This window comes from Pantherophis guttatus, chromosome 2 (assembly GCF_059756535.1).
Source record: "Pantherophis guttatus breed Tessera chromosome 2, ASM5975653v1, whole genome shotgun sequence".
Lineage (NCBI taxonomy): Eukaryota > Metazoa > Chordata > Lepidosauria > Squamata > Colubridae > Pantherophis > Pantherophis guttatus.
The window spans coordinates 203,327,963-203,400,051 of NC_142064.1; the positions used below are offsets into that span (position 1 = coordinate 203,327,963).

General features: G+C 39.9%; 1 protein-coding gene and 1 pseudogene across 1 annotated transcript; one reads left to right on the forward strand and one right to left on the reverse strand.

Annotated features, from left to right (window-relative positions):
• Positions 1 to 3,820: 3,820 nt before the first annotated feature.
• Positions 3,821 to 56,365, forward strand: LOC148115484 (uncharacterized; annotated as a pseudogene).
• A 7,551-nt stretch (positions 56,366 to 63,916) lies between these two features.
• On the reverse strand, positions 63,917 to 66,456 carry LOC148115485 (ovomucoid-like). The gene is made up of 4 exons (XM_087885072.1): positions 66,379 to 66,456; positions 65,710 to 65,738; positions 64,962 to 65,071; positions 63,917 to 64,404 (listed from the first exon to the last, which is right to left on the reverse strand). Exons 1-4 carry the CDS (start codon positions 66,431 to 66,433, stop codon positions 64,359 to 64,361), a joined length of 240 nt encoding a protein of 79 aa, XP_087741198.1. The 5' UTR covers positions 66,434 to 66,456; the 3' UTR covers positions 63,917 to 64,358.
• Between the last annotated feature and the right edge of the window lie 5,633 nt (positions 66,457 to 72,089).

A 72,089-nucleotide genomic window follows, 5' to 3' on the forward strand; every position in this document is an offset into this window, starting at 1 on the left:
AAGCAGTTAAAAGCCTGGTAGACCAGTACCTCTGCTAAATCCTAAAGAATTGTCACATGACCATCAAACCATGCCCACAAAATAAGCCATGCCCACAGAACCGGTAGTAAAAAAATTTAGAACCCACCCCTGATCTATTTGCTTGATAGGCAAATTGCAAGGGGTCTAACAGCTGGTCTGTGATTGTTCTCAGGTGGTCAAGCACTAGTCTTTCAAAGGTCTTCATAACTAGAGATGTTAGAGCAATTGGTCTGAAGTCATTCAGTTCCTTGATGGAGGGTTTTTTCGGCACTGGGATGATAGTAGAGCATTTGAAGCAGGAAGGAACATAGCATATTTCTAGTGATTTATAAAAGATGCGGGTGGAGATAAAGCACAGGCTAAAAAGCAGGAGACCATGAGTTCTAGGTCCACCTTCGCATGAAGTAAGCTAATTGTTCTTGGACAGTCATTGATAGGAAGGAAGAAATGGCAAATTAGTTCCAAAAAAATATGTGCCAAGAAAACTGCACAAACAAGTTGAGGCAGTTGTAATGAGTCAACTTTGACTCAAAGGAACTAAAACAAAAAAAGTATGCTCATATATTGGTTTAAAAAGAAGATTCATGTAAAAATAATGCTTTGGGTTTTTTATTGATAAATCAGATTAAGACATTTAAAAGAGCAACAGAGCAGAAGAAGAGGGAAGAACAAATGTTTTCATGGGTTTGTTAATGAACAAAGTGTCAAGATTGTGGGATATTCTCTGGCAAATGCTCTTTAATCTTCTGCATCTTCAAATTCCACACATATTCCAAGATATCTCAGCTGAAGTCTTCTACTGCTTTTACTGATGGGGAAAACAGAACCAAAAATTAAAAATAAGAACCACAGGAAGTTCATCCACCATCAGGGCCCAGCCAAGCAAAAAGACTAAAATACTTAGCAATATTATTTCTGATCTCCTGAAACTGGCAGGTAGTTCACCCTCCTTAAAGTTACTAACATTGACACCATTACATAATCTATCTGGGACACTTTTTTCTGAGGGAATTTTGTAGCCTACTTTAAAGAAGGATCAGTTTTCACATTTATTTTATTAAAACCTAGAAATCCAGGGTTGCCAATACAAAGACTATCTTTTCCAACTGTACGGAGTGAACCATATACTTACACATATGCATTGCAGAAGAGACATTTGTTGATATAGGTTTCGCCGTCAGAGCCACAGTGGGCTTGAAACACCAGGATGCAGATGTCGGTTGGGTAGTCCTTACAATACTCCTATGGGAAGAAGCAAATGGTTCATTTCATAGGACTACCCTGTTAAGACCAATGATAAGTTGAATAACCTGAGTGAAACTGATTATCTCTTATATTGTTAAGTTGTAATTCAGCAGAGTTGACTTCTGCCATCATGTATCAGCAATGCTGGAAAATGGATCTGGGGTTTTTAGGAATTATAATTTACAGTGTTTATATTGCTATGCAGATAAATTCTGCATGGTTTGCAATGTTCCTCTCAACATTAAATACATATATACATAATATACACTGAAAGACAAAGCTCCACAATGGTAATATAAAACAGTAACATAAAATTGTTTCGTTTATTATGGTTTTGGTTTTAATTGTATGCTGTGCCCTTAAAGAGCTTAGGAGGGTAAGCAGGTTGGGAGAGGGAGTGGATAAAAGCAGAAGACCTGGCCTGAAATATGTTATTGTATCTGAGGATACAATATGTTGTCCATAAAGGTTGTGGTGGTAAAGAGAGAGAGGCATGAACAGGGGTGGGCTCTACTTACCTTTACTACCAGTTTGCAGTGGGGCCACACGGGCGTGCTTTGCTCATTCGTGCGTGCTCCTCTGCGCATGCGCAGAAGTGTTTTTATGACATCAAGGTTTTACTACCGGTTCTATAGGACCGGTGCGAACTGGGGGCAACCCACCACTGAGCATGAGGTTATTATGCATCCACATTTCTGGGTCCTACACAGGAACTTCATTTAATATCTAAAATCTGATACTCACCCTTAAATCTTGGGCAGCAGTGCCTGTATAAAAAATATGAATGAAAATATTTTAAAGAACTCCATGTTATTTCATATTTTTTATTTTCAATTATTATTAATAATAATAATAATAATAATAATAATAAATGGATTCTGCCACTGAACAGGCAGTTAGGCCACTTTCCTACACCCCCCCCTATTCCTGATTCTGCCATTCAACAGGCAATTAGGCCTCTTTCCTACCCCCCCCAATTCCTGATTTTGCTGCTGAACAGGCAGTTAGGCCTCTTTCCTAACCCCCCCCCCCATTCCTGATTCTGCCATTCAACAGGCAACCCCAAGGGTGTCATCTTGACGTGGCGGGGGGCTTAACTGCTCCAGGTCAGGTGTTGGGGAACCTGGGCATCTGTCGACAAGTGGGCTACAGGCCACAGGTCCCATAGCTTGAGCAACCAGGGCATGGGCCTGCAGAGCTACTGGAAGCTGAACAACCTCAGAAGCAGCAGAAATACACCATGTCAGAGAACCGCACAGTAAGGAAATGCTACTACAAAGCAGAACCAGAAAAGTGAGGCTATCAGAAAAGGATGTACAAATTATGGAAACAAGAATACCCAGACTCAAGGATAACTGAATTATGATTAGCCAATCAGCGATGATTCATCACTCGGAACAAAGTGCTCAGTGAAGTCAAACTTGAAGAAATTGTGAAACGGGAACACAGATTACTGAACAGCAGTCTGCTGAATTGGCAGCAGAAAATACTCCAATAACATCTGGAACAACTGAACAACTGAATTCGAAGAAAATGCAGATATTTTGCAAGATCAGGATCAGCAAGGGTCTGAAGTCATCATTGATGCACCAGGAGTACTCAATGCGAGGCAGCAAGAACTGAAAGCTAAAATCTTGGCACATGCTGCAACAAATGCGGAAAGAAGAAGGCTTCCAACATTAAAGACTGTGCCTAGAAAACATTTGGTGCCATTGATGATAGATGCGAACAATGCACTTGCAGTAGTCCAGATAACATCAATTGAACAAACAAATCAGCTTGCCTACAGTACAGCAGTCATAGTAACAGAAGAACTGGGGATTCAACAGCTGCAGCCCCCTAGAAAATTGACTGGAAAACTTCAGTGGAAAATCAGGTTGGAGCTGAAAATCAAGAGTCTGCGAGCAGATGCAAACAACTTGAAGAATTTGCAGGAGAAAAAGCTGAAGAACAGCAAGATCAGGAAACATCTGATAAAAAAATATGGACTCAGCACAAGAAAAATTGTTGAAGCATTGGAAATTGTGAAGCAGCAGATAACAGTGACAGCAAGAAAAATTGAAAGATACGAAGTCAGAGTCATCCAGTACAAACAAAATCAATTGTTCCAATCAGACCAAAGACGGTTTTATCAGAGCCTGAATCAGACGGGGGATATGAAAATTGAAAAACCTGAGGAAACAGCAACTACTCAGTTTTGGAAAGACCTGTGGGAAACTGAGAAATGTTACAACAAAAATGCTGGGTGGATCAGAGATTTTGAGATGAAATTCTCCAAGAACAAAATGGACCAACTGAGAATAACTACTGAAATGCTAAGCAACAGAGTGAAAAAAGTCAAGAACTGGACATCGCCTGGCAATGATCAACTGCATGGCTTTTGGCTCAAATACCTGACCAGCCTGCATGGAAAAATGGCCGAACAATTCAATGAGATACTGCAGACAGGAAACATTAGAGAATGGTTAACAGCTGGAAAAACCTATTTGATACAGAAGGATCCAACAAAGGGGCAACACCTGCAAACTACAGGACAATAACGTGTCTGCCAACCATGTTCAAGCTGCTGACCAGCATTATAGCTGACAGGATCCAGGACTACCTAGAAGCAAGTAACTTCTTGCCAGTAGAGCAGAAAGGAAACAAACGAGGAAGCAGAGGCACAAAGGATCAGCTCCTGATTGACAAACTGATTCTAGAGAACTGCAAAAGACGAAAAACAAATCTGCATACAACTTGGATTGATTACAAGAAAGCATTTGATTCACTACTGCACAACTGGATCATCAAGTGCCTGGATGTCATCGGAATATGCAAATGCATTGGTGTTGTGGCTCCATTACCTGAGCCGGTGTCATCGGAAGGAGAGGATTCCGAGAGTGAAGGAGAGGAGTTGGAAAGGCCTCCCTCTCCAGGACCCTCCTCTCTGGAAATGCCTTCGGTGTCCGCTGAAGGACAAGAGATAGGGCCGGGGCCAAGCACGTCCACGCAGCCACAGATGGACAGTGATGAGGGTAATGAGTCTTGGCTGGATCCACGCCAGAGTCGCAGAGATAAGCGCGTGCAACAGAAGAAAAGGCGTGTCCGAGATTAGGCTGAGTCACTGGACCACACCCACAGGATATAAAAGGGAGCGTGGTCGCCAGTCAAATCTTGTGACGAACAAAGCTGAAAGCTTCCACGCCATTCTGCATTGCCGGACTTTTGCTATAGACTTTGCTGGATTATCTCTGGACTTGATTAACTCTGTAATTATTGAGCTGTTTCTTTTGATGTATCAGAAGTGGGGAGAAGTTATCTCTCCTCTTCGTAAATAATGAACTCTTGGCAGGCAGCCACTAGGTTGTTGCCAAGTTCCATTATCATAAGGAAAAGGATTTTGCCGGCTGGTTTGGTCTTTAACTCTTGAACGTCTGTTGGTGTGTGTGCGTGTAGTTGGGGACAGAACAATTGGTACTTTCATTGCAAATGCGATGAAGTCCTGGAAAACAGAACTGTTTATTGGAAGTGAAAGCTATGGACTGGTCAACATCAAAAGAGGGATTTTCCAAGGTGATTCTTTGTCACCTCTGTTGTTCATCATCGTTATGATCCCCCTGTCAACAATTTTACAGAAAACTAACCTGGGTTATCAAACTGCTAAAAACTCACAGAAAATCTCTCACCTGCTGTACATGGATGACCTGAAGCTATATGGAAAATCGGAAATTGAGATCCAGTCACTGACCAATACAGTTCAAAATTTCAGCACTGACATCAGCATGGAGTTCGGCCTGAACAAATGCGCCACAGTGGCACTGAAGAAAGGGAAGATCGTAGACAGTGATGGAATTGAAATGCCCAAAGGACAAACCATCAAGTGCCAGCAACCCGAAGCCTACAAATACCTGGGCATACTGCAGCTGGACAACATCAAGCATGGGCAAGGGCAAGGGCAAGTGAAAAATGTGGTCAGCAAAGAATACACACAAAGGGTCAGGAAACTTCTAAAAAGCAAACTGAATGGCAGTAACACCATCAAAGCTATAAATACATGGGCCATACCCATCATCAGATATACTGCTAGGATCGTGAACTGGACACAGGCAGAACTGGACAGCCTGGATAGGGAAACCAGAAAACTGATGACCATACACTATGCATTGCACCCGCATAGTGATGTTGACAGGCTATATTTGCCCAGAAAAGCAGGAGGCAGAGGACTTTTGCAAGTGAAGCAAACAGTCGAAGAAGAGAAGCATGCTCTGACAGATTATGTGAAAGGCAGTGTTGAACCAGCTTTGATGGAGGTCAACAAAAGGAAGCTGCTCAAAGTGCAGCAAATCAAGAATCAATATAGGAAAACAGCGATGCAAACTCGGGCTGACAGCTGGTGTAATAAAACACTGCATGGACAGTTCCTTGAAAAGATCCAAGGAAAAGTAGATATGGAAAAGACTTGGTTATGGCTGACCAATGGAACATTGAAGAAAGAGACAGAAGGCCTGATTCTTGCAGCCCAAGCACAAGCCATCAGAACAAATGTAATCAAATCAGAATAGAAAAATCTGCTGATGACCCCCAAATGCAGACTCTGCAAAGAAGCGGATGAAACCATTGACCACATACTGAACTGTTGCAAGACAATAGCTCAGGCTGACTACAAACAACGTCACAACACAGTCGCTCAGATGATCCACTGGAACTTGTGTCACAACTACCATCTGCCTGTAGTAAAGAACTGGTGGGATCATAAGCCTGAAAAAGTGGTCAAAAATGAGCATGCAAAATTGCTGTGGGACTTCCGAATACAGACTGACAAAGTTTTAGAACACAATACCCCGGATATCACAATTGTGGAGAAGAAAAAAGTGTGGCTCATCGACATTGCCATACCTGGTGACTGCCGAATCGACAAGAAACAGCTTGAAAAAGTCACCAGATATCAGGACTTGAGAATAGAACTGCAGAGACTCTGGCATAAACCAGTGCAGGTGGTCCCAGTGGTACTTGGCACACTGGGTGCTGTGCCTAAAGACCTAGGCAAACACTTAAAAACAATTGGCGCTAACAAGATCATCATTGGTCAGCTGAAGAAGGCCACTTTACTGGGATCTGCTCACATAATCTGTCGATTGGTCCACAACACACCTGACATAACAATAGTTGAAAAGAAAAAAGTATGGTTCATTGACATTGCAATACCTGGTGATGCACGGATTGAAGATAAGCAGCAAGAAAAAATCACAAAGTACCGGGACTTACAAATTGAAGTTGAGCGACTGTGGAAAAAGAAATCGTGTGTTGTCCCGATTGTAATTGGAGCCCTTGGAGCAATACCCAAAGGGCTACCCCGCTATTTAGAAATTCTAAATTTGCCGGACTTGAACATTTTGACTCTACAAAAAACCACCTTACTCGGAACAGCTTACATCCTCCGACGATACCTTAACAGTTCCTAGGTCCTTGGTTAGGACTCGAGCTGCTGAGCTATTAACCAGCCTCAAAGGCTGTGAATCTCACTAAAGATTAACCAATAAATAATAATAATAATAATAATAATAATGAAATGATTCCCTTTCACCCCTACTTTTTATACTCTCAATGCTACGACTGACAATCATTTTGAAGAAGATGAACTGTGGATACGAACTTGCAAAGAAAGGACTGAAAATCTCGCACTTGATGTACATGGATGATTTGAACCTGTTTGGTAAAACAAAAGCTGAACTGAATTTATTAATTGAAAACACAAAAGAATTCAGCCAAGACATCGGTATGCTGTTTGGAATTGACAAATGTGCAACAATAGCAACCAAAGCAGGTAAGATCATAGAAGAGGATGTAATAGAACTAGAGAATGAAGAAATGATAAAGGCAGTAAAATCAGAAGGCTACAAGTACTTGGGGATTTTAGAAGCCTCTGACTTAATGCATAATAAAGTCAAGGAATCAACTTCGGCCAAGTACAGTCGGCGAATTCGTAAGATATTAATGTCCAAATTGAGTGGAGGAAGCATCATAAAAGCCATAAATACCTGGGCTATACCTGTGATTAGATACGCTGCAGGAATAATTGACTGGACCCAGATGGAGTTAGACAATTTGGACAGAAAAACAAGGAAGCTTATGACAATGAATCATGCCTTGCACCCTAAAAGTGATGTTGACTGATTATATTTACCAAGAGCAGAGGGTGGTCGAGGACTCCTACAAGTAAAGCAGACTGTGGAAGAAGAAAAACGCAGCTTGAATGATTACATCCAGAAAAGTGAAGAACCAATGATTAAGGAAGTAAATAAAGGAGGCTTTTTAAAGACAACTAAAACAAAAGCAGAATATAAAAAAGAAGTAATTGAGCAGCGAGCTGAAAATTGGAAAAGCAAAGCTCTGCATGGCCAATACTTGAAAAGTATTGAAGGCAAAGCTGACCAGAAACTAACTTGGAACTGGATAAGATCAGGAGTACTGAAAAAAGAAACAGAAAGCTTTATTTTGGCAGCTCAAGAACAAGCCCTAGCCACAAACTGCATGAAGGCAAAAATTCAACATGTTACCACCAACAGCAAATGCCGCCTCTACAATGAGAAAGGAGAGACAGTCGACCACGTGATCAGTGGATGCAGCAAAATTTCACAAACTGACTACCTACAACACTATTACCGTGTTGCTAAGATCATTCACTGGAAATTGTGCCAGAAGTTTGGATTTGAGTATAGCAAAAACCACTGGGAACATCAGGTTGAGAAAGTTTTAGAGAATGAGAAATTCAAGATCTTGTGGGACTTTAGGATTCAGACTGACAGGCACTTGGTCCACAATGCACCTGACATAAAATAGTTGAAAAGAAAAAAGTATGGTTCATTGACATTGCAATACCTGGTGATGTACGGATTGAAGATAAGCAGCAAGAAAAAATCACAAAGTACCGGGACTTGCAAATTGAAGTTGAGCAACTGTGGGAAAAGAAATTGTGTGTTGTCCCGATTGTAAATGGAGCCCTTGGAGCAATACCCAAAGGGCTACCCCGCTATTTCTAACCAGGTTAGAGAATTACATGCATCTGAAACACAAGCATATTCAGCTTCGGTAGATGAACAAGAAACAAAATTCTGTTTACGCACTTGCTAATAAACAGGCCATCCATTTAAGAACATCATATAACCTGAAGTATTTTTATGTGATTTCTTATCACTTGCCCAATCAGAATCTGCATAACAACATAATTCTGCATAATCAGTATGTGTTGGTTCTAACAATAATTTCACGTTTTTAGTGTGCTTTAGGTATTTCAATAATTTCTTAACACGTGTACAATGAAACTGTTTTGCCTTACCTATGTGTTGAGACAAGAGATTAACACTAAGTGCAATGTCGGGTCTGGTCCAACTACTAATGTACAATAGTGACCCAATAATTGAATGATAAAGTGTTTGATCCTCAAACTCAGGACTTTCTTCTTGTGTCAAGTTGTGAAAATCTGTTTGCATGGGTGTCTTTGTTGTGTTAGCATCTTTCATGTTGCAATGATGCAAAACTTGTTCAATTTTATCTTCTTGTGAAAGACTAAACCCCTTCTGTGTTTTTTTCAATCTGAACACCTAAATAAGTGCTAATGTGACCTAATGATTTCAATGTGAAGTATCTCTGCAAAGCTTTGGCAAAAATTTCACTCATTTGCTTATTTGGACCAATATAAACAATATCATCAACATAAACAAGAACTATCTCATATGCATTGTTAGATCTTTTTGTGAACACGCACTCATCAGTTTCAGACTTAATAAAGCCCATTGAATTTAGTTTGTCAGTAAGACATAAATACCACATTAAACCAGATTGTTTCAGACCATAAAGACTTTTGTTTAGAAACCAGGTATCCCCTTCTCACTGTCGGAACCCTGGAGGATCTCTCACGTAGATCTCTTCATCTAGGTCTGCATGTAGATAAGCCATGTCAACATCAAACTGGAAAGCTTCTAAACCAAGGATAGTTGCGGTGGCTAAAGCAATTTTTACACTTTCAGTTCGGACTGTCGGTGAGTAGGTATTTGTGTAGTCCTCAGGATAACGTTGAGTGAAATCCTGAGCTACAAGTCTGGGCTTGTACAATGACTCACCATTTGGCTTCTTTTTGATTCTGTAGACCCATCGAGTGCCAATGACCTTTTTATATGCTGGAGGTTTTGCAGGTGTAAAGACTTTGAGTTTCTTTAGACTCTCCATTTCAACCTGCATTGCCTCATACCATTTCTCTTGCTCTGAATCAGGAAGATGTTTGATTTGCTTGAACGTATCAGATGGAAGTATAACATTGCAAATCAAAGGCAAGGGTGCTTTTGTCAGTTGCCAAGAATATCATTGTGGAGGGATTCCCTTTGTGGCCCTCTTGGAACGTCTCGGAACAATAGTCCATTCTTCTTCTGCTTTGTCCTCATCCTCACATTCGTCGCTAGTGTCAGCATCTGCGGCTTGTGAAGACGGAACATCAGGTTGAGAAGAACTAGTGGAATCTTGATCATCAATCTGTGCAGCATCAGCAGCATCATCTCTAGGAAAATAAACTCCAGGATCATTGGAATGAATCCTGGACCAGTCAACATCTTCCTCAAAATTAGCAGATTGGGAAATCACTATTACATGTTTAGAGTCAATGAATTTGCTCCATTTTGAGTTATCATCAATACCCATAAATCTCAGTCTCTTTGCTGCTGGACCTCCTTTTCTTCTTTGAGCTAAGGGAATGTTCACCATAGCATATGAACCAAAAATATGGAGGTTCTTGAGATCGGGCTTGTACCCATACAACATGAAGAAAGGAGTCTGATTTATTACACTGCTCCAAGTACGGTTGATAGCTTCACCCCAGTATGGCATACTAAGGTTGGCGTCTTCTAGGAGACAACGCATCATGGTTTGCAGGACCCCTTGTCGTCTCTCTATGACTCCGTTATGAGCCGGTGTGTAAGGAGCTGATGTCTGATGAAGAATTCCATTCTTACGCATTCAGTCCTGGAGACATGAATTCAGCACCACGATCACTCTGGATTCTGGCGATGCAAACTTGGTATTGGGTAGAAACAAGAGCAGCAAAATCTTTAAAGATCTGAAAGATCTAAGATATACATATCCATATCTAGAATAATTATCAACAATTGTTAAAAAATATTTTCTACCACCAAGTGTTGGCAGAAAAGGACCAACTATGTCAGTGTGAACCAAATCAAAAATGCATGTTGACAGGCATGTAGCGCATTTGGAATGGCTGCTGCTATGGATTTGGCCTTTTTGCATACAGCACAATCCAAAAACACCTTACACCCCTTTAGATCCAAACCTTTTGTGAACTCCGGCATCTTCCTAAGAACATGGAAACTGGCATGCCCCAATCTTCTATGCCATTTATGGATACACCTAGAATGCAAAGGTTTACAAGTTAGTGAATTCTCAACATTAACAGTTTTATGAGGAACCTCAGGCTTGCTCTGAGCAACCTTTTTCCTTATTTTCTTTTTGATGGCTTTAGGAGCCTTTGGAGCAGCAACAGGATCTCTCTCTGGAGCATCTCTCTCTGGGTCTGTGCTCTCCTCTTTTGGAGTTTGTATACTTGCCTGTGTTTGCGGTTTAGGCTTTGGCTTTAAGTAATAAACACCACCAATTAACATGGTTGCAGCAACAATATCTCCATCTTTAACTATGTAACTTGCTTTCTCGAGGTGGTGAACCTGGAACTTTAATGCTCTAGACAAGTGACTCTAACTAAGCAAATTACTAGTTGCTATTGGTATATAATAAACATCAGGAATGAATGCATCGAGCTCTTCAACATAAACAGTTCCTTTTCCTTTGACCTGACAAGGATGATTGGAAAAAGAATAAAGTTCATGTAGTTCAGGTTCAGGCTCGTACATCTCTGTGAAAAGTTCCTTTCTGTAAGTAACATGCAACGCTGCACCACTGTCCAAAGTCCACAGGAGTCGTCTGTCATACTCTGGATGAGGTTGTGGATCATTGGTTAAAGCCAATGTGGTGAGTGGAGCTTGCGAATCACATCAGGGACCACGACGACCTCTGCCTCTGCCTCTGGAGTCTGTTCCTCTGGGCTGGTACATGACGGGACCTGGAACTCATTGGGGACAATCCCGGGTGGCATGTCCCGTACGATTACAGATGTTGCATCTTGGCATCCTTGGAGCGTAGGTCCTTCCTTGGAAGGGACGCCTAGTTGGAGCTCTTGATGTGGGTGGTCCTCTCAAGTGTGGCGTGGCGAGCATAAGTGCTTCTTCTTCAATTAAAAGTCTGCATACATTGTCCACTGTGCATTGAGCAATAGGCACTAGATTAATCTTTGTAATGGCATCTTTCCATTCATAATTCAATGAGTTAATAATAATGCTGATCATTTGAATATCATCAATATTATAACCTCTTTCTCTCAATTCTCTTCTGATTCCTTTCAGTTTGGTCAAATGTCCTCCAATTTGTTCACCAGGTTTCAATCTCGAACCATGGAACTCAGACATGAGCAAACATGAAGATTCAATTGAAACAGGCCTGTAGCAATTTTCTAATTGGGCCCAAATTTGTTGGGCTGTTGCATCAGGCGGAAAAGTAACCTGCAATTCAGTATCCATGGACATCAATAATGTCAATAAACCCGAAGATATATTTTCTAAGAAAAACTCATTTATTTGTTATAAAGATAATAAAACATCTCACTAGTCTAATTAGTTACATCTTGGCAATGTTCCTGCTGGACCTCTCCTGGCAGGAGAACAAAGAAAGTTTTTAGAAGAAAGTGAAGGAATGTAGACATGCACAGTTAGCTTACTGATAAGAAGCTTGGCAAGCTCCGGTAAGTCTTAGAGTATGAGCTCATCTGCTAAATACAAAAACGCAGTGACAAATAATAATAATAATAATAATAATAATAATAATAATAATAATAATAATAATAATAATAATTTTATTTTTTATTTTATTATGCAATAGCCTTGCACCCTAAAAGTGATGTTGACCGATTATATTTACCAAGAGCGGAGGGTGGTCGAAGACTCCTACAAGTAAAGCAGATTGTGGAAGAAGAAAAACAGAGCTTGAATGATTACATCCAGAAAAGTGAAGAACCAATGATTAAGGAAGTAAATAAAGGAGGCCTTTTAAAGACAACTAAAACAAAAGCAGAATATAAGAAAGAAGTAATTGAGCAGCGAGCTGAAAATTGGAAAAGCAAAGCTCTGCATGGCCAATACTTGAAAAGTATTGAAGGCAAAGCTGACCAGAAACTAACTTGGAACTGGATAAGATCAGGAGTACTGAAAAAAGAAACAGAAAGCTTTATTTTGGCAGCTCAAGAACAAGCCCTAGCCACAAACTGCATGAAGGCAAAAATTCAACATGTTACCACCAACAGCAAATGCGGCCTCTGCAATGAGAAAGATGAGACAGTCGACCACCTGATCAGTGGATGCAGCAAAATTTCACAAACTGACTACCTACAACGCCATGACCGTGTTGCTAAGATCATTCACTGGAAATTGTGCCAGAAGTTTGGAAGTTTGGATGTTCCACTGGGAACATCAGGTTGAGAAAGTTTTAGAGAATGAGAAATTCAAGATCTTGTGGGACTTTAGGATTCAGACTGACAGGCACTTGGTCCACAACACACCTGACATAACAATAGTTGAAAAGAAAAAAGTATGATTCATTGACATTGCAATACCTGGTGATGCACGGATTGAAGATAAACAGCAAGAAAAAATCACAAATTACCGGGACTTGCAAATTGAAGTTGAGTTACTGTGGAAAAAGAAATCGTGTGTTGTCCCGATTGTAATTGGAGCCCTTGGAGCAATACCCAAAGGGCTATCCCCTATTTAGAAATTCTAAATTTGCCGGACTTGAACATTTTGACTCTACAAAAAACCACCTTACTCAACGATACCTTAACAGTTCCTAGGTCCTTGGTTAGGACTCGAGCTGGTGACCTATTAACCAACCTCAAAGGCTGTGAATCTCACTAAAGATGAAATAATAATAATAATAATAATAATAATAATAATAATAATAACAACAACAACAACAACAACAATAACAACAATAATAATTGTAGTACATTAATGCAAACATCCAGTTAAATGTATAGTACTAATAAAGTTGACAGGTTGATATTATTAGGGAGTTGAAGATTGTTGATTTCTGTAGGAATTCTGCTTATGGTAAACCTGAAAGGACCACTTTATTCCAACTATGGGAATGCTGAGCACTGGTGATTACAGCAGGGCTTCACCACTCCCCAAAATGGAAGGTGATCTTGTGATCTCTTATTTGTCTAAAACTAAATAAAAAACAGTAAATAAAATCTATGTAATGGACTCACTTCCTCACAATGCCTAATCAGCTGTCTATTGACCTTGAATTGATTTTTAGGACAACTATATCTGGAATGAAAACATACAAAATTATTGAAATAGATCCATGTTATCTCCTATATTTTTTAATTTTTACTTGTAGGCTTGTATGTGCCTTGTCCCTTTGCTTCCTCTCTGAAATGAAAATCCTTAACCAGCTGAGCAACAATTATTTACAGCTGAATAAGCTGCCAGTAAAATTGCCAATTCTTCATCAATAACCTACAATTTTTATTTGCTTCTTGTGCCGATTCCTCTGACCAAGAATTATTTCTCACTGAACCAGCCTTGAAGATATCTGTGGATTATTGTCTCTTTTTTCCTGGGATAAAGGGCTCCTCAAATCTTTCAAAAAAGGAAAAATTGGATTAGTAAGCAGAACTTACTGGAGTACAAGAAGAAGAGCAGCAGAGTGAGCAGCAGAAAGCTCCCTGGCTTCATGATTCCTCACTGAACTTGGCTGAAGTAGGACTCTTCAGAGCAGTTGATGCTGAAGGTGAGGCCTCAAAGCTTTCCCCTGCCCTTCCATGCTATATATGCATACCCTCACTACTTTGATAATGAAATCTCCTCCTTCCAGATGGAATTGGATGTGGAATTGGACTGTTGCTGAAGTATGTTGAAGTATGTGGCAAAGTGTTCAGTTTGTAAACTTCCTTTTACACAATTAACCCAATATTCAAGAAGCATATGGCAACCAGCAACCAATTAAACTCCAGCTGGACTTGATGGGATGGGTAAAATAAGACCCTGTCTTATATTTTTTTGAAACCTGAAATAAGCGCATGGACTTATTGCCATGCACTCAAAAGGCCAATTGGGCTTATTATCAGGGGATGTCTTATTTTGGGGAAAACAGGGTATACAAAATCCTATTATTTATAAACAGGCATTTTGAGGAGTCATGTCATTACCCCAGCTGTAAATCACCTGATAAATTCTTCCTTAATTATATAAGATAGTATATTAAGACCTTCCAGACCAACAATCCGCTCAAATTAAAGCATCCCAGCCCAAGGTTGTCTAACGTCTTCTTTTTTTTTTTTATTGCAAAAGTTTTACAATTACATTTTCACCCCTTTTTCCCCCCCCACCCCCCCAAACTTCCCAACCTCCCTAACCCTCCCTAACCCTCCCCTCCCCCCAGACTTCCCTATAATATACTCATAACTCGTAAAAAAAAACACACACACACACAAAAAAAACCCCTTAATATGACACTTATGTATAAACTTGAACCCCTCCCTCCCCTGTATAATTTTTCTTTTTACCTCATTACATTAAAATATTTCTAAAACATTATTTTCAAATAAAAGCTATTTGATACTTTCTAGTTTGATATTTGTTCTGAACATATTCTATCCATCTTTTCCATTCCCATTCATAAGTCTCTTGTGAGCAATCTTTTAAGTATGCTGAAATCTTCGCCATCTCTGCAAAACTGGCCATCTTCAAGGTCCATTCCTCAATAGTGGGCAAAGCTTCATTTTTCCAATATTTACCTATCAACAATCTTGCTGCTGTTATCATATACAATATCAGTTTTGTTTCACCCGATGTAAAACCCTTAACTATACCCAATAAAAACAATTGTGGAGAGAATTGAATTTTTTTCTTCAAAACATTCTGCATGACCCACCAAATTTTTATCCAAAAAGCCTTAACTTTCCTACAGGTCCACCAAACATGATAATACGTAGCATCCAAACATTCACATCTCCAACATTTTGGCTGAACATTAGGGTACATACATGACAACTTTTTGGGATCTAAATGCCATCTATAAAACATTTTATAGAAATTTTCCCTCAGGTTCTGCGACTGTGTAAATTTAACATTCTGAACCCAAATTTTTTCCCCATGTTTCCAACATCACTGGTTCTTCAAAATTTTGTGCCCACTTAATCATACAATCTTTAACTAATTCGGTTTCTGAATCCCTTTCTAGCAAAACATTATAAAGCCTTTTGATATGCATTGGACCTTTCTCTTTTATATGTCTAACCAATTCTTCTTCGTGCAACATAATACCAGTTTTTTGGTCCTCTTTCCATCTCAATTGTAATTGATTATATTGTAACCATGTTAGATTAATCCCTTCGTCCAACAGTGTCTGCAATGTCTTCAGCTGCCATCTGCCCGCATCTGTAAAAAGAACCTCTTTGTATAAAAACCCCCCGAGTGACATTATATTTGTATTCCACAAAGTATGACCAAGATCCAGCCATAGCGGTATTTTATAATCCCATTTGAGTCGGTGCTTCTTCCAAACTCTCATCAACGAGTCTCTAAGTATATGACTTTTAAATACTTTATCAACTTTGTCATCATAAAATAAGTAAGCATGCCATCCAAATTCAAGATCAAAACTTTCTACATTCAATATTCCAGCCTTTTTACTTCCAAACCAATCACTTGTTAAAGTTAAAGCTGCTGCATCATAATATAACTGTAGGTTTGGAAGTTTAAGACCTCCTCTTTCTGGAACATCTTGCATAATTTTCAATTTCACTCTCGGCTTTTTCTCGTTCCAGACAAACTTATTAAGTCCAGTTTGCCAGACTTTCAATTGTTTATCACTTTTAAGCACCGGAATCATTTGAAACAAAAAAAGAAATCTTGGCAAAATGTTCATCTTAACTGCTGCTATTCTTCCAAGTAGAGACAGCTGCAGTTTTTTCCAAGTCTCCATGTCTTTCTGCACCTCTCGCCACAACACCTCATAGTTATTTTGAAACAATTTCATGTTTGATTCTGCAACCTGAACTCCTAGATATTTTACCTTAGGTACAGTCTCAAAACCTGCCCTCCTTTCAAGCTCATGTTTACGATCTTGTGTCATGTTTTTAGCTATCATTTTAGTCTTTTTTGGATTCAGTCTAAAACCTGAAACTTTACCATAGTCTTGTATAATGTCCTTCATCAAGATTATTGATTCCATTGGTTGTGATAGGGTAACAACCAGATCATCTGCAAATGCCTTTATTCTGTAATCCTCTTGCCTAATCATTATACCTTTCAAGATATTAGAGTCCTGTATTGTATTTAGCAAGACTTCTAGTGTTAGAATAAATAAAAGTGGGGACAACGGACATCCCTGTCTTGTTCCTTTTTCAATTTTAAACTCTGTTGTCAAACTTCCATTAATAATGATCTGTGCCTTTTGCTCTTGGTAAATTGCTGAAATCGCCTGTATAAATTGATCCCCAAAATCCATCTTTTTTAAAGTCTTTAGTAGAAAATTCCAATCCACTCTATCAAAGGCCTTCTCTGCATCCAAAAAGACCAGCACTGCAGGAATCTGTTTATTCTTCTCAAGATATTCCAATAAATCTATTACTTGCCTTACATTATCCTTCATGTGTCTGCCCTCGATAAATCCCGCTTGATCATCATGAATTACCTTTTGGATTACTGGCATCAACCTGTTGGCTAATACTTTCGCATAGATTTTATAATCTGTATTCAAAAGAGATATTGGTCTATAGTTCTCTGGTTTTTTAGGACCGACTTGTTCTTTTGGTATCAAAGATATATAAGCAGTTGTCCATGATGGGGGTATTTTACCCCCTTGTTGAATATTGCAAAATAAATCTCTGAGTTGTCCCACCATTTCAGCTTGCAAAGTTTTGTAATACACTGCGGTCAAACCATCCGTGCCAGGAGCTTTGGCTGTTTTTAACTGTTTAATTGCTACTATTATCTCCTCCTCTGTTATAGGATAATTCATTCTTTCCTTTTGTTGATCAGTAATTTTTGTAACTCTTTTATCGTTTAAATATTTTTCTATAAGTCCATTCTGCACCTCCTCTTTGGCATATAGTTTGGTATAATAGTCCACAAAAGCTTCTTTAATTAATTTTTGTTGAAAGATTTCTTTCCCTCCAATATCAATACTATCAATAGTCCGTATACTTTGTTTTTTCCTCAATGTGTAAGCCAACCATCTGCCCGGTTTATTAGCGTTACAAAATGTATTATGCTTTGCATATTGTAAGTTTGTTGCAACTTGTTCCGCCATAAGCATTTGAAATTGGTCTTTCAAAAGTTTTATAGCACTGCATATTCTTTCATCTGTTGGATTTTTAATAAGTAACTGTTCTTTATTCTTTATTTCTATTTCCAATTCAGATCTTTTCTTTTGTCGAAACAGTCTATGTTTAGAGTTCATGTAGATAAGTACCCCTCTCATATAAGCTTTACTTGCGTCCCACACAATTTCAATTGGGGTACCTTTATTCAAATTTATTTCAAAAAATTCTTTCAAATGCTTTTTCAGTTCTGTTGTATTTTTTTCGTATCTAAACAAGTTCTCATTTAATCTCCAAGAACGTCTCTCAACCTTGTCCATCTCAATTTCTATCCATACTGGGCTATGGTCAGTCAAAGTTCTTGGAAAAATCTTTGTTCTTTTTGTCTTGACAAGTAAGTCATCTGACAACAAAATGAAGTCAATCCTAGAGAAGGATCTGTGTCTATCAGAAAAAAAAGTGTAGTCCAATTCTTTTGGATTATGTATTCTCCAAACATCTTTTAGTTCCATATCTTCTTTCATATCAAAAAAGGTCTGTGGTAATCTGATCCTAGACTTTGCCAAACTCTTTTTATCTAATTTAGAATCAATTACTCCATTCCAGTCTCCCATAATTAAAATAGATCTATAGTCCCATTGCAGTATTTTAGTATGTAACATCTTATAGAAATGGTCCTGTTGTTGATTGGGAGCATAAATTCCAATCAGAAGAATTTGGCCATTTGCTGTAAGCAATTCAATTGCTACAAACCCACCATCTTCATCTGCTTCTATAACTTTAACTGTTAACTTTTTATTTACATAAATAACCACACCATTCTTTTTTTGCGAAGTTGAAGATATAAAATGTGTTCCTAGTTTGGAGTTTGTCAAATATTTTTGATCTTGAGTTGTGATATGCGTTTCTTGTAAACAAATTATATCATTATTAAATTGTTTCAAATATGTAAATAACTTTACTTTCTCTAATATGAAGCCATGTCCTACAATCTAGAGGGAGGCAGAATAAGTGTTGACCTTTTTCATTTTTCATTCTGTGAAGAATATTATCATATCTTTCCTCTGTCTATGAAACTTTCAACCATTCATCCTTGTTCTGTAAGTCTCCCAGAGTCAGCCTATTGGGGAGATGGGATTATCCTTTCTGCTCTTTTCTTGTCAGAAATTGTATAAAACCTGTGAGGAAAAATGTCTAAACAATGCAAAATACATTGGGACAATTAGTTTTCACCCTAAAAATTATATTTCTGTTGAAGGTACTTAAAGCCATATTTGTCTTTTGTGTATAGCATATTATGTACAAATTTGTAATTACGCAGCACTATTCTAAGAATCACTAATGATTTTTCACAAGGACAGGTGTTCCCTATCCTGTATCTGTGCATCTAATTTTGTATTAAATTAAGTTAAAAAATTAAGTTAAAAACTTGCATAAATCTCTGCTTCTACATTTTATTTCCAGTCAATTTTTCTTATCTTACGTTGTTTTGTATTTTATTTGACCTTTCTAAAATTTTAGACATTCCATCCATTTCTGTATCTGCCAATTTAATAACTTTAATTCAGCCCTTAATTCAAGACATTTCTTAATATATTGTTGGCACTCCATATGATACATTATTTAATAATAAGACATTGCATATACTATTAACTGTCTAAATCACTAAAACTTTCCAGAATCTGACTAAAAGAGAAGGTAAGTGTTTCATAAGGATAGTCTATGTTAAATTCTCAGTCTGATCATTGCAAGAGATTTACATTCATGAGGTGGGCAGATATATAAATATGATAATTAATTAATTTACAGATTTCATCATCACCATTTCAACATCTAGCATATTGTGTTTTTTTAAAAAATGCATCTGCTTCCAAAACTTCCAGATTCTTGTATCAAATAATTTTATTACATTTTACAAACCATACACAATATATATAATGTGAAGTTAAGATAATGGCAAGAAATAAAAGGATCAGGAATTAACTCCTTAGTTACCTTTGGAAAAATGGTTGGTCTATTTTTTGTGTAGAGTAATACCAATAGCAATAGCACTTAGACTTAAATACCATTTCATAGTGCCTTACAGCACTCATTAAGTAGTTTACAATGTCAGCACATTGCTCCTGACAATCTGGGTCCTCATTTTACTAACCTTGGAAGGATGGAAGGCTGAAACAACCTTGAGGCCCATCAGGATCGAACTCCAGGCTATGGGCAGAGTTTGCCTGCATTACTCATTCTATCTACTGCATCACTGCATATGCCCTGTAAGTCTTTGCAGTTGTAGACAAACAGATGATGGGAGGGAACAGGCAGGCGGCCGCAAAATAAGACTTCCTCCGAAAATAAGACCTAATGGGTTTTTTGGTCCCCCCAAAATATAAGATCCTGTCTTATTTTCAAGGTATATAATTATATTTGTATCCTTTGCCTCTGCTTGCTGCACTTAGAAAGCTATGTGTTTTAGAGAGTGTATATGTGTATGTGTGTTTATGTAAGTGATTGAGAGGGAGACAGAGACAGAGAAAGAGCTTTTTAATAGTGATATTTGTATTCATGTGCAAATGGTATGTGAGTCAATGATGTCTCTAGTGTGGGAGGAGGAAGAAACCGGTGCTGTATATTTTTGGATTATTTATTTATTTTATTTATTTTATTTTATTGAATTTCTATACCGCTCTACTCCCGAAGGACTCAGGGCGGTGCACAGCCATGAAATAAAACACATAGATATACAAAATTTAAAATCGAATAAAATGAATTAAATAAATTTGGCTGAATTAATACCCATAATTTAAAATACCCATATTTTAAAATACATTAAAAATTTAAAATTTACCCTTAAAAGGGAGAGGATTTAGGCGAGGCCAGCTTGATGAAATAAAAGCGTCTTCAGCTCGCGGCTGAAGGTGCGCAGATCCGGAATCCTCCGTATCTCTGGGGGGAGCTCATTCCAGATTGTCGGTGCCCCCACAGAGAAGGCTCTCCCCCTAGGGGCCGACAGCCAATATTGTTTGGCCGACGGCACCTGGAGGAGCCCCTCTCTGTGGGAGCGTACTGGTCGGTGGGAGGCTGTTGATGGTAGTAGGCGGTCCCGTAAGTAACCAGGTCCTAAGCCATGGAGCGCTTTAAAGGTGGTAACCAGAACCTTGAAGCGCACCTGGAAGACCACCGGGAGCCAGTGCAGCTCGCGCAGGAGAGATGTTACATGGGAGCTCCATGTTGCTCCCATAACCACCCGCGCGGCCGCACTCTGCGCCAGTTGGAGCCTCCGGGTGCACCTCAAGGGGAGCCCCATGTAGAGAGCATTACAATAGTCCAGACGAGAGGTGACGAGGGCATGAGTTACTGTGCATAACGAGTCCCGATCTAGAAAGGGACGCAACTGGCGAATCAGGTGAACCTGATGAAAAATCCTCCCGGTCACGGCCGTCAAGTGCTCTTCTAAAGACAGCCGTGAGTCCAGGAGGACGCCCAAAGTTGCGAGCCCTTTCCGTGGGGGCCAATGATTCGCCCCCAATAGCCAGCGATGGTGCCAGCTGACTATATCGGGACGTCGGAAACCACAGCCACTCGGTCTTGGATGGGTTGATCCTGAGCCCGTTTCTCCCCATCCAGATCCGTACGGCCTCCAGGCACTGGGACATCACTTCAAGGGCATCGTTGGGGTGGTCCGGGGTGGAGATATACAGCTGGGTGTCGTCAGCGTACAGATGGTACTTCACCCTGAAACCACGGATGATCTCGCCCAGCGGCTTTACATAAATGTTGAACAGAAAGGGCGAGAGAACTGATCCCTGCGGCACCCCACATATAAGGGGCCTCGGGGTCGATCTCTGCCCCCCTGTCAACACAAACTGCGACCGGTCAGAGAGAAAGGAGGAGAACCACTGTAAAACGGTGCTTCCCACCCCCAACCCTTCCAGCCGGTGCAGCATGATACCATGGTCGATGGTATCAAAAGCCGCTGAGAGGTCTAACAGGACCAGGACAGAGGAACAACCCCTGTCCCGAGCCCTCCAGAGATCATCAACCAACGCGACCAATGCCGTTTCCGTGCTGTACCCAGGTCTGAAGCCCGACGGGAACCGATCTAGATACGACGCTTCATCCAGGTACTGGGGTAGCTGTCGCGCAACCACACTCTCAACAACCTTCGCAACGAAGCAAAGGTTGGAGACTGGACGATAATTAGCCAATACTGCTGGGTCCAGGGAAGGCTTCTTGACGAGAGGCCTTACCACCGCCTCTTTCAGGGCGGCGGGAAAGACACCCTCACCCAACGAAGCATTTATAATCCCCTGGAGCCAGCCTCGCGTCACCTCTCAGGAAGCCAGCACTAACCAGGAGGGACACGGGTCCAACAAACATGTGGTCGCGTTCAATCTACCCTACTTCAATCTATTATACAGGTAGTCCTCGATTTACAACCACAATTGAGCTCAAAATTTCTGTTGCTAAGTGAGACATTTGTTAAGTGAGTTTTGCCCCATTTTACAAACTTTCTCAAATTTTGATCACATGACCATGGGGATACTATAATGGTTGTAAGTATGAAAAATGACCCAAAGACCCAGAGCTGCTGGCTGGGGGATTCTGGGAGTTGAAGACCACCCATCTTTAAGCTACCAAGGTTGAGAAACACTGGCATAGAGTCTTGCTTTGCAACAACTGCAATTCTATAAGATTGTACAATGAGAATATTTTTTTTAAAGAAAGTTTTTTATTTTTATTTTTTTAGACGCACAGACACACACACATACAATGTATTTCTTCTGAACAGAGTATTGGCCGGAGAGAATAAATACTATGGCAAGAAGGGAATATATAAATAGTGTTGAAATGACTAAAAATTGTTTAAATTTGTGAACCGTACAATGAGAATATTATTGTTGCTAAATCTGTTTGTATTTTGCTTTTTCCTCATTATTATCAAATACTTCATTTGTTTCTTTGTTTTGTTTTTGAGGTTTATACCATTGTTCAACTTTTTTTTCCTAAATAAAGGCTTGATTCATCCATATTTCTTCCTCAGTTAAACATTTACATGTTTCTCTAGCTTGAACCCTCTGCTGCTATGTCATTATTGTATTTTAATGGTGCATTATGACCTTTTAATGTTAACAGTTGTTTAAATTTCACATTGTTTCAATTGTTATGCTGTCTGCATTTATAATTTTTTAAAATTTGTCTTGGTTTTATCATTCTTTCTTTCAAATTATGTATCCCACTTTGAAATACTTTGAAATAGAAGCAAACTAAACTTTGAAATAAATATATACATGTATGTTTATACAGTTCTGGATTATCCACTGGACACAGGCATTCGGTTTTCAAGACTCTATGAACAAATTATAGCCAACGTCTCAAACACCTAGAAGTATTATTTATTTATTTATTGCTTGTTTGTTTGTTTGTTTGGTGTGTGTATGTGTGTGTGTGTGTGTGTGTGTGTGTGTTAGAATGGGCAAATCCTCCCAGAATAGAGAATTTCCTGCCTATTGAGGGCAAAAAAAGAAGGAAACGACAGAGAATGAGGTGGCTGGATGGAGTCACTGAAGCAGTCGTTGTGACCTAAGATGAACTCAGGGGATTGTAGAGGACAGGAAGGCCTGGAGGAACGTTGTTCATGGGGTCACAATAGGTTGGACATGAATTCACGGCTAACAACAACAAGTTTTCTATGGAATATTCATATATTGTGGCATAAATTAGTCCTAGAATTTTCGAAGTATTTAAAAGGCTTTACGTTCAATTTTTGTTTGAATCAATTTTTGATTAATGTTACATTATTTTTGTCTGGTAGGTGAAAATAATAGATTTGGATCTGCTAGGCGATTCAGGAATAAACAGCAGTTCACATCAACTCCCAGCATTTTAATATAAGCAGCAACAAATTCAAAGTTTTCTATGATTTTGTGGAATAGGTCATAAGCTCATTTCATTTCTTTTGATGTTCAAAGCAAATTCTTGCCTCTTAAAGTTTTCTGTTCTTACTGTATCTGTTTGTGGTACTAAATTCTATTTGGTGGTTTTTGTGGGAGTTAGAAAACAACAAGGTTTGCCCTGGAAATCTGAATTTTTGCCCATTTATCCATAGTCTAATTTATTCAGAACTTCTTTAGTTACATTTTTGTTCTTAGAGATTTGGAATGTTTCTGAAATCCATCGTTGGTTTCTTCATTAACCCTGTGATCTAACTGAATCTTTAGTTTTGCAAAGCTGAATTTTTGGTGTCAAAAGAAACAGAGCAACAACTGCATAGTTTTTAAACCACACTGTGTTGCAACATTTCCTGGCTGTACAGCTGGGCCCAGGATAGACATATAGCTTTGGGTGGTTGGAATAGACATGGACTGGAGAAGTAGTATTGAATAACATGCTCATATGTAAAATGAGCAGAATTATTTTCAGGGGCAGGGATCAAAATTTGCTTTTGGTGACATGTGCTGCTGACAAATTTGATTAATTAATAAGAAAAACTGCAATATGGGTTGTTACATGTAGGTGGCACGTGTTATTACTAACAGCTGTCTATTTTTCTTACATCTTTATACTTTGTGCCATACTCCCTGACAGAATAGAATAATTGCTAATGACTTTTTGTTTTGCAACACTTCCATCTTTATATATGTGGCAAGTTCACAATTTTTGGGAAAAGCTCCCATGTTCTTGAATACATACATGGGAAAATTATTTTTGTCAGGTCATCTGATGCATTGGTCCCCAACCTTTACAGCTTGGTGTCTTAGTGGGGAGGGGAGAGGGGAACTGACCCGCCGCTTGCTCAACTTGAGCTGCACGTGTGCACACCGGCTGGCCACTCATCCAAGTCATGCCGCGTGTGCTCGTGCTGGCCAGACACTCATGTGGCCCAGTTCCGAACAGGCCGTGTCCCAGTAGTGGGAGATGGCCCAAGGATTGGGAACCTCTGATCTGATGTATCTAGTTTAGTGGTGTCTGCTCTGGCTGTTAGTATCTTTCCAAGGGATGAAACATGCAAAGGAGAATTCCATCCCTTTTCTTCAACCTGGAACATTCCTTTTATGTCTGCGCAGGCGTGAGCAGAGACTTTTCTTCTGCCACACAGGTGCGGGACATATTTTAATGTTATTGGTTAAAGGCTGATAGTTTTCCTTTAAAAGGGGCTATCAGTGGGAAATTGCATGTTGGTTTTACTGAGTCATTATCTGCAATAAACATTGCTGTTGGAAGTTTGGCTTCCAAACTTCTAAAGTTAGATCTTGCCCAAGTGTATCAGCAGCTCCCTGTAGATGATACCACTGCTGAAGCCCAAACAATCATAATGCATCGGGGGGCGTTCCATTATCACCACCTACAGTTTGAGATGAGCATGGCCCCAGGGTTGTTTCAAAGCCTGATGGAACGTCTGTTATATGCCATTCCTGGGGTTGTGCCCTATTTTGATGACGTGCTCATCTCCGCTACCAATAAAACGGAATTATTATATTTATTAATTATACCAATAAAACGACTACAACTAGTGCTACAAAGATTTCAAGAGGCTGGACTAAAGATAAAGGAAGAAAAGTGTAAAGTAGCAGTAAATCAAGTTGAGTTCCTGGGTTACCTGGTCGATGCATCCGAATTACACCTCACCAAGGACAAGCAATACATGCTGCGCCAACACCAAGGAATAAGATGGAACTCCAGGACTTTTTAGGGCTCCTCAATTTCTATAGTGTGTTTTTGCAACAAAAGGCATCTGTCGCTGAACCACTACATCAACTATTGGGGAAAAAGGTGCCATGGGTATAGGGGTGCAGAGAAGCAGCTGCATTTGTGGGGGTAAAAAGATTAATTTCCTTGGATAGCGTCTTAGTTTAGTTTAATGAACGTGTGCCACTAGTTCTGACGTGTGATGCATCCTGGGGTGAAATCTAAATTTTTTTGGCTACCAGTTCTGTGGGCATGGCTTGGTGTGGCTTGGCTTGGTGGTCATGTGAGTGGGTGGGCGTGGGCAGTTTGACATCATTCACGTCACTCTGCTGTGCATGGTGCGCTTGGAGAGCGAGTGAGCAAGACAGCTTTCCAACGTTTGTTTGTGTGTGTGTGTATGTGTGTGAGTGTGTGTATGTGTGGGAGGGAGGGAGGGAGGGAGGGAGGGAGGGAGGGAGCGATCTGAAGCCAAGGCACCCAAACTTCTGGCAGCAGCGGGGCAGCTTCTGAGCAGCCAGCTTCACCTGACCTACTCCCTGAGTCTCGCCATTCTCCTCATCCTCATCCCCAACCCAGTCAAGCAGCGGCTTCCCTGCTCAGCCCCAACAAGCTATGCATCCATGGGGCCCGTACCAGCATCCCGAGAGAAGCAGAGAAGATCATCTCTTGGAAGCAGACAAACAGAGGTAGCAAGCGTATGCCATGCTGTGGGAAAAATGAGAAGTCCTGTTGTCCCGCAGAGCCTGCCGCTGCTTGAGTGGGGTCGGGGGGGTGAGGAGAATGGTGAGACTCAGGGAGTAGGTCAGGTGGAGCTGGCTGCTCAGAAGCTGCCTTGCGCTGCCAGAAGTTTGGGTGTCTCGGCTTCAAATCGCTCCTTCCCTCCCTCACATACACACACACACACACACACACAGAGAGAGAGAGAGAGAGACACACACACACACACACACAAACAAAGGTTGGTCTTGGTCGCTCGCTCTCCAAGCGCCCCATGCACTGCCCATTTGAGGAAAGGGCACGCACAGCTGGGCACGTTTGGCTGCAGAAGGAGGCACAGCACAATGGGGTTGTTTTGTTCACCAAGGTGGTAATTCGGGAGGTTAGGCAGATGTCTGCAGCTGACAACTATAATGAATAGGTCCACCTGCCCTCCCGAAGCATCACCGCGGCGAACAAAACAACCCCATTGCTATGAATGCATAGCTTGTCGGGGCTGAACAGGGAAGCCGCTGCTTGAGTGGAGAGGGGGAAGTAAGCTGCTAGCTCCATCCCCGCAGCCCTGCCATGCTGGGCTGCCTTTCACGTGGACTTCTGCTTGCCTTCCTTCGGAAGCTGGCCACCGGGACACCAGGAAGGCAGTATGGAAGGCAAGCAAGTATGGCAGGACTGTGGGCCATGGACCACTTTGGAGATGTGGCCAGCCAGCCATTGCTCCTGGTTTGGCGAACTTGCCTCAATCTCCGCTACCTACTCGCTTGAGCCAGTCTGAACCTGGAGCATTTCACCCCTCTGTCAAGCTTCGTTGTTATCTCCAAATAAATGAATTTCCAAACGCCCGATCTTTGAGGAAATTTTTCTCTTTATTTTGAATAACGAACTGACCCTGATTCAATGCATAGTTAGCACTGAACTTTGCCCCCCCCAAAACCTCTCTTTCCGGTTCCCAATTCTTTGCATCTCATTGGCCATCTTCCAAGCCACTCTACTCATCCCATCTCTGTCATTTCACAGGAATGCCCCCCTCCCATCCCATCTCCGTGGAGACAGTTCTTCAGGGGAAAAAGTAGGTGAAAGTTCAAGCCTCTCCTCTCTTCCTTATGACAGCTTGGAAGCTGACACCCTGATGCATCCCCATTTGGAGTTGGGGGAGTTTTGAGTCATCACCTTCCAGACAATCGTGAGGCTCCAATAGCGTTCTTTTCCAGGAAAAGGCTAAGGAAATCATTATTAGAGACTCTACACAAAGGCCACCCCAGAATTGTAAGGATGAAGGCGTTGGCCCATAGTTATCTGTGGTGGCCAAATATAGATAGAGATATTGCGGAGCAGGTGGCGTGTCAAGCATGCCAGGAATCGAGACCAGCACCTCCTGCAGCACCACCACGGGACTGGGAAACACCTAAAGGCCCCAGGTCTAGAATACATCTTGATTTTGCAGGGCTGATAAAGGGGTTGTCCTTCTTAATTGTTGTGGATGCCTATTCCAAATGGTTGGAGGTGGCCATAAAGAGGTCAATCACGACGGACGCAAACAAAATGTTTGCGACACATGGGTTGCCGGATGTGTTGGTATCAGACAATTTACGGCAAAGTCATTCGAGGTATTCCTAGTAAACCAAGGAATACGTCATGCCCTGGTCGCGCCATTTCATCCCGCAAGTAAGGGGCAGGCGGAGCAAATGGTGCGAATGACAAAAGAGGCCTTGACTCAAATGGGTCCAGGGGACTATCAGGAGAAACTTGATAAGTATTTGTTCAACCAACACGTCACTCCCTGTGTAGCCACCAGAAAGAGCCCAGCCGAATTACTTATGGGTCGCCGGCTGAGAACAAATTTAGATAGAATACACCTTGATTATTCGACAGAAACCCTCACAGACTGGGAAAGTACAGTCAGAACCTTTGAGCAAGGTGATCTAGTATATGCCCAGAATTATACTGGTCAACCCATATGGGTGCTGGCACAGATCACAGATGTTACGGGTCCCCGTTCGTACCGGGTGGAGCTCGAGGATGGGCGCCTGTGGCACTGACTTATCAATCAGCTTCGGAGCCAAGTGAGGGGGACAGCCATTAGAGAGTTGGAAGAAATAAACCGGGGTGCAATCCAGAAGAGCGAGAGGGACATCAACGCAGTGAAAGGTTATCTGAAGGGCTGAGGCCAGTGCAGAATGAAACACCTGTTATTGAGGGTCCATTGCCACGGAGCTTGTCTCATTTTTCCACATCTCCAACTGAGGGATATGTTCGGGGGAGCGGCATAGAGTATTTGTAAGCCATCTGATGTAGTTGAAGAATCATCAAGAATGCAGTCGATGTGTGAGGGCCTGACAGAAATACAGGAGACCCGCCAGTTGACGTGAAGCTGCCATAGACCAATGTATCTGGATGATTATGTTTGTGGTATACGAAGTTTCCCCAAGGAAGGGGGAAGGGGTGTTATCTCTGCGCAGGCATGAGCAGAGATTTTTCTTCTGCCATGCAGGTATGGGTGGCAGAAGAATTTTTTAATGTTTTAATAGTATTGGTTAAAGGCTGATAGTTTTCCTTTAAAAGGGGCTATCAACCGGAAATTGCATGTTGGCTTTACTGAGTCATTATCTACAATAAACATTGCTGTTGGAAGTTGGCTTCTCATCTGTATTCCTACTCCCACACATTCCAATTCCATTGGGCAGTGGTGGGCAACTTTTGTGGCTCCATGATCCCTTTTTTATTCAGTCCTCCCAAGTCCCCAATAACAAAATTACCAAGAGGCATAGTTTCCCTATGAAAATACAAACATTGAATTGTATGCCCCAAACAGCTTAAATCTCCCAATGCCTTCCTAGCCCGGAGAAGCAGAAAATTTTGGTTCCTGACCTCTCCCACTCTGCATAATCAGCTGCAATAATACCCACATTGCTCCCAGTCAGGTGCATCATGGTTACCAAGATGCTCAACAAACTTATCATGGAGAGTACTAGTGGGCTTTCTGAGAAGAAAAAGAGATTCTTCGCCGATAATTATTTTACTATCACTCTATTCTTTCATCACTTTTAAACAACTTTGAGCTACTTGGGCAGAGAAAGAAATTTTTAGAAAGATTTACCTACTCATTTTAATGTCCGATAGTTAGAAGTAATCATTCTTGATAATTATCCATCATTTTGGTCCACGTGCTCCTTCAATCTTCCTATCTATATGGAATTTGGAAAAAAAATAATAATCTTCCCTATTTTCTATTACTATTTCCTCTACAGATTCTATGTAAAAAACGGATCTTTACATTAGAATCAGTTAATAAGAACCAAATTTTAAAGAAGCCTATTTGAAACCCCTTCTATAATTTCTATGAAATTAGACATCCTTGATTCTATGCAATGATCTGGCATTTCTGAAAATATTGACCACATTTAGTGAAAAACAAAAATGTCTGGAGCACATTTTTAAAAATCAACTTTTAAAGGAGTATAACTTTTTGTACTGATTTCTATGAAATGTGTCACAGTTTATTCATTCTTGCCACCCTAGTTTTCCTGCCAACCTTGTCTCGTTCAACTAAAACAAACTCAAGGTTTTTTTGATGGGAAATTTTGACATTATGGGAAGCTGTGATTTTGGTTTGTAATATTTAGAATCCTTTAAACCTATGGAACACAGGGCACACATGACAATCAGCTTCTTATGTGCTGTTCACTATGAACAACACAACGTGACAGCATTTAGTGAAACATGATTTAAGCCCAGAACAGGAAGAACACTTTAGAAACAAACTCAATCTTGCTCTGTCTTAACTTTCTGGAGCATAAGTGCCTCATAACCTTCTGACCAAAAGGGGGCATTTCTGTGTAAGTAGAGAATGAATAGGCACTGACCCTTCAGCATTTCATTACTGAAAAATAAAAGGAAAAAGAAAGACAGGAGGTGTGTGGACAAGAGGATACAGTATGTGTGATTTCTAATTTATTCCTTTATACTGTGACCGATCTGCAATATTGATAAAGACTTAGATCCTTTAGAAACCATATGGTAAACATTTATGTTTGCCTTGTATGATGTATTGTATATAGGGAAACTATTTTTCCTTAAATGTAGTTAAACATCTGTTCGGGTTTTGAGAGTCTTTCATTCCCAGCATGGCAGCTGGGTTGTGCAAGTTCTTGAAGTCCAATGACTGGACGTCTGTATAGAAAAGGACCTTCAGATTAGAGCAGGGGTGTCCAACCTTGGCAACTTTAATATCTATGGACTTCAACTCCCAGAATTCCCCAATCAGCATGTTAAACTCCACAAGTCTTAAAGGTGCCAAGGTTGGACACCCCTGTATTTTTGCCATCTGGATTGCTCCTCACTTCCTCCTTGCAGAACTGCAAAGCGTATTTTGCAATGTTAAGTGGAGACTTGAGGTAGGATTAATTAGACCCCTGCAAATTCTTTAAGTGCAAAGGTCTGCAGTCTGCTACTCTATGGCTGCCTTGCTGAAATTTCAACCTCACAAGCTTCCCCTCTTGGTGGCATGGAATTAAGGATAGATATGGGAGCCTCCCTGCACTTCCACTCATTCCCTTAGAATCCCCATATCTGTCCCTTCAGTGTTGCTCTCATTATCAGTCAAAAACCTTTAGCAGCTCCCTAGAAGGTATGGTAGCTCCCATGTAATCCACAACCCTTCCTAAAATGTCTCTTAGTTAAAGGGACAGAAGAATCAACCAATTTTGTTTAATTCTCTCCTAATTATAATTCCATGAGGTTCGAACAGGTGGACAGTTCATTGATAAGGGGCTCCCCCGTGATGCACCTGACAGAGCCCATGTGGCTAGAGATAGGCCAGCATCAAGAGACCATCATGATAGTGCTGAAAATGATGGAGAATGTAATTCTGGGGCTGACCTTTCTGAAAATACGCCCATGTGAGCCACTATGAAGATGAGACCAGGAAAGCCTGACTATCCTCAGCCAAGACACTGGCAAATATGTTTATTAAACAGATCAGCTACATGGAGTGCCACGCCAAGTGATTTCAGACAGAGGCATCCAATTCACCACTAAATTTTGGAGGGAATTCCTGAGGTCTGTCGGATAGTCTCAAGGACTTAGCTCAGCTTTTCATCCGAGTACGAACGGAGCCAGAGAACGTACAAATGAAATAATACATAAGATGTTAAGTGGATTACCAGCAAGAGAATTGGGTGGACCTGCTGTCTTTCGCGGAAGTGGCATACAAGAACGCAGTGCATAGCAGCACTGGACTGGCCCTCTTCAAAGTCACCAGTGGCATGGATTTCGTCCCCATGCCCGAACTGCCAAGAGAGCAGCCTTCTTCCATAACTCTAACTGAATGGATGGAGTCATTAAAGAAGGGCTGGGGAAACACCAAAAAGGCGCTAGCAGATGCCGCAGAGGCTTACAAAAAAAAGGCAAGAGGTGGCAGAGCCAAAGAGACAATGGGAGGAAATAGCAATGGACTTTATAGCTGAGCTGCCAAAGAGTGGGGGAACACAGTGATTTGGACTGTGATTGACCTATTCTCCAAGCAGGCACACTTCATATCCTACATCGGACTACCCTCAGCCCACCAGCTAGCCAAACTCTTCCAGAAGCACATCTACTGCCTGCATGGAGTACCGTGCAGAATCATCTCAGACAGAGGACTCCAATTCACGGCTAAGTTCTGGAGGGAATTCTTGTGGTCCATTGGGTGTTCTACCATGAGGGAATGTACTTTCTGCAGAAGTGCTTTTTCTGTCATGAGGAAAAACTTACTGATTTATGTGGTACCTGTAACCAACCAGAGGTGGGCTGCTACCATTTTGCACCGGTTCTCCCAAACTGGATGTTAATTTTCTGAGCAGTTTGGAAAACCAGATGTTGGAAGAAATCTTTTCCCACTTTACAGGGTTAAACCTGCAAGGGATGCAGGAAGGAAAGATTCTACTGTGCCTGTATTTCTAGTCTAATCCTTATCTTAATTGCCGCCCCTGCAAGTGTTTTCAGAAACTGTCCAGACTTTCTGTCTGTAGTTTAGCTTCTCCAGAGTTCCCCCCTCCCCAGAGTTTTTTTGTGATACTTTTATTCCTGGGGCTTGAACAACTATTTACAGAAGGGTTGGCATAGCCATAAAAGAAATGGCTGAGAGGCAGGATGCAAGCTTGGCATTCTGTCTGATTTTTTTACTGCCTTTCTGAGGGCATGTAATTTTTCCTTAAATCTGGATGATTACCTTAGGATATATTGTGAGGTGAGTGAGACCAGCTGGTATCTTTAAGTGGTGCAAATGGAATCTAATGTTTGACAGGTGGCTCTGATCTTTCTGGATGCACAAAAAGCGTTTGATCAAGTAAACTGGCAATTCATGAAGGAGCAAATTAAAAGTATGAATTTCGGTGAGAAATTTACAAAAATGATAACATTAATATACCAGAACCAAAAAGCATGTATTTTGGTAAACGGGGATCCAACAAAATTTTTTGGAATAAATAAAGGAGTAAGGCAGGGATGTCCGCTGTCGCCCCTACTTTTTATTTTAACGCTGGAAAATCTGTTAATTAGAATCAGGGCAAACAAAGAAATACAAGGACTAAAGATTAAGAGAGAGGATTACAAGGTCCAAGCTTTTGCGGACGACCTTGTCTTCTTCATAGAAGATCCAATAGAAACAACCCCCAAACTAATAAAAGAAATTGAAAAATTTGGAAAAGTAGCAGGCCTAAAAATTAATAAAGAAAAGACAAATATGATAACAAAAAATATGACAACAAAACAAGTAGAGAAATTAGTAAAAGATTCAGGATTACAGGCAGTTAAAAAAGTGAAATACCTAGGGATAAATCTGATGGCTAGAACAGCAACAATAAAACAGGATAATTATGAACCTTTAGTACAGAAAATAAAAGAGGATTTAGATAAATGGGGGAAGGCTGTCTTTGTTGGGGAGGATAGCAGCGATAAAATCAAATATACTCCCAAGGCTCCTTTATTTATTCCAAACAATCCCAATAAAATTGGATAAGAAATTCTTTGATAATCTGGAGTTAAAATAACTACAAAATTTGTGTGGGAAGGGAAAAAAATCAAGAATAAAATTAAATATATTACAAGACGATAAAATTAGAGGCGGATTTGGTTTCCCTGCATGGCAAAAATACTATAAGGTGGCAAGCTTACTATGGATCAAAGAATGGATAACCCTGGATAACCAAAGACTGTTAAATCTCGAAGGACATGACCTAATGAAGGGATGGCATGCCTTTATTTGGAACTCCGGAAATAAAATATATAAACATTTCAACAATCACACCATTAGGAAATCCTTAATTAACACATGGCAACAAATTCAACACAAACACTACATGAAAATCCCCGGCTGGCTATCAACAATAGAAGCAATTACTCACCCCAATTTATTATCAAAACAAAAAATATTAAGATACAGAGAAATATTAGATATGCAGGGTAAATTAAAAACTAGGGAAGAACTAAAAGAACAAGGAATAGCAATAGACTGGTGGCCCTACTCACAATTAAAAACAAGATACAGGAAAGATCAGGAGGAAGGAGGAATAGACTTAAAACAAAATCGATTGGACAAATTACTAGAATCTAAAGAAGGGACATTAATTTTGAAAATTTATAAATACTTACATGAATATGATTTGGCAGAAGAATTGGTTAAAGGGCAGATGATAGCGTGGGCGAGGAACATTGGGCACAGCATACAGTTAGAAGAATGGGAAAGAGCGTGGGAAAACAACTACAGCATGACAAAATCGGTGGCCTACAAAGAAAATCACTATAAGATGTGGTATTGATGGCATCTGGCCCCCGCAAGATTAGCGAAAATGTACCCGAATGTAAATCTGACCTGTTGGAAATGCAAAAAAGCACAGGGAATTTTACCATGCTTGGTGGCTCTGCCCAGAAATTAAGAGATATTGGAACAAGATAAAAACATGGATAACAGAAATAACAGAATACGAAATTGAATTAGAACCCGAATTTTTTTTATTAGGCATGATTAAAAAGAATATTAGAAATGATATAAAATATTTAATACTTCACATAATCACGGTGGCTAGATTAGCGTTAGCACAACTTTGGAAAGTCGATCGATTGCCAACCGACCAGAGCTAATACAAAAAATATACACATGTGCAGAAATGGACAAACTAACTTTAGAGCTACAGGACAAGGAGGACTCAAAATATTATACAACATGGAATAGATGGTACCAATGGATAAACCAGAGGAAGGGAAATGGGTAGAGATGAAATTTAGAAGAAATTAACATAATTAAAAACAGCACTGTCAGAGGGATAGAGAACGAAATATGTCACTGTATGTTTGTATATATGTATATATAATAACGGAAATTAGTTAGTAGGTGAAGTTGTGCACTGTATATGTAAATTTGTTTCTTGATTAAGAGAAACTTGTATGTTTTAAATGTTTTTAACAATGAAAAAGTTTTGTTTAAAAAAAAAAGGAATCTAATGCTTGCTTCTCCTTGTCAGTTCACTGAGCACAGGAGTCTCTTGTCTATGGGGATTCTTCAGTCATCCAGATCATGGCTGTCCCAAAGGTGCTTTTTTTCAAGAGGCAACTGGACTTTCTTCATTTCCAGAAAGTCCAGTTGCCTCTTGAAAAAGCATCTTTGGGACAGCAGTCTCTTGCATTGTTTCCCACTTTCTGGAGAGCTGAAATGACCTCTCTGCTAAAGGGTTTCACTTTATGAGCAAGAGTAACTTGACTGCTGATAGTTATCTTTGTATTTTAACTATCTTAATTCCTCAATGTGCTCTGGCAACCTGCCTGATTTGTAACTCTGAGTTGCAGGTATTGCTGAGGAAAAAGAAGACATTCAGACAGAATGGTTTAGGTTTCCATGACAGCTGTGACTCATTGATCTTCAGTGTGTATTCCCCCATTTCTAATCTAATGACTGGTATTTAGGAAGCTTTTTGCAAGCGAAGAAGCTTTTTGTATTTTTGTACAGGTAATCCTTGACTTAAAACCGGTCTTTTAGTGACCATTCAAAGATACAATGGCACTGAAAAAAGTGACTTATGACCATTTCCCACACTTACGACCATTCCAACATCCCCATGGTCATGAGAGGGCAGGCAAGGTGAAGCACCCCTTGACATAAGTGACATCAAGTTGCCCATGCTCACACAGCTATGCCCTCACAGCCAGTCATTAGGGCAGAGAATGGGTTGTTAAAAAATTTGCAGCCCACCACTGTAATCAATCTTTAATTATTGCCTCTTGCCAATAATCCAAAATTATTATCAATGCATAGCAATATGTACCCAATTGCATATCTACCGGTAAGGAGTTATTGTGCCTTTCAAAATGCAATAAAACTATAAATGCCAATGTGAGCCAGTTTGGTGTAGAGTAGAGTAGAGTGGAGTGGAGTGGAGTGGAGTGGAGTGGAGTGGAGTGGAGAGAAGGGAAGGGAAGGGAAGAGAAGAGAAGAGAAGAGAAGAGAAGAGAAGAGAAGAGAAGAGAAGAGAAGAGAATTCTTTATTGGCCAGGTGTGATTGGACACAAAGGAATTTGTCTTATGTGTATATGCTCTCGGTGTACATAAGGAGAATAAAATACATTCATCAAGAATAAAAAGATACAACACTTAATGATAGTCAAGGTTACTAATAAGCTATCAAATCATACTAGAAAACAAAAACAATATAATTGAACGATACAAGCAACATGGTTATAGTAATAAGTGGGAAGAGATAGATACTAGTAAGGAAGAGAAGAACAATAGTAAAAATAGTAATACAACACTGTTAAATGAATTATTTGTGGGAATTAGTTGTTAAGCAAGTGATAGAATTCCTTGTTTCCAAGAAACTGTCCTTGTGTGTTGTTGTTTTGGTGTGCAGTGACCTATAACATCTTTTTGAGGGTAGAAGTTGAAACAATTTATGTCCAAGATGTGAGGGGTCTGCAGATATTTTCATAGCCCTCTTTTTGACTTGTGCAATGTATCCTCAATGGAAGGCAGGTTGGTAGTAATTGTTTTTTCTGCAGTTCTAATTATCCATTAAAGACTGTGTTTGTCTTGTTTGGTTGCAGAGCCAAACCAGACAGTTATGAGGTACTGATGACAGACTCAATAATTCCTCTGTAGAACTGAATCAGAAGTTCTTTGGGAAGTTTGAGCTTTCTGAGTTAGCACAGAAAGAATATTCTTTGTTGAGCTTTTTTAATGATGTTTTTCAGGCTATGTGTCCATTTTAAATCTTGAGATATGATAGAACCTAGAAACTTGAAGGACTCTACTGTTGATACTCTGTTATCTAGTATTGTAAGAGGTGGTAGTATAGGAGGTTTTCTTCTAAAATCCACCACCATTTCTATAGTTTTGAATGTATTTGGTTGAAGATTGTTCTGGTTGCACCACAAGGCCAGTTATTCAACCTCCTGTCTGTATGCAGATTCATCATTGTCTTGAATGAGACCACTGTTGTATCATCTGCAAACTTCAGTATTTTAACAGAGGGATCTTTTGAGATGCAGTCATTGGTATAGAGAGAGAAGAGAAGTGGAGAGTGCACACAACCCTGGGGGGCTGCTGTGCTAATTGTGCAGGTATTTGATGTGATTTTGCCTAGCTTCACCTGCTGCTTCCTGTCTGTTAGAAAGCTTATGATCCATTTACAAGTGTAGTCAGGTACAGCTAGCTGATTTAGTTTAGTTAGAAGAATATCTGGAATGCTGGTATTGAATGCTAAGCTGAAGTCTACAAAGAGGACCCTCACATAGGTCTTTGGAGATTCAAGATGTTGTAGGATGTAGTGCAGAGCCATATTAACAGCATCATCTATTGATCTATTTCAGTGGTGGGTTGCTACCGGTTTTCCCCGGTTCTTGCGAATCAGTAGTGAAAATTTTGAGTAGTTCGGAGAACTGGTAAATACCACCTCTGCCTTGTCCTGCCCCCGATTTGTTCTCTGCCTTCCGAGCCCCAGCTGATCGGCTAGAAGGAAAAAATCAGGGCTCACTTGACAAAGAAGAGAAAAAAACCCAAGACACTGTAGCTTTAAATTGAGAAGCCAAGAAGCCTCCCAACTGATTGGCTAGAACCGATCTGTTCCTTGTAAACACCTCAGTGGTGGTAGATTAGCAATTGAAGCCAAGCTGCTGAAAGCAGTTTCCGATGCTCTCAGTGGTGGCAGAGCGGCAAAAAACTGTTTAAACTTTTGCCGCAGCGCTTCAAAAGGCTGCCCTATAGCTGATCAGCGGTAAAAGACAGTGTGGTGGTAGACCAGTGCACTCCAAAAACAAATAGGTAGACCGGTACACTCCAAAAATAAATGGGTAGATCAGTACAGCTCTGCAAGCAGTTAAAAGCCTGGTAGACCAGTACCTCTGCTAAATCCTAAAGAATTGTCACATGACCATCAAACCACGCCCACAAAATAAGCCATGCCCACAGAACTGGTAGTAAAAAAATTTAGAACCCACCCCTGATCTATTTGCTTGGTAGGCAAATTGCAAGGGGTCTAACAGCGGGTCTGTGATTGTTCTCAGGTGGTCAAGCACTAGTCTTTCAAAGGTCTTCATAACTAGAGATGTTAGAGCAATTGGTCTGAAGTCATTCAGTTCCTTGATGGAGGGTTTTTTCGGCACTGGGATGATAGTAGAGCATTTGAAGCAGGAAGGAACATAGCATATTTCTAGTGATTTATAAAAGATGCGGGTGGAGATAAAGCACAGGCTAAAAAGCAGGAGACCATGAGTTCTAGGTCCACCTTCACATGAAGTCAGTTAATTGTTCTTGGACAGTCATTGATAGGAAGGAAGAAATGGCAAATTAGTTCCAAAAAAATATGTGCCAAGAAAACTGCACAAACAAGTTGAGGCAGTTGCAATGAGTCAACTTTGACTCAAAAGAACTAAAACAAAAAAAAAGTATGCTCAAATATTGGTTTTAAAAGACTCGTGGAGAGATAATGCTTTGGGTTTTTTATTATAAATCAGATTAAGACATTTAATAGAGCAATAGAGCAGAAGAAGAGGGAAGAACAGATGTTTTCATGGAGTTGTTAATGAACAAGGTGTCAAGATTGTGGGATATTCTTTGGCAAATGCTCTTTAATCTTCTGCATCTTCAAATTCCACACATACCCCAAGATATCTCAGTTGAAGTCTTCTACCACTTTCACTGATGGGAAAACAAAACCAAAAATTAAAAATAAGAACCACAGGAAGTGCATCCACCATCAGGGCCCAGCCAAGCAAAAAGACTAAAATAATTCGCAATATTATTTGTGATCTCCTGAAACTGGCAGGTAGTTCACCCTCCTTAAAATTACTAACATTGACACCATTACATAATCTATCTGGGACAGTGTTTTCTGAGGGAATTTTGTAGCCTACTGTAAAGAAGGATCAGTTTTCACATTTATTTTATTAAAACCTAGAAATCCAGGCAAATGGTTCATTTCATAGGACTACCCTGTTAAGACCAATGATAAGTTGAATAACCTGAATGAAACTGATTATCTCTTATATTGTTAAGTTGTAATTCAACAGAGTTGACTTCTGCCATCATGTATCAGCAATGCTGGAAAATGGATCTGGGGTTTTTAGGAATTATAATTTACAGTGTTTAAATTGCTATGCAGATAAATTCTGCATGGTTTGCAATGTTCCTCTCAACATTAAATACATATATACATAATATACACTGAAAGAAAAAGTTCCACAACGGTAATATAAAACAGTAACATAAAATTGTTTCGTTTGTTATGGTTTTGGTTTTATAGTGCATATGTTTTAATTGCATGCTGTGCCCTTAAAGAACTTAGGAGGGTAAGCAGGTTGGGAGAGGGAGAGGATAAAAGCAGAAGACCTGGCCTGAAATATGTTATTGTATCTGAGGATACAATATGTTGGCCATAAAGGTTATGGTGGTAAAGAGGGAGAGGCATGAGGTTATTATGCATCCACATTTCTGGGTCCTACACAGGAACTTCATTTAATAATTAAAATGTGATACTCACTTTTAAATGGATTTTTTGGGCAGCAATGTCTGTAAAAAATCATACGAATGAAAACATTTGAAACAACTCCATGTTATCTCCTATTTTTTATTTACTTGTGTTTGTATGTGCACTTCTCCTTCCCTACAATTAAAATCCTTGGCTAGCTAAATAAAAATAATGCATTAACACAAAAATCCAGTTAAAAACCAAATGTATAGTACTAATAAATTTGACAGGGATATTATTAAGGAGTTCAACATTGTTGATTTCTGTAGGAATTCTGCTTGTGTTAAATCTGAAAGGACCACTTTATTCCAACTATTGGGAATGCTGAACACTGGTGATTACAGCAGGGCTTCACGACTCTCCAAAATGGAAGGTGATCTTGTGATCCCTCACTTGTCTAAAACTAAATAAAAAACAATAAATAAAATCTATGTAATGGGCTCACTTCCTCACAATGCTTAATCAGCTGTTATTGACCCTTGAATTGATTTTTAGGACAGCTATATCTGGAATGAAAACATACAAAATTATTGAAATAGATCCATATTATCTCCTATATTTTTAAATTTTTACTTGTAGGCTTGTATGCACCTTGTCCCTTTGCTCCCTCCCTGAAATGAAAATCCTTAAGCAGCTGAGCAACAATTATTTACAGCTGAATAAGCTGCCAGTAAAATTGCCAATTCTTCATCAATAACCTACAATTTTTATTTGCTTCTTGTGCCGATTCCTCTGACCAAGAATTATTTCTCACTGAACCAGCCTTGAAGATATCTGTGGATTATTGTCTCTTTTTTCCTGGGGATAAAGGGCTCCTCAAATCTTTCAAAAAAGGAAAAATTGGATTAGTAAGCAGAACTTACTGGAGTACAAGAAGAAGAGCAGCAGAGTGAGCATCAGAAAGCTCCCTGGCTTCATGATTCCTCACTGAACTTGGCTGAAGTAGGACTCTTCAGAGCAGTTGATGCTGAAGGTGAGGCTTCAAAGCTTTCCCCTGCCCTTCCACGCTATATATGCATACCCTCACTCAGTGGTGGGATTCTGCCGGTTCTAGGGGGTTCGGCTGAACCCTTTGTTAAATTGCTGGCTCGCCCCGCCCCTTGCCCCGCCCCTCCGCACTACTATTTATTGCCAATAAATGGGGCGAGCGAGCCAGGAACTTAACAAATGGTTCGTTGTTTTTTTGTAATTTATTGGCCCCGCAGCACACCGAACCATTTGTTATATTGCTGGCTCGCCCGCCCCTCGCCCCGCCCCGCCTCCCACCCGCACGGCGCCAGCCTACCCTAGCCAGGGGTGGGCAATTGTGGCTTTTGTACAACCTGTGGACTTCAACTTCAGTTTGGCTGTCTCAGGAATTCTGGGAGTTGAAGGCCACAGGTTGTAAAAGAGCCACAATTGCCCACCCCTTCCCTAGCCTGAGTTCCGCTGCCTGGGATCCACGTGGGCTGCCACGTGGTTCCCCACCAGCTCCGGACGCAAGAGAGCAGGATGGAGAAAGCAGCTTGCCGGAGAACACGTGAACGGCTCCATGTGGTCTGCAAGTCAGTGGCTGCTGCTTCTGTCCCTGGAACATCTTTGCGATTCTTGCTGGTGGTATATGCCATCTATATAACATTTTAATTATATTTTCTTTGAAAGACACTGCCATCGTCATTTTTGCGTTTCTATTCCATATTCTTGCCATTTTTCCAGATCTATGTTTCTGAAATCCATCGTTGGTTTCTTCATTAACCCTGTGATCTAACTGAATCTTTAGTTTTGCAAAGCTGAATTTTTGGTGTCAAAAAAAACGGAGCAACAATTGCATAGTTTTTAAACCATACTGTGTTTGTATCGCAACACTTCCTGGCTGTACAGCTGGGCCCAGGAAGGACATATAGCTTTGGGTGGTTGGAATAGACATGGACTGGAGAAGTGGTAGTGAATAGCATGCTCATATGTAAAATGAGCAGAATTTTTTTCAGGGGCAGGGATCAAAACTTGCTTTTGGTGAGATGTGCTGCTGTACAAATTTGATTAATTAATAAGGAAAATGCAATATGGGTTGTTACGTGTAGGTGGCACATATTATTACTAACAGCTGTCTATTTTTCTTACATCTTTATACTTTGTGCCATACTCCCTGACAGAATAGAATAATTGTTAATGACTTTTTGTTTTGCAACACTTCCATCTTTATATATGTGGCAAGTTCACAATTTTTGGGAAAAGCTCCCATGTTCTTGAATACATACATGGGAAAATTATTTTTGTCAGGTCATCTGATGCATTGGTCCCCAACCTTTACAGCTTGGTGTCTTAGTGGGGAGGGGAGAGGGGAACTGACCCGCCGCTTGCTCAACTTGAGCTGCACGTGTGCACACCGACTGGCCACTCATCCAAGTCATGCCACGTGTGCTCGTGCTGGCCAGACACTCATGTGGCCCAGTTCCAAACAGGCCGTGTCCCAGTAGTGGGAGATCGCCCAAGGATTGGGAACCTCTGATCTGATGTATCTAGCTTAGCGGTGTCTGCTCTGGCTGATAGTATCTTTCCAAGGGATGAAACATGCAAAGGAGAATTCCGTCCCTTCTCTTCAACCTGGTACATTCTGTTGGGCACTAGTGGGCAACTTTTGTGGCTCAAAGATCCCTTTTTTATTCAGCCCTCTCAAGTCCCCAATAACAAAATTACCAAGAGGCATAGTTTCCCTATGAAAATACAAACATTGAATTGTATGCCCCAAACAGCTTAAATCTGAGGAGAAAAAGAGATTCTTCACCAATAATTATTTTACCATCACTCTATTCTTTCATCACTTTTAAACAACTTCTATATATACTGCATGAGTTACTTGGGCAGAGGAATAGAATAGAATAGAATAGAATAGAATAGAATAGAATAGAATGGAATGGAATGGAATGGAATGGAATGGAATGGAATGAAATGGAATGGAATGGAATGGAATGGAACGGAACGGAATAGGAATAGGAATAGGAATAGGAATAGGAATAGGAATAGGAATAGGAATAGGAATAGGACTAGGAATAGAATTCTTTATTGGCCAAGTGTGATTGGACACTCAAGGAATTTGTCTTGGTACATAAACTCTCGGTGTACATAAAAGAAGAAATTTTCAGAAAGATTTACCTACTCATTTTAATGTCTGATAGTTTGAAGTAATCATTCTTGATAATTGTCCATCTTTTTGGTCCACATGTTCCTTCAATCTTATCTATATGGAATTTGCAAAAAAAAATAATCTTCCCTATTTTCTATTACTATTTTCTCTACAGATTGTATGTAAAAAACTGATCCTTACATTAGGATCAGTTAATAAGAACCAGTTTTTAAAGAAGCCTACTTGAAACCCCTTTTATAATTTCTATGAAATTAGACATCCTTGATTCTATGCAATGATCTGGTATTTCTGAAAATATTGACCACATTTAGTGAAAAATAAAAATGTCTGGAGCACATTTTTTTAAAAAAAATCAAATTATAAAGTAGTATTTCTCAAAGTTTTTGTACTGATTTCTGTGAAATGTGTCACAGTTTATTCATTCATTCTAGTTTTCCTACCAACCGTGTGTCATTCAACTAAAACAAACTCTCAAGGTTTTTTTGTACATGATAGGCCATGGAAGGGAGACCTGGAAATTCCTGAATAGAATTTTGGTTTTAGGGACAGAGTCAGATCGGACTATTCTGAAGAGATCTAAATCAAATGAGTCATGTATAGATTTCTGAATCAAGTACTCCATATAGATATTCATCTAATACAAAGATTAAAATCTTCCTCATCCTGCACATTGCAACTCCATTTTCTCCTGTCACATATAATTTTTTTTAAAAAAAACTTTCAACTGCAACAATACATTTTTTCCATTTCTTTTTCCATTTCTTTACTGCTCTCTCTTCTGGTATTTACAAACTATAAGTCTGATGTTTGTTTGAATAGATTGGGTGGCAGTTTCTGCAGAGAGAAAGGGTACGGTTTGTTAGGTTTTATTTATTTATTTATTTATTTATTTATTTATTTATTTATTTATTTATTGCGATTTATATGCCGCCTTTCTCCCTAGGGACTCAAGGCGGCTTACCAAATGACAACTTCAATACAAATCACAACACAATACCAAATTAAAATCAGTAACCCAATTAAAAAAAATTTCAGGTTTTATTTCATGTTTTCATGTTGAGGAAAAATTGGGATTGTATCAGTGGTGAAATCTAAAATTTGTTACTACCGGTTCTGTGTGTGTGGCTTGGTGTGTGTGTGGGGGGGGTAATGTGACTGGGTGGGCGTGGCCAATTTTTTTTTACTCTTAAAACCATTTTTTCTGCAAGCTCTTCAGCGAAGAGATTGTAAAAAAATGCTTTCAAAAGGCTCTGATGATCCCAGCTGAGTTGCCTGATCGGCAGAGACTTTTTTCTTTTAAATATCTCTGACGATCAGGCAACTCAGCTTGGATCATCAGAGGCATTTAAAAGAAAAAAGAAAAAAAAGGCATTCTTTTAAATGCCTCTGACGATCCAAGCTGAGTTGCCTGATTGTTAGAGGCATTTAAAAGAAAAAAGCCTCTGATGATCGCGTGACTCAGCTTGGATTGTCAGAGGCATTTAAAAGAAAAAAAGGGTTTTTTTCTTTTAAAAGCCTTTGATGATCCCAGCTGAGCAGCGTGATCATCAGAGGCTTTTTTTTTTTACTTTTAAAAGCTTTTTTTTTGGCCAAAGAGGTTGTAGAAAAGATGCTTTTAAAAGTAAAAAAAAGCCTGTGATGATTGCTCAGCTGGGCATGGGGGGGAGCAGGGGGGCATGGGGGGGAGGGATTTTTTGCTACTGGTTCTCCGAACCACCCGCCTCCATTGTTACCGGATCAGGGGATCCGGTCCGAACTGGAAGCATGATGAACTGAGATGCTACAATACAACCCCATGAAAAAAAAGTGGGCTGGCTTCATTTTGAGGAGATTTCAATATGGTAAGAATTTGAGGACGAGCAGGAGTAGGCCATCTTTTTAGTAAACTATTTAGCTGTCATTCTTTCTTAATAAGAGCTGGTTTCGTGGTCTGTAAAAAGACCAAGATATGAGACATACATTCATAAACAGACACACAAGCTTAATTATATTTCCCTCCTGCAAGTTATGTTTTGATGGGAAATTTTGACATTATGGGAAGCTGTGATTCTGGTTTGTAATATTTAGAATCCTTTAAACCTATGGAACACAGGGCACACATGACAATCAGCTTCTTATGTGCTGTTCACTGTGAACAACACAACGTGACAGCATTTAGTAAAACATGATTTAAGCCCAAAACAGGAAGAACACTTTAGAAACAAACTCAATCTTGCTCTGTCTTAACTTTCTGGAGCATAAGTGCCTCATAACCTTCTGACCAAAAGGGGGCATTTCTGTGTAAGTAGAGAATGAATAGGCACTGACCCTTCAGCATTTCATTACTGAAAAATAAAAGGAAAAAGAAAGACAGGAGGTGTGTGGACAAGAGAATATGTGTGATTTCTAATTTATTCCTTTATACTCTGACCAATCTGCAATATTTTTCCTTAAATGTAGTTAAACATCTGTTTGGGGCTTACCCACCACTGGTATGGTAGCTCCCATGTAATCCACAATCTTTCCTAAAATGTCTCTTCGTTAAAGGGACAGAAGAATCAGCCAATTTTGTTTAATGCTCCCCTTTAAGTGTTGGAAAAGAGCATTTACATTTGCTGCCTTTTGTTAATGAAGAAGGCAAATTAGGTAAACCCAGGAGGAAGGAAGAAAATTGCAACCTTGTTTCCAAGAGGCCTCTTTGTGCTGGTTGTTGCCAGGTTTCTGGCATAAGAAGCATGTGGAACATAGTGTCAACCGTGAGATTGTTCCAGGAAGCCTGTATGCAAAGCTTCTTAAGATTGAAGCCTCTGGACAGACTGTTCTCCAAATCCTCCCAGAAGACTATTTTGCAATGCTCGATCACTCCAGTGTGATTAACTCAGCTTTCTTCTAAATTGTGTTAACTAGTCCCAATTAACTATTAATTAGTGCCAATTCTAGTCCATGGATGTCATTCTAAGAACAGTTTCAGTTCTGTAACTCTGCTGCAGAAAGTTCAGCTCCATCAGTTTGCCCCTTTGGGAGGAAGGCAGTGAATTCCAAAAGTGGAAAGGGTTTCGTGTTTCCTTACAGTGGACAATTTGGTACAAAGAAATTCCTCAGGGCATATTTTATAATTATATTTTGCAGAAGAGAAGAGAAAAGAAGAGAATTCTTTATTGGCCAAGTGTGATTGGACACACAGGAATTTGTCTTATGTGTATATGCTCTCAGTGTACATAAGGAGAATAAAATACATTCATTGAGAATAAAATGATACAACACTTAATGATAGTCAAGGTTACTAATAAGCTATCAAATTGAACTAGGAAACAAATAAAAACAATATAATTGTGTCAGGGCATTTATTAATCCCATGTTTGGCTCTGGGACTAATTACCCTGGTTTAGAGGAGATGCATCGTGGCTTATTCCAAGTTGCAATAATCTGAAAAGAAACGCGAGAAAGGTTTCTAATAAAACTCATTTATTTGTTATAAAGAAAATAAAACACCTCACTAACTAAGAAAAGTTAATTGTTACATTTTGGCAAGCGAGGTCTCCTGCTGGTCCAAGCCGGACCTTGCTGGCAGGAGAACAAAGGAAAGAGTGTGAAGCAAGTGAAGGAATGTGGGTGGATACGGAAACACGTAGCTTTTGATAACAATTCTTGGCAAGGTACGGAAAGTCTGATAGTCCAGAAATGATGAGCTCAGCTGGTAAATAAAATAACGCAGTGACATTCCCCTTCTTTGCCAGTTGAGCGAATATCATCAAATAAGGCACATCTTCTCACGCAGATACTCGTGTTGAGCTGCTGGAAGTGGTTTGTTGAGCATATCAGCAATTTGATCATGTGTAGATACATATTGCATTTTGACAAAACCTTTTTTCACTAAATGCTTTATGTTTTGGTAACGAATGTCAATGTGTCTGGACCTAGAACCTGTGAAATGAGATTCAGAAATATAAACCACCGATTCATTGTCTTCCATCACGGTGATCGGTCGGATCGGGTGTGTCCAGATATCTGTGACTAAAGCATCAAACCAAGTTAGAGAATTACATGCATCTGAAACACAAGAATATTCAGCTTCAGTAGATGAACAAGAAACAAAATTCTGTTTACGTACTTGCCAATAAACAGGACATCCATTTAAGAACATCATATAACCTGAAGTACTTTTACGTGATTTCTTATCACTTGCCCAATCAGAATCTGCATAACAACATAATTCTGCATAATCAGTATGTGTTGGTTCTAACAATAATTTCATGTGTTTAGTGTATTTTAGGTATCTGAGTACTTTCTTAATACATGTCCAATGAAACTGTTTTGCCTTACCTACGTGTCGAGATAAGAGATTAACACTAAGTGCGATGTCGGGTCTGGTCCAACTACTAATGTATAACAGTGACCCAATGACTGAACGATAAAGTGTTTGATCCTCGAACTCAGGACTTTCTTCTTGTGTCAAGTTGTGAAAATCTGTTTGCATGGGTGTCTTTGTTGTGTTAGCATCTTTCATGTTGCAATGATGCAAAACTTGTTCAATTTTATCTTCTTGTGAAAGACTAAACCCCTTCTGTGTTTTTTTCAATCTGAACACCTAAATAAGTGCTAATGTGACCTAATGATTTCAATGTGAAGTATCTCTGCAAAGCTTTGGCAAAAATTTCACTCATTTGCTTATTTGGACCAATATAAACAATATCATCAACATAAACAAGAACTATCTCATATGCATTGTTAGATCTTTTTGTGAACACGCACTCATCAGTTTCAGACTTAATAAAGCCCATTGAATTTAGTTTGTCAGTAAGACATAAATACCACATTAAACCAGATTGTTTCAGACCATAGAGACTTTTGTTTAGGAACCAGGTATCCCCTTCTTGCTGTCGGAATCCTGGAGGACTTCTCACATAGATCTCTTCGTCTAGGTCTGCATGTAGATAAGCCGTGTCAACATCAAATTGGAAAACTTCTAAACCAAGGATAGTTGCAGTTGCTAAAGCAATTTTTACACTCTCAGTTCTGACTGTCGGTGAGTAAGTATTTGTATAGTCCTCAGGATAACGTTGAGCGAAACCCTGAGCTACAAGTCTGGCTTTGTACAGTGACTCACCATTTGGTTTCTTTTTGATTCTGTAGACCCATCGAGTGCCAATGACCTTTTTGTTTGCTGGAGGTTTTGCAGGTGTAAATACTTTAAGTTTCTTTAGACTGTCCATTTCAACCTGCATTGCTTTATACCATTTGTCTTGCTCTGAATCAGGGAGCTGCTTGATTTGCGTGAAATTATCAGGTGGAAGTGTGACATTGCAAATCAAAGGCAAGGGTGCTTTTGTCAGTTGCCAAGAATATCGTTGTGGAGGGATCCCTTTTGTGGCCCTCTTGGAACGTCTCGGAACAACTGTCCAATCTTCTTCTTCTTCGTCCTCGTCCTCACTTTCGTCGCTAGCGTCAGCATCTGCAGCTTGCGAAGACGGAACATCGGGTTGAGAAGAATCAGTGGAATCTTGATCATCAATCTGCGTAGCATCAGCAGTATCATCTCTGGGAAAATAAACTCCAGGATCATTGGAATGAATCCTGGACCAGTCAATATCTTCTTCAAAATTTGCAGATTGGGAAATCACAATTGCATGTTTAGAGTCAATAAATCTGCTCCATTTTGAGTTATCATCAATACCCATAAATCTCAGTCTCTTTGCTGCTGGACTTCCTTTTCTTCTTTGAGCTAAGGGAATGTTCACCATAGCATATGAACCAAAAATATGAATGTTTTTAAGATCGGGCTTGTAGCCATGCAACATGAAGAAAGGAGTCTGATTTGTTACACTGCTCCAAGTACAATTGACAATGTAATTTGCATACTTGATAGCTTCACCCCAGTATATCATATCAAGGTTGGCGTCTTCTAGGAGACAACGCATCATGGTTTGCAGTACCTCTCCGTTGTGAGCCGGTATGTCAGGGGCTGAAGTCTGATGAATAATTCCATTCTTACGCATCCAGTCCTGGAAACGCTGAGACATGAATTCGGCACCACGGTCACTCTGGATTCTGGCGATGCGAACTTGGTGTTGGGTAGAAACAAGGGTTGCAAAGTCTTTAAAGATCTGAAAAGTCTCTGATTTTTCTTTCATAGGATATACATATCCATATCTAGAGTAATTATCAACAATTGTTAGAAAATATTTTCTACCACCAAATGATGGTGGGAATGGACCAACTATGTCAATGTGAACCAAATAAAAAATGCGTGTTGACAGGCGTGTAGCGTGTTTGGGAATGGCTGCTGCTTTGGATTTGGCCTTCTTGCATACAGCACAATCCAAAAACACCTTACACCCCTTTAGATCCAAACCTTTTGCGAACTCCGGCATCTTCCTAAGAACACGGAAACTGGCATGCCCCAATCTTCTATGCCATTTGTGGATACACCTGGAATGCAAAGGTTTACCAGTTAGTGAATTCTCAACATTAACATTTTTATGCGGAACCTCAGGCTTGCTCTGAGCAACCTGTTTACCAATTCTCTTTTTGTTGGCTTTAGGAGCCTTAGGAATAGCAACAGGATATCTCTCTGGAGCATCTCTCTCTGGGCCTGTGCGTTCCCTTTTTGGAGTTTGCATACTTGCCTGTGTTTGTGGTTTAGGCTTTGGCTTTAAGTAATAAACACCACCAATTAATATGGTTTCAGCAACAATATCTCCATCTTTAACTATGTAACTTGCTTTTTCAAGGTGGTGAACTTGGAACTTTAACATTCTAGACAAGTGACACTGACTAAGCAAATTACTGGTTGCTGTTGGTATGTAATAAACATCAGGAATGAATGCATCGAGCTCTTCAACATAAACAGTTCCTTTTCCTTTGACCTGACAAGGATGATTGGAAAAAGAATAAAGTTCACGTAGTTCTGGTTCAGGCTCGTGCATCTCTGTGAAAAGTTCCTTTCTGTAGGTAACATGCAATGCTGCACCACTGTCCAAAGTCCACAGGAGTTGTCTGTCGTACTCTGGTTGAGGTTGTGGATCATTGGTTAAAGCCAATGTGGCGAGTGGAGTTTGTGGATCACGCCGGGGACCACGACGACCTTGTCTTCCGCCTCTGCCTCTGCCTCTGGAATCTGTTCCTCTGGGCTGGTATGTGACAGGAGCTGGAACTCGTTGGGGACAATCCCGGGTGGCATGTCCCACACAATCGCAGGTGTTGCACCTTGGCATCCTTGGAGCGTAGGTCCTTCCTCGGAAGGGGCGTCTAGCTGGAGCTCTTGATGCGGGTGGTCCTCTCAAGTGTGGCGTGGCCAACATGAATGCCTCTTCTTCAATTAAAAGCCTACAGACATTGTCCACTGTGCATTGAGCAATTGGGACTTGGTTAATTTTTGTAACAGCATCTTTCCATTCATAATTCAAAGAGTTAATAATGATGCTGATCATTTGAATATCTTCAATGTTATGGCCTCTTTCTCTCAATTCTGTTCTCAGTCCTTTCAGTTTGGTCAAATGGCCTCCAATTTGTTCACCAGTTTCAATCTCGAACCGTGGAGTTCAGACATTTTTAGTTTTGACTCACCAGTTAGTGGAGAGACAGAAAATGCCTGGTAAGGAGCCTGCACTTGGTATGCTGGCTGTGCTGGCAGAAATGCCTGTGGTATTTGCTGTGCCTGTTGTGGATCTAAAAATGGTCTTGGTTGTGCCATTGGATGTGGGCCAGGAGGTGGCCCTCTTTGCACTTGTGGCTGTGGCACATATGCAGGCATTTGTAGCTGCTGTGGCTGATGCACTGCAATCTGCTGTATTCCAGTTGCCATTTGTGCTTGATCTGCAATATTGGCATGACCTGCTGGAGATGCAGTCATTTGCCTTTGCTTCATTAAGTTTAATTGTGTTCCATCTAAAAAGACACCAACACCGCCAGGGGGTGTTTGAGTTTGGGCCTGTGGAAACACTTGTGGCATTTCAGCTTCCTGTAGTAAATTACTTTCGCCAGCAGATGGTGCTGCACCTTTGGGCAGCTTTAGGTACATGGCATTGTATGCTTTAGAGTAGGAGTGGTTATGTAAGACATGTGTAACTTGATCAGGGAGACTTTCATGTGACGTATGTAGTGCTCTTTGCCTTAATTGGCCTGACACAAGATCCACCAGGGGGAGTGTCTTTGGCTCTGGAGAAGAAGGCAATATGGCGCTTTTTGAAAAATTTAAGTTATCTCCCTTATCTTGCTCAAGCATAGATATAGCCATTTTTGCCTGGGATAGCTGCTGTTCATAGAGTTTTATACGGTCACGATAGGCTTTCATAGCCAGCTCATCCAGGGTGAGCTTAGAGCTTCGAGGAGAATAATGAATTGTTTCTCTCTCTGCGTGGGAGGAATTTTGCTCGGCAGTGTGCTTTAGCCTTCCATCGAGCGTTACAAATTCAGAAGGTTCTGGGAAGACTTTTTCAGAGCTTGGAAGATCAGAAGAAAATGTTACTGACCTCAGTCGTAAATCATCATCTTCAAAAACAGCTTCTGTCTTATCTCCCTCCATTTCTGTTCCCACAGCTTCTTCTCGTTCCAGGCGTGTGGCTGTAGTAAGGGGCTGGAAATCTGGAAACCTCCTTTCTGCCACCTTCTCAGCAAAATACATTTTGTGTTTGTTTTTTCTTCTGTTTCGGCATCTTAGCAATATAATTAGCGTACCTCAGTAGCTAAAAACTAATTGCCTATGCGCTCTTATCAGAAGTAACAAAACAAGGAAAAAGCCATAAATCAAACCGTCCTTGTGCTACCAGATATCAGGGCATTTATTAATCCCATGTTTGGCTCTGGGACTAATTACCCTGGTTTAGAGGAGATGCATCGTGGCTTATTCCAAGTTGTAATAATCTGAAAAGAAACGCGAGAAAGGTTTCTAATAAAACTCATTTATTTGTTATAAAGAAAATAAAACACCTCACAAACTAAGAAAAGTTAATTGTTACATTTTGGCAAGCGAGGTCTCCTGCTGGTCCAAGCCAGACCTTGCTGGCAGGAGAACAAAGGAAAGAGTGTGAAGCAAGTGAAGGAATGTGGGTGGATACGGAAACACGTAGCTTTTGATAACAATTCTTGGCAAGGTACGGAAAGTCTGATAGTCCAGAAATGATGAGCTCAGCTGGTAAATAAAATAATGCAGTGACAAATTGAAAGGTACAAGCAACATGGTTATAGTAATAAGTGGGAAGAGATAGATACTAGTAGGGAAGAGAAAAATAATAGTAATACAGGGAATAATTAATTAAATCATGAATGAAATGCATGTTGTGGTTTCCTTTGAAGCTAATAATGGTTAAGTGACAAGATGGAGATATTGTTGTCATTCAAGAAATGAATACAGCAATGACGGATCTGAAGAAAACAACCTGCAAGCCTAAGAGAAAAAGGGACTTTGGGGTGTCAGAGTTTAATTGCAACAGTAAGAAGGAAGAGAGAAGAAGGGAGGGAGGATGAAGAGAGTGATTGATTGAACATTATTGTTGAGTTTTTCTTTGCTCATGAAGATTTGCTTTCTATAGACCTATTTCATAATTTTTTTCTCTCCCACACACAAACTCAAACTCAGACTCAGACTCAGACTCAGACTCAGACTCAGACTCAGACTCAAACCCACTCACACAACCTTGGCTTCTCATCCCAATGGTATTTTTATTTTTCTTCTTATGGGTGAATTCTCTATCTCCCTGATCTAGAACACCCTATAAAGTGGCATTTGGTGGCAGTGCCAAAGCTGGGCCTGAAATGTCACCAATGCCAGTGAAAAATGCTGCCTCGTGCTATTCCCCAAGCTGCAGAAGATTTGGGGAACAGTGCAATTGTGTATGCAACCCAGGGCTTCCCAGGATCAGAGGATTGGAGGCTAAAACAGTTGCAAGAACTGGGAATGAAAAAAGGGCCTGGGGTGGCATGATAGCAGTGTTCCAATATTTAAGGGGCTGCCACAAAGAAGAAGGAGTCAAACTATTCTCCAAAGCACCTGAAGGCAGAATAAGAAGCAATTGATGGAAATTAATCAAGGAGAGAAAAACTTAGAAATAAGGAAAAATTTCCTGACAGTTAGAAAAAATAATCATTGGAATGACTTGCCTCCAGAAGTTATTGATGGTCCATCACTGGAAGTTTTTAAGAAGAGACTGGACAACCATTTGTCTGAAATGGCATAGGGTTTCCTGCTTTAGCCAGGGGTTGGACTGGACAACCTCCAAGATCCCTTCCAACTCTGTTATTCTGTTATTCTACTCTGCACCACTTGCCTTCAGGCAGTGTTCTTTTTATGTTGACAGAACACTGCAGCTTACCGAAGGCTGCTTCAGGTCACATGAGGCCTTTGTTCTTGAAGCATCTTCATTCTGCAGCCTCCAAAAACACCACAAAAGCATGGCCTATTTTTGTATGAACTCCACAGCCTCTGAAAATTATACTAGACTGGGCATGCTTTTGAAAGTAGTTGTGTTGTTGAGCACTGTCAACGAAAAATTGTGGCATGTCATCTTGCACTATTCATGGGTTTGTCATAACTGGTCTAGCTCAGATTCTGTGCAAATGTTCCTGTATACAAAGCTACTTGATTGTGTCACTCAATGTATGCTGTTGTTGCCTCATCTTGCAACCTGCCACTCAGTGTTGGACTGTCTCGGAGACCTTTTGCCTAGTCTGCTCTTCAGGTCCTGCCTGGTGTGGTAGACCCTTGTTTCTATAGATCTGGTGCTTAGTGCCTGTTTTTATGCTGCTGTTATCAATGCCTCAGTACAGCCCAGTGGTGGGTTGCCCCAGGTTCACACCGGTTCTATAGAACTGGTAGTAAAACCGATGGGAGGCTCCACCCACTGACTCCGACATCATCAAAATGCTTCTGTGCTTGTGCAGAAGCTTCTGCACTTGTGCAGAAGAGCGCACGCGCACGGCCCCATTATGAACCGATAGTAAAGGTAAGTAGAAACCACCCCTGGTCCAGCCCTTTCCAGCCACTGTTAGGATTTCCCAATGTTAGTCATCTCAGCTGTTGGTTGATGTTACACCATCTTCTTCTGCCATAGTATTTCCTGTGCCATAATGCTGCCTCTCCTCTTCGTTGTAGGATGGGAGGATAAGCCTCGAATCAAGCAGGACAGTTGCCACTGTCCATGACCTGCAAGGCATCCCTCCTTTCTTCTTCACCCTTTCAGGGTGACTTTAGTCCTTTAAGGGCACCCCAACAATGAAGGTTCAGCCTAGGTTTGCGGAGCCCACTCCCTACAACTGTCCCACAGTGATGCCAAACTGGACGTCCTACGTTGTAATGAGCTTTAAGTTCTGCTTTGGTTTACCTTCCCAATAAGTAACTGAGTTGGAAGATAATTTAAAAGCAGTTTATTAGGGTACATTGATACTGTGGGATCTCTCTATGAAAAAGGAGAGAGAGAACCTCAAGCCCCCTGTTTCGCTCCTTTTTATAGTTAACACAACAAAGAAAATACGAGAGGAAAGTTTATTGGACAGGATAAAAGTAACCTTCCCTTTGCATAGAAAATCAGTTACATGTAGTCAAACATATTACATATTTGCATCCCATAATATCTTACTTGTTCATTAAAATGAGGTCTGATGTCAGAGGGGGGCATAAATTGTAAGGAAAAACATTGTTTGGAGTTCACAAAAGAGGTAAACCAGATCCCAATTTGTACTAACAAACCTTTCTTTATCTGGAGCTAGTCTCCAGCCTGTTTATCAGTTTAGGAATGTTAAAAGCCAATAAACCTGAACATCTTTTTAAAAGAGAGAAAATAAATCAAATGAAAATAAAAAGTAACTGTGTTAGTTAGCAAGTTTCAAGATCCATGTTATGTGCTTCTCAGTCTTCACATCAGTAGCTTCCAGTTCCTTCTTTGACCAACTCACTATACTGGCAGGGTGTCTGATGGTTGACAGAGCATGCATTCATGTTGATGGCATGGACCTTGTTCTTCCCATTAAGCTGGTTCTAGATGACCTGTCTTATCCTGGGTGGTATTTGGATTTGTTGTGTTCCTTAGCTCCTCATTGTGGTTTTCATGTGACAGTGGGATACCAAGGGACTAATAGCTGGCCTGTATGTATCCATCCCATTGGTCTTAACTGTCTTCCTTCTCTTGATTGCCATCTGGACACACTTTTCCAGTCAAATGAATCTCATTCACTCTGAGCCACTCTGAACTCTTAGTCACTCTGAGACTCAAACCTACAAAATGAGAAACTCTAACCTAGTCAAGAATATCATATCCAAACTGAACATAATAAGGAACAAGCAACCACCATAGGAAACAATCCTATATATAAGCCTTTTAAAGTCAGATAGATGGAAACATGTCAGAAGAAAACAACAATCAAGAATAATGTCCTTGCTGAATCCCCCTGGAGCTGAGCAATTAATTTCAAAGCCCTCCCCCCGAAAAAAGCATACAGATACCTGTAAAAGAGACATCCTCACCTAGAAAACAAACACCACCAAGTGTTTCTATAATTAGAATAAAAATAACCCAAATTTCCCTAGGAAAAAAGGCATGAGTTGGTGATAGGAGATTCAATTCTCAAGGGAACAGAACCAGTCATCTTTAGACTGGACATCCAAACTAGGAAGGTATGTTCTTTCCTTGGAGCAAAAATCAAAGATATGATTGAGAATCTTACAAAAATGACCAACCCTACATATTACTACCCCTTTCTTCTCCTTCACATAGGAACCAATGACATGACAGGAATTATGAGCAAAAGTGGAGTTTTCTTCTATACTTCCAACAAAAGGTCAACATCCAATGAGAGAACAAAGGATTATAGAAATAAACCACCAGTTTAAGGGTTGGTGCTGACAAGAGAACTTTGTATTCCTAGACCATGATCTACACTACCTGCATGAAGGGCTCTTGGAAAAGGATGGGCTGCACCCCACTGGGAAGAATATATTTGGAAAATGAGTGGCTCATCTTATCAGATATGGCATACTTCATGTGCTGTTTCAGATAGTGAGTTATAGGGAATTAGTTACCTTAAGAATTAAGAGCTGTCTCCTTAAGAGATTGCATTGTGGGAGAGGTAGTCCATGACATGTGACCACATCTGTGTGTCTGATTGGCCATTGAGGCTCTCTGCCTGGGTGCAGAACAAAGACCTGGTCATTATGAATTACCACAGAGAAGACAAGCATGCTTTCTGAACAGGGGGACAGAACTACTGTCATTTTATACTAGGAAATGGGATAGATTATGAAATACTTGGATGAATCTCACCTTGACTCACCATGATTTTAAATCTATGTTTTGAGGATACCCAAAATAAATATAATCTGCATGAAAACCTGTTTCCTAGAGTTTAACTGCCTGTTCCCAGTGGAGCCAGATGCCTGGGGAACAGAACACTTCATGTAATCCTCCAGGGAAAGATTGAAAGCAAACGAGGTCCAGACAGAAGAAAAACATCATGGCTTCAAAATCTAAGGGACTGGTTTGGACAAAACTCAGCGGCACTTTTTTGTGCGGCTGTTAATAATCTACTGCTTGAGCAGGGGGTTGGACTGGAAGATCTCTAGGGTACCTTCCAACCCTGTTATTCTGTTATTCTTATCATAGAGCTTAATATCATCCACATAGAGGAGCTGACTGATAGTACTTCTACTCTTAAACTTGTATCTGTATTCAGTCCAGTGGTGGATTGCCCCCAGTTCACACCGGTTCTATAGAACCAGTAGTAAAACTGGCAGGAGGCTCTGCCCACCGGCCCTGACATCATCAAAATGCTTCTGCGCATGTGCAGAAGAGCGCGTGTGCGAGTGAAGCAAATGCACATGTGCGGCCCCGCTGCGAACCAGTAGTAAAGATAAGTAGAACCCACCCCTGATTCAGTCGTTGTGATTATCTGGCTGAAGGACTTCAAGCCTATGCAGAACACAAGGAGGGAAAACGTATCATCTTGGTTTGTGCCTCATTTGACAGCCATTTGTTTGAAATGTCTTGAATTGACTTCCAGTTTCCTTAGCCAGTAGGTGTGGCCCATATCTGAGCCAAGTGCTGGCCATATTCTTGATCTACTGTTGGATGTCTGCTACTGTGATGGTGATTGGTTCCTGTTCTGAGTGATTGTTATGATGTGCTCTCAGGTCTTGCAGCCACTTTGCACTGGTGTTATTTCCCTTCTCTTTTTCCCATGCAGATGATCCTTGATATCTGATTGGAATGAGCTTTACTCATTAAGCAAAGTACCCATGTGATCATTTCATTTAATTACCCATTTCCCTTCTCTCCTCAATACAGTCATTAAGCAACCACAAAGGCCATTAAGAGGAGCACGGGGTAACCAAGGATGAGAGATCTAACTCTCATCGTAGCATCTCAACATGGCATATCTAATAAATTGATATTTAGAACCCACACTCATACCACATTCAATTCTTGTTTCCTGTTAAAGGGGCAAACATAACTTGTGAGCAAGGTTTTTAATGTTTGATACCAATAATGGAGAATATTTATAGCTCAGGGTTGAAATGAGAATCTTCTTTAGAACGTAGTGTATCACCCTAGGTTTTTGTTGTTCTTGTTTGTTTGAGTCAGTGTTGACTCCCAATGATTGCTTGAAAAGTCCCTGAAGTTTTCTTGGCACATGTTTTTTCCAGAACTGGTTTGCCCTTCCGTCCTTCCTAGGAGTGGGAGAGAATGAGTGGTCCAAGGTCATCCAGCTGGCTTTATGCCTAAGCAGGGCTACAATTCAGTCTGCAGATTTCTGGCCTCATGCTTTACTAATTTTTTACTAGGTTCCTAGAAAGCCTCTGGAGCCTGGGGAGAGAGGAAAAACAGGCCTACTGGGCCCACCGTGCCATTACGTGCCAAAAGCAGGGGAAGTGTGTGTGGGGGGTCATGTGCGCATGCGTGGGAGGGTGGGGCGCATTGAATTATGGATGTGGGCACAGGCACCCATGACCCCCCATGCTCCCCCCGCTTTTGGCATGCGACGGCAAAAAGGTTAGCCATCACTGTTCTAGTGGCTTGCCCTGGAATGATTTTAGAGGTTCTTTGGTTGGGCTGTTTGCTTATTTGGCAGTTCCTTGATTGGGGTATTGTTTACTTTGATGGTTGGTCTGATGTTAATCTTGGAGTTAATCTATGCTCATCTGGGTTCTGATTACTGGTGGGGATATGTTTTACCTTTATTGTTTTTACAAATAACTCAAGATGATAAACATATCAACACACCTTCCATCTCCTATTTTCTCCACAACAACCCTGTGAGGTGGGTTGGGCTGAGAGAAAGTGACTGGCCTAAAGATACTCAGCCAACTTCCATGGCTAAGGCAGCACCAGAACTCACGGTCTTGAGTTTTTAGCTATTCTTCTTAACCACTAAGCCAAACTGCCTCTATGGCTTGTCCTCAAACTGATTAATACATCTTTGATAGTTCATCAGAAGTTAAATACCATCGAAATATCATTTGATAAAGCTTTCTTTCAAAATACAATTTAATGTAAACCTTGTGTCTGCAAAGAGTATTTTCCCAATGATCAAACAGAACTCGATACCCTTTTTTTATTACTCATATAACCAACCTTTCAGATTCATCCTCAAGATTACATTTCAATAATTTCTACACTTCTGCAATAAGATGCCCATCATTAGTACATCATTCTTCCTCAAACTCCATTTGAGGAGCAGCAGGAGCCACCTGAGCACCAATGATCCCCCCCTCCCCAGCCAGCCCTGCCTGATCTATTCCATGCCTGGCCAGCTGGCTGGTGCAAAGCCTCAACATTCTTCTTCTCCTCCTATTCCTCCCCTCTCAAGCAGCAGCAGGTATCATTCCTCCCACAGTATGGCAAACTCTGGCAGGCTGGACAGGGGTGTGAGGGGCACACTCAAAAAGTAAGGCCTGCATGTGCAAGCAAGCAGTGTACCCAGGCCACGGATGGCGTTAGTTCCTGCACCTGCCCGATTCCATGGCGACCTTCCCGGCTCCAGCCACGATGAGACTAGGTTATCACATTTGAAGCATTTTTCTTGATTGGGCAAAGCAATAATCAGCTTCTACTGACGAGAGTGGCTTTTAGTTATTTTTGTATTCTGTAAAACTGAGGATAGCGTTGAAGAAAGAAGAGTAAAAAGGGCTTGTGTATCTATAGTCTTCAATGATGTAATAAGAGAACTTTTCATTAAAACATCGCCATGTGAAAGACTGCAGTTGCACAGCTACATTTCAAGATTGGGTCAAGATTGCATTTCTGGGTTTTGAGCAGGGGTGGGCTGTTCTGGGTTCACAGGGGTTTGGGAGAACCTCTAGCAAAGATTCTGTGCAGTTTGGAGAATCCCCAAATTCCACTCCTGGCTGGCCCTGCTGAACCCGCCCCACCCCTCCCAGAAGTCCCCACATGGCCCATTTTGGATGCAAGTAAGTGCAGGGTGCGCACAGAGGCTTGGGGAGGGTGAAAAACGGGCCTACCAGAAGTTTGGGAAGGGCCTCAGGAGCCTGGGTTGGCCATTTTCACCTTCCCAGAGGTACAAGGAAAGCCTCCAGAGACTGGGGAGGGCAAAAATGCCTCCCCCGCCGCCATGGTTTAGGAGGCCAACTAGGTCATGCCCACTTTGGCTACACCCACCCAGCAACCAGGCAGAAAACCCCTTGCTAAACTTTTTGTAGCCCACCCCTGGTTTTGAGTCGAGGAATCCAACCTATCTTCCTTTTTATTTTCCTAGAACTGGACTGAAAATTGTGGAATTGTTTGGCACTGCAATGAACATAAAATTAGTATCCTTTTCCCTAATGAAGATTGTCTGAATAATGGACAAAAAAAGTCAGAACCAAGAATGATATGTGGAATTACTCCTGAGTAGTTCCTTTACTGTTATTCACTTACAAACAAACATTTTATAAGACTAAATCAATTATCTGCAATAACTATAAATACACTCTATGAATTGCTAAGGAGAGTCCAACCTTGCTCTCTTCCTGCCCACCAGATATTCCAAACTCCATTGTCTTTTCACTCTCTGGGGAAGAGCTCTTGCCTCCTGCGACTCCAGACTATCTATCTATCTATCTATCTATCTATCTATCTATCTATCTATCTATCTATTTATCAAACACATATAAGATAACAGATATAAGTATAAACATGATTATGAATACAGGATATGGATACGAATAAATGGGGACAGTAGGACAGGGACGGTAGGCATGTTGGTGAGTTTATGCACGTCCCTTTCAGACCTCTTAGGAATGGGGTGAGGTCAACAGTACACTGTCTAAGTTTAAAGTTATGGGGGTTTGGGGAAGTAACCACAGAGTCAGGTAGTGCATTCCAGGCATTGACCACTCTGTTGCTGAAGCCGTATTTTCTGCAATCGAGTTTGGAGTGGTTTACCTTAAGTTTATATCTATTGTGTGCTTGTGTATTATTGTGGTTGAAGCTGAAGTAGTCATTAACAGGTAGGAAGTTGTAGCAGATAATTTTGTGTACTATGCTTAGGTCAGACCGAAGGCGGCGTAGTTCTAAATTGTCTAATCCCAAAATTTCAAGCCTGGTGGCATAAGGTATGCTGTTGTGGGCAGAGGAGTGGAGTACTCTTCTCGTGAAATACCTCTGGACTCGCTCAGTTGTATTAATGTCTGATATACAGTGTGGATTCCAGGCAGATGAGCTGTATTCGAGAATTGGTCTAGCAAAGGTTTTGTATGCCCTAGTTTGTAGTACAATGTTACCAGAAAAGAATCTTCGCAAGATTAGGTTTACAACTCTTAATGTTTTTTTGGCAATGTTGTTGCAGTGAGCTCTGGCACTTAGATAATTTGAGATGAGTACTCCAAGGTTCTTGACAGAATAAGGATTGTCTACAAAGTCATATCCACCCAGCTGGTATTTGATGTTCTGTTTTTTGTTTTTTGTTTTTTTGGCCATTTGTTGGTTGATATTTTGAGTTGCCAATTGTTTAACCATTCTGACACATAGTCAAGGTCTTTTTGTAGGGTAGCAGTATTGTCAGTGGTGTTGAATAGTTTTACATCATCAGCAAAGAGATTATAGTTGCATATGATATGATCGCAAAGGTAATTGATATAAAGTATAAAGAGTATGTGTCCTAAAATGCTGCCTTGGGGGACACCGCTGTTAACAGGTACAGGGTTTGATAGGATGCTCCCTATTTTGACTACTTGTTGTCTGTTTGACAGAAACACAGCTATCCACATGCAGGGATCCGGAAATGCCATAAGATTTGAGTTTTAAAAGTAGTTTGTCGTGTACCATTGAATCAAAGGTTTTGCAGAAGTCTATGTAAACCCTGTTCGAGTTGTGTAGTCCATATGTTTTTGCAGTGTAAGAGTTGCAGATTACAGGACAAATTTTTCCTGAAACCAAACTGCTTGTTAGAGAGTAGGTTGTTTGTCTCTAAGTGGAGGGTAATGAATTGGTTTATGATTGATTCCATGACTTTGCAGGTGATGCAACACAATGAGATTGGTCTGTAATTTTCACCTAGGCTGGGGTCATACTTTTTGAAGGTAGGGATGACTGAGGCTAGTGACCATAGGTTAGGCAAGGAGCTGGTTCTGAAAGATGTTTCATAGATTATGCTTAGAGGATCTGCTATGGCAGTGGAAATTCTACCAGAAAAGTAGAGTCCAAATCTAAGGCAGGGGAGAAACAGTTGATATTTACTCAAATAATTGGGAATTATAGACTTGTCAGTGAAGCATTTTAAAATTCCTCTGAACATAAGAGAATTAATAAGACAGTGTCCTTAAAAGCAACACATGAATTCTGAATCCTGTCTTTCATCTAGGACTCAGTTTGTATATTTCTCATTGTCTTCAGTTCATGTCTGATTACAATTGCTCTCATATGGGTTGAGGGATCAATAGCTTCTGCCAATCAGGATGTTTTCTGTACAATCCTATGGGTTCCTAATTCCTTTTCAAGAATTGGTTTTGTAATCCTAGTGATGGCTCTTAATTATTTGTCCGCTCAAGCAATGCATGAAAGGTATTATGATTTGTGCAGTGCACATAAAGCGTATTGCACCCCCTCATATTTTGTACTACAAATCCCATTAACCCCAGCCAATGTGAACAATGTCATGGATTCTGAGAATTGTAATCCAAAGCGCTTGGAGTAAAGCAGGTTGTATATCTCTATATTAGAGAAATTAGTTGGGTGAAATCAGTGCAGCTATTCCAGCATTGGCAAAATGCACTTCTGGCCTAGTTAGCAACCCTTGCAGACATATTTTGCTTTCATTGCAGGTTCCAAATTAATGAATTTAATCTGGGATCTTACTACTTCAGCTCTGATCCAAAAAAGGTGTGCAGAGTATTATCATGTCAAAGGTAGCACACTCCTGGCCTAGTTAGCAAAATATGCAGACAAAATATGCAGATATATTTTGATTTCATGGCAGGTTCCAAATTAATCATCTATAAAAACAAAGTCACATGTTTTCTTTCCACTTGTTTGTCTGCCACCTAAAAGAAATCTTCAGGTTTCAATCAATTGTCAAAATTTTCTGAATGAAAATACTTATCTGATTCCAAGATTTCTTAACTCTCTTGTATGTCCACCAAAGAAGGCAAAAAACTATCTTCCAATTGATTACATTTTCAATATTTGTTTCAAATTATACATCTTTGACAGTTTGTCAGGAGTTAAATAACATCGCTACATAATTTTATAAAAGATTTCTGTCAAATTATAATGTAAATCACAAACTTGTATCCACATATTTTCCCAGTGATCAAGCATAATCCTATACCCCAAAATTTTCATCTATTTAACCCTACAATCAGTTCAGAGATTCATCTGCAAGATTACATTTCAATAACAATGTATACTTTTGAATATAATTCCTCCTCAAACTCCATTTTCGATGTGTAAAAACCTTTTCTTTTGCCTAGAGAATTAGTGAACTATTTTGCAGTGCTCAATGAAAACATATAGTGCAATTTATCTCCTCCCACATTGTGTTAATTAGACCAAAAATCAATTAATTATTAGTGCCAATTCTAGGTCATCAATATGTTTTCCAGGACAGTAGTTTCAGCTGTTCTGTAACTTTGCTGTGGAAAATTCAGTATGGCTTTTGGGAAGAAAGTTGGGTTTTCCAAGTGTGGGCAGGGACCACCTCCAGCTGTAACTCTGCCCTCTCCCCCCCCTCTCCCCCACCCCAAGAAGCTAATCCAAATATTTCTCTAAATCACCATTTTAATCTGGAGTACTTCAGTGGCCCCCCCCAGAAGCAGGACAGATCAGTGGTAAAATCTAAAAATTTTCCCTACCAGTTGTGTGGGCGTGGCTTGGCGGGCATGGCAGGGGAAGGATATTGCAAAATCTCCATTCCCACCCCACTCTGGGGCCAGCCAGAGGTGGTATTTGCCAGTTTTTTTGTTTTTTTTAAATTTGATTTATAGTTCTCCAAACTACTCAAAATTTCTGCTACCGGTTCTCCAGAACCTGTTAGAACCTGCTGGATTTCACCCCTGGGACAAATCCCTTATGATCCCCCAATCCTGTATGATGACTCTCAGCTGACAAACAAATGACCAAGCAACATTGCTTTCCCTTTGCTTCCCTTACTGCTGGAAAAGAGCATTTTCATAAGGAGGGAGAGGGAGCCTAGACCCTGGCAAACTGCAGAAGGCAGTTTGGCACACAGAAGCTCCTCAATCATAATTTATAATTATATTTTGTGTAATTCCTGCAGATACCCAGATGCAAGTTACAAAGCTGTCCAATGACATATAAACTGAAAGGAAGGAAGAAGGAACCAGGTTTTATTTTCACACTCTCCTTCCCTACGGTATTCTCATGTGTCCAAAACTAAAGCAGGCAACCAGGATTAGAATGGAAGGGAATTTAAATCAAGAGCTAAACCTAAAGTGGTGGAACCTAATTTCTCTTCTCCTCAAAACTGTCTGAATTCTCTCATAGAAAGAACCATCTTAACCCTTGCTCCAGTACTTCTTAAACACTGAAACAGAATTTATCAAGATATGTCATTCACTGACTAGTCTGCAGTGTTGTATTTAGCAAAGCAATAATATGGGAATATAGAGAAAGGACCATGTGAGATTAACATTTTCAATGTGGGCCTGCATTGATGATGCATAAAATGCATAAAATGGAGACTGAGTTGTTTGATCTTTATAAAGAAAAAAAGAAAATGTCACACTTTCTGCTTGCAAACTTTGTGCCAATGCATGCAGTTGTGCTCCCACTTTAAAGATAGCTCTCATCAAATGTGCATTCATTTTCAGAAGGAGAATACATGATTTGGCTCTCATGTGAGGAAATGATGGAGAAATCTCATATTTGAATACTTCTGAATGGGAAACAGTCGCTGCATATAGATGTTTGAGAGATTACTGAGAAGGTTGTACCTTGAGGGAATGTACTCTGCAAAGTGCTGTTTCTGTCATGAGGTAAATTCACTTGATTTTTTTGTTATATTAGTAATGAACTGATTGCAAAATCTATAAATGTACATTTTAAAAATATTTTTTGCTTTTATTTATTTAAAATAATAACAGAGGAACAAAAACAAAAGGTACAAAACACAATCTTTATCCAATAGGGCACAGGTGTCAAACTCAATTGCATCATGGGCCAGATCGTGACATATTGTGGCAAGTTTTTTGCCTTTGTGTTCCGGGGTGGGAATGGCCTACATGTGACATATCCAGCCTGCAGGCTGCCAGGCCTACAATAGGGTATCTCTAATGTTATTGTGCATTATAAAATATAATAAAACTAATAATGGTTAAAGCATCAGGCTAGAAGTCCGGAGACTCTGAATTATAATCCTGTTTAGGCTTGAAGCCAGCTGGGTGACCTTGGGCCACTCACTCTCTCTCAACCCTAGGAAGGAGGCAAGGGCAAACCATTTCTAGAAAAATAAACAAGTCAAGAAGACTTCAGGGATTTGTCAAGCTAGCTACCAGGAATCAACACAGATCCAAATAAACAAGAACAACAGAAATGTAGGAGGATACACCGCTTCCAAAAGTAGACTCATGGCGAGATAATGCTTTGTTTTGTTTATTGATAAATCAACAAAAGACATTTAAAGGTGTACTGAGCAAAAGAAGAGGAAAAAGCAGATTTTTTGTGGGGTTGTTAATGAGCAATGCAGGGAGATTGTGGGATATTCTTTAGAGAATGTGTCTTCATCTTCTGCATTTCAGATTTCAACATTGTCCGAAATATCTCAGCTGAAGTTTTCTACCACTTTTACTGATGGGAAAACAGCCAAAAAATAAAAATAAGAACCAGAGAAGTCTATTCACCATTATGGCCCAGTCAACTAAAAGACAATATTAATTAGCAATTTTACTTGAGAGCCCTGGTGGCATAATGGTTAGAATGCAGCATTGCAGGCTGACTCTGCTCACTGCCAGGAGTTTGATCCTGACCAGCTCAGCCTTTCATTCTTCTGAGGCCAGTAAAATTAGGAGCCAGATTGTGGAGGGCAATATGCTGACTCTGTAAACTGCTTATATAGGGCTGTAAAGCACAGTGAAGTGGTATGTATGTCTGAGTACTATTGCTATTGCTACTTGGAAAATCCTGAAAGGGGCAAGCTGGCTCTGCTTCCCTTACCTCCTAAAATTGGTGAAATATTCTCCGTGGCACCACTACAAATCTATATGTGACAGAATTTTTGAATGAATATTCACAGTCTACTTGAAAGGAGGATGAGTTTTAACACCTTTTTTTTAAATCTTAGAAATCCAGGGTTGCCTATACAGATGATCTCTTCTCCAGTTGCACAGAGTCCACACTATACTTACATATACGCATTGCAGAAATAACACCGGTTGTCATATGTTTTGCCATCAGAGCCACAGTGGGCTTGATATTCCTCGGTGCACCTATCTTTTGGGTATCCCTTGCAATAATCCTATGGGGGAAAGCAAATGGTTTAATTTATAGGGCTAACCTATTCTATTTCTCAAGGAGACAGGATCACAGAACCTATTAATCTGATCTGAACATTTAATCTGGGACAAGTTTATTATCTATTATTATCCTGCCAAACAACAATTTCTTCTTCTAAAGGTAAGAAAGTACAATCCCAGAAGGTTAGTTCCTGTTCCCAAAATGGCCATCCCTCATCTGTGATGCTGGAGTATGGATCCTTTCTTTTTATTATAACTCATATCTTATTTATTTATTATTTATTTTTATTTTATTAGATTTCTGTACCGCCCTTCTCCCGAAGGACTCAGGGCGGTGAACAGCCAAAAGATAAAACACAGGAATACAAAATTTAAAATAGATTAAAACAGATTAAACAATATCTTATAGTATTTATACAACTGTTCATATTAAAAAAAAAATTAAGAAAAAATTCTTTGTCTTATTCTGTCTATTTATGATTCATAATTTTACCTAAATAATTTTTGCATTCTAAAAGTTAGACATTACTCTATATAATTACAAAGAATTAAACTGTAAATAGATTTTCCTAAGAATAATCTGTCATCGCTTCTGATTGCTGAAGAGGATTTCATGTAATAATCATACACTGGTACTTACCCGGGGATCAACTTTTTGAGCAGCAATATCTGGAACAAAAAAAAAATACAAGACCTAAATATAAATAAATATTTGAAAGAAGTTTATATTTTCTCATTCCTTTTTGTCTTTAATTTATTTATGTGTTTGTAGCTTGTCCCTTCCTCTCCCTTCCAATTGATCATTGACTAGCTGTAAGAAAATGAAAAAAATCAGTAGAAATTCAGTAATAACTGGCAGTAGCAATAATGGCGCCAGGATATCATAAAGTAGATCCACAACAGAGCTAAGTAGACACCATTGTTGTTGATTTCATTAGAGATTACAGTTACATTAGACATGAAAGTTCTACTTTATTTCTACTACAGGAAACAATTGTTTACCCACTGCCTTCCTCAGTGTCCATTCAAAGTTACAATTGTGTAAAAATAACTTTGTAACCAATACTCTCATTGATAACCTTCACAGCATCTCCTGATCAAATTATCACCATTTCAGTCAATCTGCATTGTCCTACACCTCACAAACATCAGGGAATACCTCAGGCTATTTCAATATCATACTCCAGGTTCCCTGCCTTGAGCATGGTAATAGCTGCCCCTGCAACCACATTCCTTTTCATGTTATTAGACAATTGAATGCCTCCAAATTTCCCAAAATGAAGATATTGGAATAGGAAATTGAATTTACCAGAATACAAGAAGAACACCAACAGAGCAAGCAGCAGAAAACTTCCTTGCTTCATGATCGTGTTATGAGTTTGGTTGAAACAGGCCTCTTTGGAGCAAATACTGATGGTTAAGCCTCAAAACTCTCCCATGTCTTATATATATGTATCTCTGCTTCCTTAGTGATGTAATATCTCCGTCTCAATGCAATCACGTGAAAATGTGAAATCACTGAAGTATGGGGAAAGCTGCATCGATGTAAAAAGATCTATCTAGCCAAATCATCCAGGAAGCCGGAAACATTTGTCATCCCAAAATTAAGGACTAACCAGAAATACAGGCTATTATCTTGATCATGGCCAGTCTAATCTGAATGGTGTTGAGATCTAGTTTGTAGCCTCCAACTCTTCTTTTTCCTCATCTCCGCCAACTTCTGCTCAATGGATATTGGTTTAATACATTTTTAAAAAGTGTTCTTGTGAAACAAGTTTCTAGTAATGAAAAAAGTGTGGCAAATGCGTTAGCTTAAATAATGTTTAAAAAAAAATATCTGAATGATTTCTTAACATCTCTTGACAAAGTAGCTGAGGTATGAAATTTGGAGCATTTAGACTTAAACTTTGAGTCTGCAAAACCTCTTTTGAGCGCCGTCACTCATTTTAACGGGGAACCTATTAGAAAGATGGGCAGATGGCACTCTAAGTGGACCACAGCTTCAATGAGGTCCAAAGTACTAATTGTTACCATCTACAACACATCTATATGGTTTACTATTATGTTTCCTAAACTTGAGTCCTTAAAGATTGATTATTTTTTTTTGTATCTCAAATATTTGGTTTTTAAAAATATGAAACACAATCTTATCTCTACATTCTGAAAATCAATGAAATAGAAACTAGTATGGAACAAACAACTTCCCAAAAAGATTCATGGAGTGATAATTTTTGCTTTATTTATTGATCAGTCAACATTAGACATTTAATGAAGCTCCAGAGCAGAAGCAGAAGGAAGGACAGAAATGTTCTGAATCTTATTAGTATCTGAGGACACAACATATTAGCAACAAATGATGTGTTTGGGGAGAACTGGGATGGGTGGGGAGGGAAAAGGCTTGTTATTCTATAATCCACTACCTTTTTTTCTTAGGAGCCCACATTGGGTTCTTCAATTGCATGTCCTCTCTGGATTTGGATATGCAAGGGTGACTGATTAGCAGGAAATGCTACTGAGATTTGGGGAGCAAGACAGTCTATATTGTATACATGTCTCTGCAAGGTTGTTGTGGGCAATATTCTGACTCTGTAAACCACTTAAGAGAGGGCTGTAAGATTGAATTGGCTGCCTAATTTGTTTGTTTATTTTGGTGGTGAAAATGAATATGATAATTAACTTTATAAACTTCAGCAGTGAGAACAGAAAGGTGGAGAAAGTATGCTGTAATTTATTGCCTATCAGAAAAATTGTCTGAGTGTATTAAAATAACCCATTCCCAATATTCATATTTAAAAAATAGATATTGGAATTTTTTAAAAATTATGATTATTCAATAATTTAGCATATTTTGTATATTTATGGTTCAAAAATTTCCCAAATAATTCTAATATTCCAAAGGATAGGCAGTATATTATTAATAAAATGTTTTTTATTCTCACTATTATACATCAATACTTGTGGGTCCTGCAAAGAGACTCCATTTAATAACTAAAAGCTAATACTCACCCTTGAACTGATTTTTAGGACTAGCACAAGCAGAGGGAGGAGTTAAAGCATCAGCCCAGAATCCCTACAAAGCCACAAGAGGACAAATTCCAACACCCCCCTTCCCCATGAATGCTGTTGACTCTTATCTAGCAAACCACTAGTCTGAGAAGAGTCCTGTGAACTTTCATTTGTGGAGCTTGGTTGTTTATGGCTGACAGTATATGATCTGATCCTTGTCCCCTCCCTCAAATTAAAATTCTTAAGCAGCTAAGCAAGAATTATTTCCATCTGAACCAGCCTTGGAAATATTTGTATCCAGTGGTGGGTTCCTCCCGGTTCGGCCCAGTTCTCCCGAGCCGGTAGCGGTGATGATAGTGAGTCCCAGCTGGGACGGTGAGTCAGCTGATGGCTAGAGGGAAAAAAAACTGTTTAAACTCTTGCTGTGGGGCTTCAAAGGGCCGCCCTACAGCTGATCAGTGTTAAAAGAAAACAAATGAGTAGACTGGTGCCTGCAAAAATACATGAGTAGATCAGTGCCTGTAAAAATACATGAGTAGATCAGTGCCTGCAAAAATAAATGGGTAGACCAGTGCCTGTAAAAATACATGAGTAGATCAATGCCTGCAAAAATAAATGGGTAGACCAGTGCCTGCAAAAATACATGAGTAGACCAGTGCTGCAAAAAATAAATGGGTAGATCAGTACAGCTCTGCAAGCAGTTAAAAGCCTGGTAGACCAGTACCTCTGCTAAATCCTAAATAATTGTCACATGACCATCAAGCCACGCCCACAAAATAAGCCACACCCACAGAACCGGTAGTAAAAAAATTTAGAACCCACCCCTGTTCAGATGCCTTCTGGCATCTGAAGATGAAACGGCCAGGGAATTGTATGCAAGTGGCAGCAAGCGGCAGAAGAAGGCGGCAATGCAGGTGTCAGGGTGTGCGAGGCCTGATAAGTATGGCATCTCCATCCCCCATCCCCACCCTAGCTTATGTTTTACCTATGTGCCTCGTCCCACCCCCTGCACCTTGGGCTGGGCAGGATCTTAATTAGGTCTAATTTTGTGGGTGGGGCTTAATTTGATTGCATGCACTCAAAAACATGATAGGGGTTCTTTTCAAAGTGGGTCATCTTTTTGGAGAAACACGGTATGTATACCTTGACTACTTTCGTGATATTACATCACTCACTTCCAGATGCAATTGGATAAGGAACTGGTCTGTTGTTGAAGAGTGTGACAAGCTAGTCAGTTTGTAAATTTCCTTTCAACACAATTAACGTAAGATTCAAGAAATGCCTCCCCCTTCATTAAAATGTCTTCAAACTTCTGCATTAGTGGACAGTGTGGATAAAGACATTGGTAATTAGGTAAATAAAACTTTTCCTTCCGTAATATTTTACTTTTAATGCGCTTTTGGTATGATAGTGACATCCAAGTGTTGAAGAGCTGACTTTTATCTGCCACTATCTGCCGACCCAGGTAAGATGGTGATATTAGTCACCTCAGCTATCTGTCAATGGTATAGGATTTTGTCCTGCCATAACATTTCCTCTGCTTGATCTTCCTCCCATGTCTGCTGCTGCCTTAGACATTCCAATCCATAAATTCCACTGGAATTATATAGTTGTTTGAGGGGTTCACAAAAATCAACAAAGGTCAATGTGGCATATTATAATAAAAAGAACAATGACTCCCAGAGATAATCTTCAAATGTGAGGATATCAGCACTGATGGTGGATGTTCAATATTTAGATTAGCTTTTGTACATACAGTACAATCTACAGTGCTGTTGTACATACAGTACAGGCTATAGTCTCTATTGAATTTAGGCAGTTTTCTTGAATGAGACCTCAGTCACCTGAAGATCAACGTTCTACCTCTTTACAAGAAAGCCACTACAACAGTTCAGATTGTACTGATTTGAAGAACTACTCAGTGCTGAAGAGAGGATTGCTCCCCACCTTTATGATGGGAGCAGGGCATAAATGAGGAACTTGAACCAAGAGCAAGGCCTAAAGTGAAGAAACCTAATTTTTCTTATCTTCATCACACTCTGGTTTCTCTCATAAAAAATCTTCTTTCCTCTTGTTCCAGAACTTGGTTTCTTAACCACTGAAGCAGAATTTGTCAAGATATGACAGTTGCTGTCAGTTTGCAATACATTTAGCAAGGCAATAATATGGCAATACAGAGAATAATGCAAGGAAAGGATCATGTGATAAAGGCACTTTCAATGTGGGCTTGCATTGTTGATGCATGAAATGTTCTCTCTTTTAAATTTTGAAACTATAAACATTTGCCTTAGTTATAAGGAAGTCATAAGAAAGGGCAGTATTTAAGGACTGAAAGGGCAATGATAATGTTTGCACTGTAACTCATAGAGACTAGTAAGACCATCCTTCCAAACATAACTTTGGTGTGGGTTTGGTTACTTGGTTTTTGGTGTTTTTTTTTACGTTATAGATAAGTTTCCCAGTTAGCCATATCCCCTTTTCTTTTACTTAGATTATTTTTAATTTTACTTCACTTTATTAATGGCTGGGCAAGTAGCAACCAGCATACAATATGCCAGACATAATACATTCTGTAATGCTAATAAACCTGGGAGATGGTTGGCTTACACGATGAGAAAAAAACAAAAATCACGTGTTATAGACAAGATAGAATTTAGAGGTAAGGAGATTTACCAACAGAATTTAATAAAAAAGGCTTTTTTGGAGTTCTATACAAAGTTATATGCTAAAGATGCAATTCAAGATGTTGATATTGATAGATATTTAAAGATAGATATTCCTGAATTAACGCTGGAACAGAGAGAGAGATTGAATCAGCCAATAACTTCCGAGGAAATTGTTGGGGTAATTAAACAATTAAAAATAGGTAAGGCTCCAGGAACAGATGGACTAACAGCAGTTTATTATAAACATTTACAATTTGAAATGTTAGAACCACTCAAAATCTTATTTAATAAAATACAGGTAGGAGGAGGAGTACCACCTTCCTGGAAAACAGCTTTTGTCTCACTAATTCCAAAGGAGGATCAAAATTCCATCAAACCTGAGAATTTTAGGCCAATTTCACTTTTGAATACTGATTACAAGATTTTTGCTAAGGTACTAGCTAATAGATTAATGCCAGTTATGCAACAAATAATTCATAATGACCAATCAGGGTTTATAAAAGGGAGACAAATGAAATATAATGTTAGACAAATTGTAAACTTACTGGAATATTTGGAAAAAAATAATCAAGTCCCTGCAGCGTTTATATTTTTGGATGCAGAGAAGGCATTTGATCGCTTGAACTGGCAATTTTTGTTTAAAATAATAGAGAAAATGCATTTTGGGGAATATTTTACACAATCAATTAGAGCGATATACCAGCAGCAAACAGCACAAATTATAGTTAATGGAGGTTTAACAGAGGTTTTTAGAATTGAGAAAGGAACAAGGCAGGGGTGTCCTCTGTCCCCATTGCTGTTTATTTTGACTTTGGAAGTGCTATTGAATAAGATACGTGACTCAGAAAAATTGAAGGGTATTGTAATTAGACATCAAGATTATAGATTAAGAGCATTTGCAGATGATTTGGTTGTCACCTTATCCCAACCTATAGAGTCGGCTCCATATATATTGGATATAATTGATCAATATGGGAAAGTATCAGGATTTAAAGTTAATTCACATAGGACAAAGATGATAATTAAAAATATGTCTATACTTGAAAGAGATGAACTAGCAAGAATAACAGATTTTGAAATAGCTAAAAAGGTTAAATATCTAGGAGTGTACATAGCTTCAAATACAAAATTATATAAAAATAACTATGAGGTTCTTTGGCAGAAGGTACAGAAGGATATGGAGAATTGGAAAAAATTACAGTTGTCTTTATTGGGAAGAATTGCAGCAATTAAAATGAATGTGTTACCTAGATTTTTATTTTTGTTCCAAATGATACCTGTGCTTAAGAAAGATGAAAATCTGAAAGAATGGCAGAAAGGTGTTAATACTTTCATTTGGGCTGGGAAA

Coding starts and splice junctions, on each gene's coding strand:
- LOC148115485 (XM_087885072.1), bottom strand. CDS start 66,433: ATGAAGCAAGGAAGTTTTCTGCTGCTTGCTCTGTTGGTGTTCTTCTTG. Junction 65,739..66,378: donor GGTGTTCTTCTTGTATTCTG/GTAAATTCAATT, acceptor TTTTTGTTCCAG/ATATTGCTGCTCAAAAAGTT. Junction 64,405..64,961: donor TATTTCTGCAATGCGTATAT/GTAAGTATAGTG, acceptor TTTTCCCATCAG/TAAAAGTGGTAGAAAACTTC.